General features: G+C 33.1%; 6 protein-coding genes and 1 pseudogene across 15 annotated transcripts; 2 read left to right on the top strand and 5 right to left on the bottom strand.

Moving 5' to 3' along the window:
* Window positions 1-1,240: 1,240 nt before the first annotated feature.
* Window positions 1,241-2,325, bottom strand: LOC108325225 (probable acetyltransferase NATA1-like). Its single transcript, XM_017558255.2, has one exon. It carries the CDS (start codon window positions 2,217-2,219, stop codon window positions 1,527-1,529), a length of 693 nt encoding a protein of 230 aa, XP_017413744.1. The 5' UTR covers window positions 2,220-2,325; the 3' UTR covers window positions 1,241-1,526.
* A 1,849-nt stretch (window positions 2,326-4,174) lies between these two features.
* On the bottom strand, window positions 4,175-4,585 carry LOC128195874 (secreted RxLR effector protein 161-like). Its single transcript, XM_052874575.1, has one exon. It carries the CDS (start codon window positions 4,583-4,585, stop codon window positions 4,175-4,177), a length of 411 nt encoding a protein of 136 aa, XP_052730535.1.
* Window positions 4,586-6,920: 2,335 nt separating this feature from the next.
* LOC108324464 (uncharacterized) lies at window positions 6,921-7,673 on the bottom strand. The gene has a single exon (XM_017557414.1). It carries the CDS (start codon window positions 7,671-7,673, stop codon window positions 6,921-6,923), a length of 753 nt encoding a protein of 250 aa, XP_017412903.1.
* A 5,690-nt stretch (window positions 7,674-13,363) lies between these two features.
* LOC108324349 (protein YELLOW LEAF 1, choloroplastic) lies at window positions 13,364-20,473 on the bottom strand. 4 transcript variants are annotated; one of them, XM_017557289.2, is made up of 7 exons: window positions 20,349-20,453; window positions 20,022-20,111; window positions 19,828-19,917; window positions 17,971-18,044; window positions 17,703-17,851; window positions 14,657-14,732; window positions 13,364-13,796 (listed from the first exon to the last, which is right to left on the bottom strand). In XM_017557289.2, the coding sequence occupies exons 4-7, from the start codon at window positions 18,008-18,010 to the stop codon at window positions 13,609-13,611; spliced, it is 453 nt and encodes a 150-aa protein (XP_017412778.1). In that variant the 5' UTR covers window positions 18,011-18,044; window positions 19,828-19,917; window positions 20,022-20,111; window positions 20,349-20,453; the 3' UTR covers window positions 13,364-13,608. The 4 variants fall into 4 exon arrangements, with proteins under 4 accessions (XP_017412778.1, XP_017412779.1, XP_052730605.1 ...); XM_017557290.2 differs by lacking the exon at window positions 20,022-20,111; XM_052874645.1 differs by lacking the exon at window positions 20,022-20,111 and having other exon boundaries at window positions 19,877-19,917.
* A 4,462-nt stretch (window positions 20,474-24,935) lies between these two features.
* Window positions 24,936-31,684, top strand: LOC108326561 (thioredoxin-like 3-2, chloroplastic). 7 transcript variants are annotated; one of them, XR_008247700.1, is made up of 6 exons: window positions 24,936-25,316; window positions 26,687-26,761; window positions 29,330-29,388; window positions 30,093-30,110; window positions 30,187-30,765; window positions 31,163-31,684. XR_008247700.1 is itself a non-coding variant. In XM_017560124.2 (5 exons), exons 1-5 carry the CDS (start codon window positions 25,027-25,029, stop codon window positions 30,280-30,282), a joined length of 546 nt encoding a protein of 181 aa, XP_017415613.1. In that variant the 5' UTR covers window positions 24,937-25,026; the 3' UTR covers window positions 30,283-31,684. The 7 variants fall into 7 exon arrangements, 1 of the variants encoding a protein (XP_017415613.1); XR_008247697.1 differs by having other exon boundaries at window positions 24,937-25,316; window positions 29,330-29,396; XR_008247698.1 differs by having other exon boundaries at window positions 24,937-25,316; window positions 29,330-29,396; window positions 31,151-31,684.
* A 7,968-nt stretch (window positions 31,685-39,652) lies between these two features.
* Window positions 39,653-41,913, bottom strand: LOC108325602 (uncharacterized; annotated as a pseudogene).
* A 7,751-nt stretch (window positions 41,914-49,664) lies between these two features.
* On the top strand, window positions 49,665-55,136 carry LOC108326679 (probable mediator of RNA polymerase II transcription subunit 26b). The gene is made up of 9 exons (XM_017560291.2): window positions 49,665-50,944; window positions 51,375-51,443; window positions 51,563-51,645; window positions 52,872-52,924; window positions 53,012-53,136; window positions 53,255-53,282; window positions 53,397-53,689; window positions 53,764-53,854; window positions 54,552-55,136. The coding sequence occupies exons 1-9, from the start codon at window positions 50,474-50,476 to the stop codon at window positions 54,674-54,676; spliced, it is 1,338 nt and encodes a 445-aa protein (XP_017415780.1). The 5' UTR covers window positions 49,665-50,473; the 3' UTR covers window positions 54,677-55,136.
* The last annotated feature ends 16,953 nt before the right edge of the window (window positions 55,137-72,089 follow it).

Genomic DNA, 72,089 nt, shown 5'->3' with positions numbered 1-72,089 from the left:
TGAAAAGACATATCTGCCCTCATCTTCTTTTTCACTCCTGATGAGGTTCATAAGCTTTTTAATAAATTTAAATATTTAATAAAAAAGTTTTTGATAAAATTTAATTAAAAAAATTAAATTTATAGAAAAATATAACAGTTTTATATCATTAAAATACTTAAATTTAATTAATCCAAATCAAGTTAATTTATTTATAATAACCTAGGTTCGTATAAACATTAGTTACCTTTTTACATTTCTAGGATTTGAATGTAATTTTGAATCTGAAATAGACAGTATAAAGAATTTTTGTTTTAATTATTATACTAATATATATATATATATATATATATATATATATATATATATATATATATATATATATATATATAAACCAACATTTTAGCCCAGAATTCTTTCTGTGAAACAATTGATTGGTATTACGTATAATTAATTGTCACAGTGTACCATTGGGTAATAAAAAAATGAAACAGGAAGAATTATACTAAATTATACGTAATATTCACTGACAGGAAGAATAAATTTAGTATATTTTTATCAAAAAGCTAAAATTTTTTCATGTTAAATAATTACTCATACACATCATTATAATATAATTTACATTATTTATAACTTAATTTGAATTACTTTATCATTATATACTCCCTAACTTCCATCATCCTTTTTTTTTATTTCTCTTCAGATCATACTCTCTGAAACCCATTCCTAAAAACAAATACACGTAAGAAATTGGTCTCTAAACTTTAGTATACAACTAAATGACAAATTAATCTTTTTAAAACGTTAATCCTTAAATAAACTATTACTAAATCACATTGAAGAGTGTAATGACAATTTATCTTAACTTTTCTTCTCTTGTCCAAAAGGTGCAATCTGGAGAAAAACTTGTTTTTTAACTGAACTTGAACCAAACTTAATATCCAAAAGATGAAATCTTGCTTCAGACAAACTCAAATTAATCACCACCAACAACTGCAATATCCTCAAATGTATAGAAAAGGCAAAACAACGTTAAAGATAAGCATCACTTCACATTCAATAGAAAACAACATGATTTTAACTTTGTCTAAGAAATGTCAAGACCCGTTTTTACCAAAGTCACTCTAAATCATCATTATACACTCATAATTTCTCAATTCCACTAAAACATTCTTTTGGTTTCTCATATGGTTAGAAGCCACTCTTACTCCACAAAAAACTTTCTTAAAAGGAAATTGGTGGGTATGACAGAGACATGAACTTCAAAACCAAACAATGCAGTGATTAATGTACAACATGTTATTAACATTGTCTGTTAGAAGAACAAAAGAGAAATTCAACAGTGGACAAACCCATAACTCTTTCCCTTCCAAGAACAAGATCACGAGCTTCTAAAACATGATCAAACACTTTCATCACAACATAACAACTCAAAGTAACACGATCACGATCTGAAAAAAGACAACAGTCGTTCCTAAGGCAGTAAAACCTTCCCTAAAACCCATATTGTGATTATTAAAGAAAAGAAAAGAAAGAAAGAAAGATTTCTAATGGGCACCTCCATAAGCCTGAAGAGCCTCCCCAGTTAACCTGCAAATCCTCCACTCGTTCAAGAGATCGGCACCCATCTCTTCATAAAACTTAATGGCATTCACATTCCAATCGAGCACCACCCACTCCACCCTCCCGTACCCCATCTTCACCGCCTGTGTCGCCACCGCCGACAGAAGCATTCTCCCAAACCCCTTTCTCCTGTAACACTCCCTCACGAACAAATCCTCCACGTAAAACCCTGGCTTCCCAAGAAAGGTTGAGTAGTTCGGGAAAAACAACACAAACCCCACAACCGTCACATCATCCGTCGTCTTGAACGTCTCTCGCTCGGGGTCCTCAATGGGGATACTCAGATTCACGAACTTCGTCAGGGGTTTGAAGAACGGGTTCGAGTCCACGTTTGAAACGGCGAAGGGTTTGGGAGAAGCTTCTAGAAGGAAGATGGTGAAGGAGTGGAAGGGCTGGGCGGTTGGGGAGAAAAGGGTAGCGGCGAGGGAGGACTCTGTGGCGGAGAAGAGGTGAGTCAGGCGTTCAAAGACGGCCATCTGGTGGATCAGTTTGTGGATGTGTGGAACGTCGGAGGGGGTGGCCAGGCGGATGCGCGTGAAGAGAGGGGTGGTTTCCGGTAACGATGTGACGGGCTCCGGAGCCGGAGTTGGGGCCGGAGGCGGCGCTGCGGCGGCCATGGGTTGCGGTTCGGTGGAAAAACTAAAGAAAGGGTTTATGGTTCTTTGTGCGAGAGAGTTCCAGATATGGTGTGTAATACCTTTGTTGGAAGTTGGATTGGTTAAATGGATGAAGAGTTTTTGTTTTTGTGTGATAAGATAACCTTTAAAAAAAAAGTAAAATATAATTTTCTAAAAATTAAACTTAAATATAAAATTATATGAAATAAATAATACTATAAAACTAGTTTATATACTAATAAAAAAGTTTTATTTCCTTATTATTTTTCTTAAAAATTCTTATGTAAAACTTTATGTCGGCATATTTAATATTTCGAAATCTCAATAATACACATTTTGTTCCAACATGATAAAAGTTTTATTGGACTGACTATGTATTTAAATTATAAAGTGATTTTGATTTTAGTTAGTATTTTAAAGTTTTATTGTATTAGGATTTTATATCTAATATATAATTATTTTCGCTCAACATTGTTAATTTTTTCCTTTGTTTGTGGACATGTATTTTTTTGTGGGTTTAAGTCTCAAGGGACAATCTACGACACAAAGAAGTATAATCATACAAATAGTCTAGTTCCCATGGTGATAGAGTTAGATCTTTGTAAACTTGGTAGAAAATTATTCTTTATTCCATATCCTACCATAAAAATCTTCTTCAATTTTCACCACTTATACTAAAACATTCTATAAGTTTATAATTTCATAGAATTTAAGATAATTTCACACTTATTTAATACATAACTCTAAATTAACAATTATCACACTTCTTATTAGAAGTACTAAAATCATAAAATTTCATCCATTGCATTCCATTCCACTATATTATCTCATATCATAGACGCGTTATTCATCACTTAATCCTCGTTCATTCCAAACATCCATCAAATCTTCATAATAATCCAAATCAATGTAATTTATTTATATTAACCTACGTTGGTATAAACAATGGTTATTTACCTACATTTCTAGGATTTGAATAAAAGAATCTGAAATAGACAGGATAATTATATATATATATATATATATATATATATATATATATATTAAAAATTGAAATTTCGAGATCTAACTAAATTTCTCTTTTGTTTAGATTTCTGCCTTTTGGTGTTTCAAAAGGTTTCTTGGTTACAAAGCAAGAATAATTGTTGTTTATAGAACCGCTTCCACGTGTCTCTTGCTTAACTTTTTCTTTTTCCTCTTGGCTTATTATATCATCATCATGACTATACCGTCACAAATTTCCGAATGTTTATAATTTATCTTCTTAGTTTCTTTTTCACATCCCTGTTATCACATTTTTATTTTAGTTTTATAATAAAATTTTAGGCGAAGTTATTTTTTCCCAATAAAATGTAAATAATTCTTTTCTAGCTTCCAAAACTGTTTTTTTAGACAAAAGTAATATATGTCAAATTTTATCTCAATTAATTATTGACTTCTTTTAAGTAATGGCTTCATGATAATTGATCTAATACATTTATTACATTTATCGTTTATTATCTTATATTATTTATTTTTTAGCAAAATGGATTCAGACTAGGAATGACAAAATAATGACGGCTTTCTTGTATCATTTATTTGTTATTGTTGAAGAACTGGAAGAGAGAAATTAAGAATACTGTATTATTTAAAACTGAATAGTGATGCAACATTATTTACAATGTATATGAGAGATGTATCAGTACAACAGAAAAGTAAAACTGATAACAATAACAACAAACTAACTAACTGGTTTGACTTGTTTTCGCTTAATACTCCCTTTCAAGTCAAACATTCACAAGATCTAACTCCAATCTCTTTCCTCAACCACTTAAATCTTTCAATTTTTACTGCTTTTATGAAGACATTCGACAGTTGTGCTTCAGTGTTGCAGTAGGTTAATGTTATTTTTCCTTTGTTCACCATATCTCTAAGGAAGTGGTATCTCACCTCTATGTGCTTGCTTCTACCATGGCTTACGGGTTTTTGGAGTGATTGGTTGCAAACGCATTATCTATCTTCAGCTGCAAAGGTGCTTTCATAAGAATCATCAACTCCCTCAATACTTCCTCCAGCCATACCCCCTGACATGCTACATAGCTACCCGCTATATACTCCGCTTCACAACTGGACAGAGCCACCATTGGCTGCTTCTTGGAGCACCACGAAATGGGAGATCCATTTAGCATAAACATATAATCTGATGTGCTCTTCCTCTCAACACAATCACCACCATGGTCTGAATCCGTGAACCCAACAAGTTCCAAGTTTCCTCCATCAGCATTGCGCCTTCCAATTGGAAATAATATGCCAAAGTTTGTAGTGCCTTTGACGTACCTCAACACCCTCTTAGTTGCAAGCATATGTGTTTTCTTTGGTTTCCCCATAAACCTGTTTATCAGTCCTAGACTGAATGATAGATCTGGTCTACTATTGCACAAGAATCATAGAGAGCCTACAATCTGTTTGAACATGGTTTCTTTAGCATCTTCTTCATTATCATTACTCACCAGCTTCAGATTCACCTCTATTGGACTCCTTGCTGAGTTTCACACGGACATGTTGAATCTTTCCAACAACTCCTTAACATACTTCCTCTGATGCAAGATCATACCCGCTGCAGTATAGGTGAATTCCATGCCCAAGAAGTAGCTCAACTTCCCCATATCGGTCATCTCAAATTCTGACTGCATAACCCTCTTCAACTCGTCTATGTGTTCTAGATTTGATCCAGTGATAAGCAAATCATCCACGTACAAACAGATGATCAGCAACTCCTCTTCTTCACCCTTTTTTACATACACGTCGTGTTCAACAACACGTCTAGTGAAGTTAAGTTTCAGCAAGAATGAATCTATGCGTTTGTTCCAAGCCCTAGGAGCTTGCCTCAATCCGTATAACGCCTTTCGCAACCTGTACACATGGTGTTCTCTACCTTTGCTAACAAATCCAAGTGGCTGCTGGATATACACTTCTTCCTCCAACGGACCATGCAGGAAGGTAGATTTCACGTCAAGTTGGAACATAGACCAACACCTTGCACACACTACTGCTATCACCAGTCGAATGGTCTCCATTCGTGCAACTGGTGCAAACACCTCGGTGAAGTCCAAGCCTTGCCTCTGGAGAAAACCTTTTTGTCACCAATCTGGCCTTGTACTTGGAGACCGATCCATCAGGCCTTAGCTTACGTTTGAACACCCACTTCATTCTAATACTCTTCTTCCCAGCAGGGAGATCGACAAGCTGTCAGGTTCCATTTTTCTCGATAGACACTATTTCTTCTCTTATTGCATTTCGCCACACAGGTTCTTTCAAAGCCTCAATTTCATCTATGGGCTCTACTCCAGCCAGCAGAGCCATATGAACCAAATCACCTTCATCGCCTATCTGTGCATCTGAATAAACCTCGCACTCACCGAATCTTTGTGGCTGCATTCGCTGCCTTTGTGATCTACCAGTTTCATCACTTTGTGCACGTCTTCTGTCCTCCGACATCGTCACTGACTCCATTGAGATGGAGTTATCAACATCCTCCGTTATCTTGGTCTTCATCATACTGGTACGCTTTTGGTTTCAATCTTAGTATTGGTCTTCCAGAATCACCACATCTCTGCTCAAAGTGACTTTCTCTTCAATTAGGTCGAAAAGTTTGTATGCACCAGTGGGATGATAACCAATTAACAACATCGCTCTACTTTTATCCTCCAATTTAGATCTCTTCTGATCTGGGACATGCATGTACGCGAGTGAGCCAAATACTCTCAAATGGCCAATTGTCAGCCTTTCACCAGTCCACGCCTCAAGTGGCACCTTTCCTTCTAACTTCTTCGTAGGACACATGTTAAGCAGGTGGACAGCTGTGGATACCGCCTCACCCCATAGCTTCCGTGGCAGCACTTTCTCCTTCAACATGCTTTTGGCCATGTTAAAGATCATTCGATTCCTCCTCTCTACAAGCCAGTTATGCTGAGGAGTGTATGGAGCGGTGATCTCATGTGCAATCCCATGCATCTGACAATGATTCTCGAAGTCAGAAGAGGTGTATTCTCCTCCCCCATTTGTTCTGAGTATCTTCAACTGTCTGCCACTCTCCCTTTCAACATGTGTCTTGAACCGTATGAAGGTCTCCAATGTGTCACTTTTCGCCTTAATCAAATACACCCAGATCATTCTGCTGAATTCGTCAATGAACGTGATGAAGTACCTATTTCCAGCAACTGTAGGCACCTTGATTGGACCACAAATGTCCGAATGTACCACTCCTAGACAGATGTTTGCTCTCATACTCAACTCAGTTTTGAAGGACTTCCTCGTCTGTTTCCCAGCCATACAGGTTTCACACACCTTCTCTGGCAAGACAATTTCGGGCAAGCCATGAACCATCCCTTTCATGCTGAGTTGCTGTAGACTCTTGAAGTTCAGGTGACCATATCTCAAGTGCCATAACCAGCTTTCTTCCCTAATCTTCACTAAAACCATGCACTTAGAGTTTTTGACCGCTTCCAAGCTAACCTGAAAGGTTCTGTTCCTGGAAATCTTTTTTCTTAAGATTAGATTCTTATCACCATCAAATAGCTCGACTTTGTTGTCTTCACTCACCACCTTAAACCCTCTTTGGATCAGCTGTCCAATGCTTAGTAGATTACACTTCATGTCTGGAACAAGAAGCACACCCATGATCATAGCATGCGAGTCATTCTTCCTCTGAATCACAACATCTCATATGCCCTCCACCTTCAGAATATTGTCATCCGCAAACTTTACTCTACTCTTCTTCATGACATCAAAGTTGATTAGCCAATCTTGATGGCACGTCACATGGTTCGAGCACCCAGAATCTAGGTACCACAGGTCGGCAAGAGAGATAGAGCTTTCACCTGAAGTGGTCACCATCAAGGTTAGAGGTTCCGAGTCTGAATCCTCCTGAGCGACATATGCTTCTTTGCCTTGATGCCTCTTCTGTTTCCTTTTCTTCGCATAACACTCAGATGCAAAGTGTCCATACTTGTGACAGTTGAAGCATTCGATGTTTCTTTTATCCTTCTTTGGATAATAACTATTCTCTGCTCTTCCATCTTTCTCCGCTGATACAAACTTATCATCGTGATCATCCTTACCTTTATCAGCCTTCCAATTCCCTTTTGATCGTTTCCCTTTCCACTTCTTTGATTTCTTCTTCTCATTTTTTGAATGGTGCACTTTCAAGGTCTGTTCATCGTTCTTGACTGAGTTTCTCTCCATCATCCTCATTTCATGGGCTTCCAGCGAATTCTGAAGCTCTTCAACCTTCATCTTCGAAAGATCTTTCAATTCTTCTATCGCAACCACTATATAGTCAAACTTCTGTGGTAGCGATCTCATGATTTTCTCCATGATCATAAGATCATTGATAGCTTCTCCACACCCTTTCATCTGATTCGTAATGGTGAGTATCTTATTGAAATATTCACCAACCCTGTCGTTGTCCTTCATTTGCAGTAACTCATACTTCCTTCTAAGGGTTTGAAGCTTCACCTTCTTGATCTTCTACCCCCCCCTGCGTGACAACGTACAAGTATGCCCCAGCCTTCTCTGGCAGTACTAGCATTCTGAATCTTCTAGAAACGAGCATCATCAACACATTGATGAGTTATGAAGAGTGTCTCGTTATCGTTCTTCTTGATCACGACTTTCTAATCTTCCGTAGCACCAAGACCAAGCTCTCGGTCATCACCTTCAATAACATCGCTCACATCTTGAAACTTGAACAACACCCTCATCTGTGTGCTCTATCTCGTCCAATTCTTCTCTGTGAGTATTGGAAGGTTTGCTGTGGAGATATCGCTCCCCACCATTCTTCAAACACATACTCTGCAAGAACTCAAGTCTTGACAGTCACCTTTCTTTCTCTTGCTTCAACCACCGACCAGCCGCACTATGTTTGTGATCTTTGAAGCACCACAGGTCTCTTCGCAACCTGAGCTTTGGATACCAATTCTGTTGGAGAATTGGAAGAGAGGAATTAAGAATGAAGTGTCTGTAAACAGAAAAGTGAAACTGATAACAATAACAGTAAACTAACTAACTGGTTTGACTTGTTTTCCCTCAATAGTTACCATATCGGTGGTGGTTAAATGTGGTGAGAGACGGTTTCCCTCGTGGGTTATTTTGTTTGTTCCAGAATGCTCATTCCGAAAGGTATATTTAGATTTAGGAAAGCATTTTAAAATGTTTATTTCCGAACAAATAAAATAGTATTTACCCAATCTAAAAACATATCTTGGAATAACTGTTCTATAATAAACAAAATAACATCTTTTTAAAAAGTGTTATTAGATATGAAAACACATTGTAGATTCTTTTTTCAAAATCCAACAATAAATAAGTTTCTAAAAAACATTCTAAAAGAAATATATGATAAAAATTAGAAGTGGAGCACATAAAATGAAGGTAGTAGAGGTGATGAAAGATAAAGACTCACAACATCCATTCTAAGGAGAAATTATGGTGAATCTTTCGATGTAGATCCTTAGATATAGTTGTAGTTGATCCTGTTGTTGCATATGCACTTTCAGAGATTGATGAGGGATAAAAAAACTAACACAAAAAGGGATTATTATGCCACACTATTTATGTTTGACTTATAAAAATCAAACGTGAAAAATGCACAGTGATATTATTTTAGTTAAGTTGTCAAAATTTGTTTAACATATAACCGTTAGACATAAATTTATGTCTGACCCATGGGTTAGACCTAAACACTTATAAGTTAGACGTAATCCTAGCATGATCTCCTTTTTTTCTTCACTTTTTTATTGTGCAAACAAAAACCCTTGACAGTTGGACAAAAACATGAAACATTGTGTGAGCTTTTTGCCATTATTGTATAAGGTTGTGTTTTGTGCCAATATTGCGTTTTCTATCATTGTTAAGTGCTTAAAGGTTTCATTTTTTTTATTGAGGTTAATTTTCTCATCTTCTCCCCTATGTGTGACTATTTTAGCTTAACTCATATGATCTTTGATTTTGTAAAATTTCCTAAAAATAGGTAGACAATGATTTTTTACTATTTTTTTTGTGTGACAACTTCTATTAGGTTGTATTCAAATGTTGAGTGTTCGCATATGATATATTAGTCACAAATTTGAAGTTGTCAAGATTTAACAATTAAAAACTTCAAATGGTCATAACTTTTGTTACGAACATCAGGTGAACACGCTCCAAAAATAAAAGTTGTTGGAAATGAAGTGACGAATGTACTAACTAGTACTCGGAGGGGATTAGGAGTTTGAAATTTCAAAAATTCCATAGTTTATATTTTTTTTTCTTAGTATTACCAATTTTTCTAATACCACATAGCTTAGAAAATTTTGCAAATTTGTATTATATATTTATTTTTCATGGTTTCAGTGGAGGTAAATTTTGCCAAAAAATATAATAAAAATAGACCACAAATTTATGTATAATATTTTACCATACATAAATTTACGTTTTCCACAATCATATTTAGGTCATATGTAAAAGGCCTAAAATATCATACTTGAAAAACAAACTTTTTTGTGAGTGAAAGACTCAATAAGGGTTTTCTCGAGGTCCATCGAATACATCTTTGCACATGGACTGCATTGATCATCTGCATTGAAGATATGGGATAGGGAAATTAGTAAATAAAATATTTTGATGATAATTTTGCATTTTATATAGTATAACACAAACATTTTGTCTAGGATCAAGAAAACTGAAATTAGTGTTTCATGGATGCAAGTTGAGTAAAGTTCTTAATGGCAATATTGAGAAATATATTCTGAATTCTTGATTATTTCCTTTATGCAACATTAGTTATGAAATGACCGATAAGGATTATTATCAGTCTTTGTTCAGAGGTGGTGAGCTAACAATGAATAATGTATTTGTGTCACTTCATCTCCCTAATATGGGAAAAAAATTTCCAATTATGACTTTGGAGTTTATTGTTGTTGTGCTAATATTGGTGGACTTGTTAGGAGAGAGCAATCAAATGTCAAGTCAGAAATGAGACATTATATTGGGTCACATGTTAGACTTGGTTGAATGAGATAGGTAAACCAGGACTTATACATTCAACAACACTAGGAGTTTGTAGTACAAACCTTCTTGTTTCATCTTCATACTCCATTTTCTTCCTTCACGGAAAAAATTCATCTCCACACATTCATCTTTTTTCAACACTGAACCACACATCATCAACACAACACACAAAACTTTCTCTATGTTATCTTCCTTTTCACAAAATCAACACATCCAACACTACTCTCAACCATAATCAACTTTATACTCTTCCTCACTTAAGAATCAACCTATGCATAACCATACACAATCAATTGAAGCTTCTTGAATTCGAAATGGAGACATGATTGAGATTTTATGAATTTGTAATAGAGGTATGAGATTAAAGTTTTTTGAATTTGAAATGAAAGTATGATATTGAGATTTCATGATTAGAGTTTCGTGAATTTGAAATAAAGCTATAGGATTGGAGTTTCTTGAATTTGAAAGGCTTAATACCTCTTTTGGTCCTTCGAAAAAGGGGTGTGTTCAAAATGGTCATACCTTTTTTAAAAGTAACAAATGATCCCAACTTTTGAAAAAACAGGTCAAGTTAATCCTTTTTGCTAATGGCGTCAACAATTAAACGGTGCAGTTGTTCCCCTAGATAAAACTTAATGACGTGTCTAGTTTATCTTATTGCGTGGCAGTGAGGTTAAAATTGTGACAAAAAATATATATTGGATATTGTTAAGGCTTCCATTCAGAGAAGTTTTGAGACTGTTCGGATTCAAGAGTAAACAACTCTATACTCAATCTGCTTCTTTGTCTTGCTGAAGTCAAATTCTTTGTTCTACATTCCAAATAAAAATCCCTCATGCCTTTCTGAGTTGTTCATTTCTGTAATATTAATTTCATTTCTTTAGAAGATTATTAATTTTTAATCTATGTATGAAGTTACTTTTCACAAGATCTTCAATCATTAAGATCCTCCAAATTTTGAAATACCACAAATCTAGCAAAAAATTTCATTTATTTAAGAAGTGGAGGAATTCAATTTTCGTGTCAGAAAAAGTGGTCAAGAAACAACCAGCCTCTGCGAATAAACAACCCGCCTATGTCGTGACCACTGCGCCACGAAGAGGTCGTGTCTGCGCTTCCTTACGAAACAACCCAAAACAGAGAAGAAGAAGAAGAGGGTTTTTCTTGCGTCGTGAAGAGCCTCGCTATTTTTCCACAGTACTCGCCAGATTGTGCCACCGCGAGCCACCACGACCTTCTTCAATATGATCTCCTCACGTTGTCCCTCACGAACACACCGTCAGCCACCACTGAAGAGGAAAACGCCGCCTGTGTTGCGCTCTCGCATCTCTGTCGTCTTTGCCGCCACAAGGCTTTTGCTCAAGACAAGGATAACTCTCAAGTAGAGTTGTCCGCGAGAAAGAAGAACTCAGGGTTGGGTTGTTAGTGTGAAAGAAAAAAGAAAATTGGGAAGAAGAAGACAAGTTCTTGATTAGGTTTCTGATAGTGAATCAGCTTTTAAAAATTTAATTAGATTTAAAGTAATTTTAATTAAATTACCTATTAAGATTAGAGGTAATTAGAAATTTTTACAGTGGTTAATGAAACCCTAACTCTTCATAAATTTTTTAATTATAAATTAAAAAAAATCTTCACACAATTAAACATTTTTAGTAATTATTTAATTTTTTAATAATTATTTATTTTCCTTTAAAGGATTATTTAATTTTTTTTATTTTACACTTCATTCACCCTAACAGTGTCACATAATCACTAAAACTGGATACCTCATCATGTTTTGTCCAAGAGACACCTGCATCGTTAAAATTTTGACACCGTAATAAAAAAGGATTAACTTGACCTGTTTTTTCATAAGTTGAGATCGTTTTTAACTTTTTAAAAAATGTAGAATCACTTTGAACAAACTTTTCTTTCGAATAATCAAAAGAGATATTAAGCCAATTTGAAATGAAGAGATATGTGATAGTTTTTTGTTTTTTTTGGATAAAGGTATATGGAGATAAATGAATAATGATAATTTTGTTTGGTGTGATTTGTGTTGATGATGGGTGGTTCGGTGTTGTAAGAAAATGAAGGTGGTGATGGAGTTATATAATGAGTCCCAAAGGTTAAGATGAATGAGACAAAGTCTGTTGGATTGATGGAGAGAAGGTCTTCAAAGAAGAAAATGGTAATGAGATTGTGTCATGTTGAAAAATGTATTGATGCTAAAGATAAATGATCATACCTAAAATAAAAATATAGGTTGACATTAAAAGGAGTTAAATAGAATGTGATACTCTTATGCTTAAGTCTTCTCAATTTTTTAAAATAATTTCACTAATGTAAATATAAATAAAAACATAAATTTTTTTTGGTTATCACTTCTCAGTCTGTCTCAAAAAAACAATTTATACTCAAACTTAAAAAAAATAAAATTTCTCATAATTAATGACATAAAAACAAACAATTTATACTGATATAATTTGGGGTTCTCTTAATACTAAGAACAGAAGGTTGTAAATATTATAATAAGAAAATAATGCAAGATAATCTTTGATAAAGTTTGTCAGCCATTCACTTCAAATCCATAGTTTTAAGCATAAATATTTAGACATTTCAATCGTTACCGTTACATTTCCTTATTTATAAAAAATCACTTTTAACATTGACCAAAACAAATACAAACTTACTCATTATATTTACTTTTATGTCAAAAACACTTTTACGAATACAACTTTAACGCGTGCAATTATTAGACCTCCTAATTAAGTATTAAGTATGACGAACGACCTTAAAAAGTGTAGTGGCATTTCAACTACATATAACATATTAAAATGTCCATTTACATAATAATATCATTATATTTAATAATTATTCTGTAACTTAATACGCAAGTTTGCAATATAATTTAATTATTCTGTAATTTAATACGCAAGTTTGCAATATAATTTAATTATTCTGTAATTTAATACGCAAGTTTGCAATATAATTTAATTATTCTGTAAAACATGCGTATAATAAAATCCATACTAAAGTTTAGTGGATCTAAATAATAGGTTCGGATACGGAAATATAAGCAGAGTTTGTGGAGACACATGTATTAAAATTATCCACAGATACAAATCTGAATACTGTTTCGAGGTAAAATCGTAATATTGAATCGAAATTCTACTCATAGTCATTCTATCTTTATAAACCTTCATAAAAAAATCATAAAGCCATTCCTCAGTAATTAATTTCTATAAGCATTTGAAGTATTCCAAGTTGCTTGTATACTTGAAGAAAATAAATCCCTACACTGTCTCTGTTGTAAAGTAGGAGTTTGCATCAGATTTGCAAAGTAATTTCAATCTTACCGTATGAATCCTGATTTTGAAGATCATCTCTTGTGTTTTCTTTGCCATTGTTTCTCAATGTCCTTTAGAATATCAAGCACACCAAGAATACCCAAAAGGTGGAGACCACCTGAAAACTTACCTCCGCCTCCTCCATTACCACCATTTCCATCATCGTCTCGAGGTGGCAAACCAGGTCCGTTGTTATCAAGTTTAGGGGACTTCACTTTGTCTGCCATTTCAGATAATGAATTAGCATTTTATACTTGTATAGAAACATATAACAAGTGTACTGGCATCTATATAACATTTTAGGATAGAGAAAAAAAAATACATACATACATACATACATATATATATATATATATATATATATATATATATATATATATATATATATATATATATATTGTTGTACAAGGGTAAAATACAATATAGATAATAAACTATAAGGTTTTACTTCAAAACAAACACATTAGAAGAAAAACAGAAAAGGATCAAGCACAACAGCCCAAAAAGTCTACTAGGAAACCCCTCTGCAACAGGAAATAGATAAATTAATAAGAACACCTAACAGTATCTTCCTTTACCTTTCAGCAAAGAAGACAGCGTTGAAGCTTCAAAAAAAGAACCTTTTTAAGCCCTCTAAATCCTTTAGACACTCCGTAATGTACTAGTTTGCTATAATAATCCAGTTTAGCCTTCTGCTCCTCGTACAATACATACTTGGAACAAAAGCTACCATTGCCTCTTGACCAAATAAATGGTTTAACCAATATATACACTCACGGATTCAAGACGATAAGTAGACTTTTTAAGCCCTCTAACTTTCAGTTTTATAATTATAATGAAAATAATTCAAGAAAATCATCAACTATGCACTTTATAGGACAGCTATCGGCACGAAACAAGAATTTGAAAATATATGCCGTAATTCTTAAATTATCTAACCTTCACTCCTAATATAACCTAACAGTTCCACGCTGTTTTAGTTATGTGGAAATTACACAGATGGATGTGACTGGGAAGAAAAATAAAAGGAAGATTACAAATATAATCAAATGGTAGGGGCTAACATTGAGAGGTTATTACCAGGTGTTATAGTCATTGTCCGAGCATTGCGTGTTAGGGTCTGGGATGCACTTGCAGCTGCAGCAGATTTAGTATTCTGTTCACAACAAACAATCATAGTCATTAAAGATTTAAGCCCAGCATCAAGACTTGAACTGAAACTAGCGACAAACATAACGACCCAAAAATCTTCTGTTATATAAATCTCAAATTAAGAGTTGTATTAGGATGACAAATTCAAGATTTCAAATGATTTGAAATCCATCAAATTTGGGTTGCTTTGACTTAAGTTTCCTTAATTTTCTAAAAACATTTTGTTTGGACAAATCAATTGAATGTTTTTTTTAAATTTCAAATTATTAATTTCTACTAGATTTACTTTCCACTTTATGTATTTCTTTAAAATACAAATTTAAAAATTAAAATTTCAACATTAAACCTTAATCGTAAGTAAAATTAGCTAATTTTTCAAATACTTGAAAATATTTAATGATTTCAAAATCAAATTAATTCCAATATTTAATACTTCGGGGAGAGGGAGAGGGAGAGGGAGAGAGAGAGAGAGAGAGAGAGAGAGAGAGAGGAGAAAGATGTGATAGAGAAGAAGGGAGAGGTGGTGAGCACCAAGAATTTCAAATTTTATAATTTTAAGTATTTGGAAATGCTTCCCCAAATTATTAGAATTTTAAATTCTTTTTAAAATCATTATTTCAGAGAAAAATATTTCCAGACCAAAAAAAATCAAATTCCCACATAAGTTAAATTGCAGACTTAGATTTCCTTCTCAAAGCATAACATAAAAGATAAATTATTAATGTGTATGAATAATAAATAAACGCCATTTTTTGAAAACCTTACCAGACTAGAAAGTTCTAAGTGGGAATCAATCTTATTACTGGTCCATTAACATAAAACTAAAACAGAGCATCTCAAAACAGGTAGATAACCCAAAACTGGTTTTGTATGCTGCAAACAGTCCGTAAGTTTTAGTTTCTCAATCTCTTAATTTAATTTAAGTTAAAATAGTTTTAAGATACATATAAAAAGCATAATTAAAAATTTCACATAAGTATAGATTATTTAGTGAATTATTACTAACTTTTATTTTATTAAACATATAATCTAGCCATTTTTATTAATTTAAAATATTTAAAATAACCATTTCTGATTATTTTATTTTATTACCACAATATTGTATAATATTAAAGATCTAACTATAATTACTACTAGTTATCTATTAACTATACTACCGGTTTTACCACAATTAAAGTAGTTCAATCACCAGAACATTGATCAACACAAAACACTAAGAATAACTGAACCTAATAAACAACTTAACCGACAACCAAGGGGAGAACTGAAATCACCTGCTACCCTATGCCTATCCATTACCTTATCCCTTCAGTAGAAAAAAAAAATCACAAAAAAAAATCTTTAAATTCTCTCTTAATATACAACTTTTGTTCTCTCTCTTAATTAACAAGTTTTTTTGTTTTCTCTGTTTTGATGTTACTTTTGAATTACAGGAAAGGAAACATAGATGAGGACACGTGAATTGATTCTAGAAGGGGATGTGATATAAGATATACACAATCAGAAAAAGGACTCAAAGGAAAATACAAGTGAGTCAAAAGTTTGGTCTGTATAAAAGGATAAGCAAGAAAGGAAAAAGAAAAATATCAGGGTGCTAAGCTGAGTATTGAGATAATTACGGAATGCGGGGAAATACATGTGGGATAAAGAGTATGAGAATGTGAATGGATGAGGAGAATCAGGTTTTGGGGAATTTTCTATTAGTGGGCACCAAAGAATTGTCTGTCTGAGGAGTTTGATTTTGAGATTATAGGGTTGTAACATTTCTTTTTTTTGTTTTTGATATTTTTTCATTTGGATTCGTAGCATTGGTCCAACCTGCCGGATTTGCTCATTGGAAGTTACATGGAAAGCAAAAGGAATCAGTTTTGTCATTCATGGTGCTCGAGTTTGGAAGCAGTTATGAAGTCTATTTCCAAAAATGCAAAAAAGGTGCAAGAGCAGATGTAGGAGGATGTCCCAAGTTGTTTTCAAGGATTGATGGAGGAGACGAAGATGGAGACTCATATATCATAAGGGACTGATTATCACATGTCAGTACTGCATCATCTAGCGAAGGAGGTAGAAAAGATAGACCAACACCTAATTGTGGTGGAATGAAGGGGATGCAGAGTGAATTTGTCGAGGATTTTTGTTTTTGCTGTGAAGTGGGTTGAACAATGTTGGATGTCCCAAGTTGTTTTCAAGGATTGATGGAGGAGACGAAGATGGAGACTCATATATCATAAGGGACTGATTATTCACATGTCAGTACTGCATTATCTAGCGAAGGAGGTAGCAAAGAAATCTTAAAAGCGGCTTTGTTGGTGCAGTTTGGTGGTTTGAAAACAGAAAACCAGTTCAAAAGTCTCTATGAATTGCAACAAGGAGGGTCTTTTAATGGCTCAAATACTTGTTCAGCAGCTCTCTCTCAATTGACATTTTTTTTTGTTTCTATGCTTCGGTGTTATATTTGAATGATAGTGAACTGAAGAGTAATAAGCCCAATGAGAGCTTACATGTGTATGTGAAAAGATAGAAAGACGGGAAAAACGTACTGAGGGAATTTCAACTAATGATAACAAGGAAGTAGGGGATTTAATTAGAGAATAGAACCATAAAAGATCAGAGACCTAGCTGCATTTGAATGGAAAGGATCCTGACAAGATAAGATAGAGAGCTCTCTATACAAATGGTTTTGTGGGTTGTGGGAAGGTACTAGTACAAGAGAATTCTGGGCAAGATTGGAGGTCTCCTGTATTTTCAAGAGGGTTTCCTCTCTTGTAAGGAGCCAGATTCCTATTGTTGGATAATATTCATAGATTACTAGTGTTCTACCTGAACCTCACAAACTTTTTGGTTCCAGCTAATTCTACATTGCAAACAATACAAAGCATTGCATCCTCTTTACAACTACATCAATATATAACATGGATAAAACAAACAAATAATAGGTAACAAGAACCAAAAAAGTAAAAGAATAATAATAACTTACCAAAGCAGCTGCACGTCTAGTATATGATGAACTCTGCAATGTAGCAGTCTTAAGTTCTCCTTTTCTGATGTTATATGGTAAGGGTTTCAGCCCAACAATGTTTGGTCCATTACGCTTAACATCAGCTTCAGGCTGACTTCTAATGCCAACTGCATATATAAAAATGAACAATAACTTATTCCATGATTTAAGCAACTTCTAAGACACTAAAGTCATGGCTTTATGTTGCTAGAAGTGAGCACTGTCAAGATGTATACAATCGTGGTACCTAGAAAAAGTAGAGGTGAAGTGCCAACACTACTTGCCATTGTGGTCCACTTCTTGATTATGACCAAATGTTATCTGTTTGCATGATGAGGCAGATAACAAATTATCAGTTTCAAAAAGAATATATAAGATGAGCTGAGGGGTAGATGACAAACAGGAGATGGAGAAATAAGTGCTCAGTGCTGTACTTTAATTCATTTTACATCAGTGTACGTATAGGCCATTTTTGAACTAATTCCTAGCAAGAATTCAGTTTAATTCATTCTTGAATTATAAACGAATTCTAGTGTTTTCCATCATTTGAGAAGGTACACATAACAAGCTTAAGAGAATATAATCCTAAATATAGTGATCAATTACAATGTAGTTTTCTAGATAGGGAAGGTCGATACTTCAAGTACAGTAAAAGCTACAAAATTTTCAGTTACAGAAAAACATTGCATTCTAAGAATTTAAATGCATCCCTTATGGTATGATGAAATAGCCCAAGAAACTCGGCAGCTAACTTTTGCTAGGAAATATTGAATGAAAAAAGCCTAGTCATAAAACAAAGACTGGTCCTCAATGATTTGGCATCCAGTTGAGCAAAAGACATCAACATTAACAAACAGGAATAGAGAACATTTGGACATTCATTACCAAGCTATTTTATGTTTGTAGGATGATACAACATTAAGCAGATAGAAGTTGAAAAACGATTACTCCATACCAAATTTTATCAAAATATTGACTTGTCAAATTTCAATATACAACACTAAACAAGGTAAATTTAACAAACAAAAGGGAAGTGGTGGCTATTGTAGTCTCCTGTCTACACTTTTTATATGACTTCAGTTTTGAATTTGACTTGACCTAATAGTTAACATAAAAAGGACCATAGAGCTCATAACCAGAAAGAGATAAAGTGGAAACAAAACTGAATCCCAAATTGAAACATAATCATAAAAAAGAAGAAGACAAACTGACATGCTTAAACAAACTGAAATTAGATCTCAAATATTTTGTTATCATAACTCTTAAAAAGTTGAATTTAAGCCTAACTTATCCTCACAAAAACCGATTTGTATAGTGAGATTTGAATTCACGTTGAGAATTGAATATCTCAAATGTGGGCCTAGGGGGAACTTGATAGCAAGTGACATATTAGGCCCAACAAACTTGACTAGGATATACTTTGAATGACTCTAATACCATCTTAGAAAATGGACTGAGTCTAACAAAACCACATCAGCTTATCAGGTCAAATTTATATCTACCTATATATTATAATTTGGTCTTATCTCTAACTAGTGTGGATATCCATTGTTACTTTTTACAGCTGTTAACTTTTATAACTGTCAGCTATTATTAACATTCTTCCTAAGATCCAATGAATTGTGAACTCTCAGATCTTACAACTTATGATGGGATTTGAAAATTTTGCAGAACTCATTCTAATTTTTCTGGCAATTTGACTTAAATATTAACCAAAAATAAACTACAATTGAGGATCAAATTCTAAAAATTTCAGGTTTAGGGTGTGTTCCGGAGACAAATTTATCTTTTCTACTAAATATTCTCTAATGTTGATAATTTAATGAAAGAAACAAGACGAAAGATTAGCCCAACCTTAATATCCAAATCTTTTGTTTATCTTTACAAACATCACACACCTCTAAATTGAAAATATAAAAACTGTCCTCCTGTCCCTCCCCCTCCAAAATCCAAAATCTCACCCCCAAACATTCCCCAAGGAAAGGGATACTACAAGAGCATTATTAAATCTTGATGATTTTTTCAATTATTGATGTAGCAGTAACCATGCGGCTTAATAAGTTACAACTAATTTTGGTTGTAAACATAGAAAAAAAACACTCACGCAAGCCACAAAAGAACCAAAATCGCAGTTCAAATCAGCAGTCACCAACCATTGTTGTGAGAAATTGGCACATAACAATTCCAAGCCCACCTTACACGAACAACAAATAGTAAGCAACAAGAAGCAAAGAATTTCACGAAAGTCAAACAGAATTGAACCACCAAAGATAAGGACATAAAAATGAAATTACCCACCTCATAAGAAATCACCAAAACACCAATAACACATAAGAAGGGCACAACACCAAACAGACAAAGGGAAACATGACTAATAATCAACCTTTTCTGGATAAGAATAAATCAAAGTGTAAATAGAGTGCATAAGATTATTGTTCTTCTACTGCCTTATTATCAAGATATTATATGTAGGAATTAAGTCAATTGATTCAAGATAAAACCCGATTTTTCAGGTGATTGAATAAAGTAATCCATAACAAAAAAGACAAAAACGCGCAATCAAAACCAACGTTTTGAAAACCTGTATAGCGTGATTGCAAGGGAGAGAAGAGAAGAGAAGATTACCTTGGTATGGATGGTGCTTTGGTGAAACTTCCGTATTCTTTCTGAATTTGGGGTTCTAAAATGGAGAATGCCGCCAACGGGAAAGAAACTGGGTTGGGTATGAGATGTTTCTAGAAAAAAAAAAGAAAAAAGAAAGCTCTATATAAATGATGTAATGATACTATTGTAATATTTTTAATTTTAATTTTAATATTCTTTTCACTATTGGTAAAAAATGCATCAAATTACAAACTATTAATCATAAATAAATATATATGCGTTTAAAAATATCTATTTGCTAATAAATTTCAACTATATGGAAACCACTTTATGTTTAAAAAATTTATATGAATTTAAATACTATGTTGTGACAATTCTTCAATAACTCAGTTAAAATATTACATTAACTGATTGAAGAAAATTTAAAATTTCAAAGAATATGTTATAAAAATGTAAGTTATAATAAATAAGTTAATTTATATTGAAATATGAATTTTAGAATTATTTTATGGAATTACATACTTAAATATATTAATTAATGATTGTGCAGTCTCAAAATTTTACATTATCAATAAAATAAATCATCATCACTATTATAAGATTGTTATTATAAAAGTTTAATAAATGATAATAATTATGTGTTATTAAATGGTTGAGAAAAATCTCATAGATATTTACTCATGCTTATACATTTTTATTTGGATAAGTGGCTAATTTAAAAGAGATTACCTTAGTCTTTTTTGTTCAAAGAGAAATTAGTATGTTAAAAAAATGAAAATTAATTTTTACTTTATGTAATTTTTTAATTTAAATTTAAATTTAATTAAGTTTTAAGTTTTTCACAGATTTAGATATTTTTAATTAAATATTTATTATTTTTTTCAATATATTGAATAAGTAAAATTTTATATTTTTAATTGAATTTTTATTAATTTATTTTCCATTAATTAAATGTGGTAATTGTATATTAATTTGTTACCTTACTTTTACCATTTTCAGTGTTATTTATAAAATAATATCACAATTAATATAAATGATTTTTATTGTTTTGTATGTGTTAGTTAAAGATATTATATATTTTAATGAATATAAACATTAATTAATATAATAAATAAAATAATATATGATTAACCTTGTGGTGGATCAAGTCACAATTTAATAGTGAAATTTTTAGTGATAATTATTGAGGAAGAAATTTTTAAACTTGTTCATTTGGTTTTTCTCACATTATTGTAATGTTTAAGATGTTGAAAATTTAAATATTTTTAGTTTGTTAAATAATTATATTACGAATATTTTAATCACACTAACAAATAGGTTGTAAAACGTTTTAATAAATTTGATTGTTTGGTTAATATTATACAATAATATAAAAAGTTGAAATCCTAAACATATTTTTTTTTTTCGTGACTAAACATATTTTAAAGTATATATAAGGTAGTTATTTAGTTTTGTTGTGTGAAACATCCGTACATATTTGAATACAAAATAAATAAAATATTTTAATTTTAAAATTTAAAATAAAGAAATTATGAATAATAATTTTTACTAGACTCTGCATTTCTTTTGTGGTCTTTGAAAATTTACCAAATTACATTGTTTTATTAAATGTTATAATTTTCTCTTTTAAGAAATTAATAAAATTAATAAATAGATTATAATTAATAATTATATTAAACTATATATTATATATATTTTATCTAATAACATAATATAAAAACATTAATTTAAATATAATAAAATTACAATATATTAAAACATCTAATAAAATATATAATTTTATATGTATATAAATGATAATTAATTCATTAATAATGTAAATATTTAATTAATATTTGTATTCAACTTATGATTTATATATATATATATATATATAGTAAGAACCAAATATAAAAAGTTTTAAATATAAAATCAATTTTAAAGTACTTTAATAATATATTTAAAATATATAATTGAGAATGTAAATTAAAATAAATATATTAGAAATATATATATATATATATATATATATATATATATATTAGAAATATATATATATATATGTATATATATATATATATACATATATGTATATATATATATATATGTATATAACGTTATATAATGATGTAATGATAAATTAACCAATATAATGAAAACATTACTTATTTCTTATATTAGTTAGATTATTTTTGTGTTTTTTTATGGATTGTTAATTTAAAATATCAATATTATGTTTTACATGTTATACTTATATATATATATATATATATATATATATATATATATATATATATAATTTTCAATTAAATAAATTAGTATTTTACTTAAAATAATTATGAAAGAAAGTGAAAATTTGAAGTAAATTAATATTAAGGGATTATTCCTACCAAAATCCCGTCTCAATCCCTTCAAATGGGATTTCTTGGGCCAAGGGTTTTGAAATAACCCTTAATTGAATGACAAAAAAAACAAGACATATTTTTAGAGGGGACAGAATCAATCTGTCTGTCATTGACCTAAATGACACCTTTAGTTATATATTGAAATTAACTGTTCCATCACCAAAGGAGGTCAAATAGATTAAGTCAGAATCAAATTGTGACGTTTGGGTTATAGCATTCTTAAATAAAAATTTTAATTGCTATGTTGGTTCATATTTTTAAAGTAGGTATCTATTTGGTTTTTGTTTTTAAAAAAATATCAACTTTATCCACATCACTTTAATGCTTGGTTTTTGTTTTTAAAAAAATATCAACTTCATCTAGATTCAGTTTAATGTACATTAATCAAGTTTATTCAACATAGTTAAACCTAACCAATTTCTTTTTCTTTCCAAACTCAAGAAAAAACATAACTTTTTTCCACTCATGCAACAACAAATAAAAAGATAAACTTTTTCGCTCACAATTCAAATTTGACCAAGATAGGTGCAGGACACTACTACAAGATCCTCAAGATATATGATTTTTATGATCACTTCGCTTTGTTGGATTTTACATTGGTACAGTAAGAAGTTTTGATTGTTTTCAATATAAATTTTCTACACTTGAACCAACAGATTCATTAATGTGATCTTGTTGAAATTTATGACTGGATGAAGTTGATACTTTTATATATTTAAATATATTTAATATACATACATGTGATGTGAGAGTATCCTTCAAAGTTTCATTAAGAACTAACTCCTAAACCAACATTTGTTTTTCGTGTTCAAAGCAGAATCCCAAAAGGCTAATCATATTTTTGTGGTGACCTGGGAAAGAAGTTTAATTTCACGTTTGAATCCTTCTGCTCCCAACTTTGACTCTTTTTTAGCTCGCTTTATGGCTACAACTTTCCTTGTAGGAAGAGTTGATTTTGCAGTTTCACTTCTTCGATCTTCGAAATCTCCAAATGCGATGCTTTTTTTTTTATCTGTTTGAAACCCCAAATGTGATTCTTTGTCATTGGCTCCTCAATTGAAATTCTCTTCTTCTTTATTCGTAACCTCGATCACAAATCATATTCTTCTCTGTTCCAAATCACAAACTTAATTTGTCTTCCTTTATTAGAAATCCCCAAATTTGTTTTCTTTGTTCGAAAAACCTAATTCTATAACATTTAATTTTTTCCCCAAACATAAACCCTGATTGTAAAATTTCTACGTCATCCTCTTATTGGCTTACACGTCACAATAAATATCACACAACAATGTCATTACAACAAAATATGCACAATACAGTTTCACAAATAAGTCAACCTTATTTATTTAAACACCATCAATACAATTGGATTTTATTGATTCACAAAGAAGTTGATGCTTTTTTAAAAATGAAAACCAAGTTGACACACAATAATAAAAATAAGGACAAACAAAACAATTAAACCTAAATAAAAAGAGTTGCATCCTAACTAATAACTTTTGGCCAAATGAAAAATGTTAATCCAAAAAATATTTAATAACAAATAATCATTCAAAAATATAAAAAAACTTAGTTATTTAATAAATAATTGTTTAAAACAATAATTTAATTAAAAACACTTAAATTTATAAGAAAACTTAAAATTTAATTAAATTTTTAATTTAAAATCAACATTATACATGTAAATATTTAACGAAGCTCATCTACAAAATGCTTGAAGAAAAGTTTATCCTAATAAGGCCTAAACCTCGTTATAATCGATCAACTAGAAATGATGAAATCTAGGACATGTAAGATCTTTCTAAAGTTTTATTTAACAATTAAAATTATAATTAATTTAGCTTTTAAAATAATTATGATTGTAAAAGGTAACATTATATAATAGTTATCTATACTATTATACTATATAAAAGAGATATTTTTTTAATATGTCCCTTTATATTATTTTTACATTAAATTATTTTTCTTTTATTTTTAAAAACATTTTCATTATTTAACATTAGTACAAAAAATATAATTAGACAATGTTCATGATTTAGAAGTGGATATGATTCTTGTACAATATTATTACATTTTTTTTATTAAAAAACACAATTATTTTTGAGTCATCATTAATATAAAATTATTGCTTTAAAAGTTTTTTCTTAAAACTATATTATCATGTTAGATATTTTGAAATAAACTGATTTTGAGAAAGTGAGAAAATGATGATATAAACTAAATTCTAACACCACCTTGTGCTGGCTGCACTATTTGTCGGGTTTGACCAAGCAATACTCTTTGTATCTTTCAGAGCTTTCCGTTCTCGTTCTGCAATGTCACACCATCTTCGCACTCTTCAACTTCCACCACTCTCCTCGAAAACCCCAACGATCAATACACATTCTTTCTCCCTCAATTGCTTCCGCTTCAGCTTCGGCTTCCATTGCTCCGTCTCCTGCGGATGCGCGCGCCAAATTTCTCCGGTTCGGTTCAGTCATCAAGCGTCTTTGCAAGAGGAAGGAAAACCTGTTTCCCTTTTCTTTCAACCTGTCTCAAGCGAAACCCACTTTGATCTTCTCCTCGACCAGGCTCAAAGGCTCCACCAAGCTGTCGTTGTGGTTTGGTAGGTTCCTTCTTCGTTAAGACTCCTTTTGCCTTTTCTTCAAATCTTTACTATGCTTTTGTTTAGATGAGTCTTTCCTTAGCAACTTGAGAAAAATATGAAAGAAAAAAAGAATTTGACTTCTCTTAACTTCTGGATAAATTAATTTGTAGACATTCTCTTGTGTAGTTTTTCTTAAATTTTTACATTTTAACTTAATTTTAGGTTTTGGTCAAGGGAATTTCGTTTTCTTGTTTATAAATTATGGTTTTCTGTTACTGAAAAAAAAAAGGAAAATGATGAAGTAATTTGTAGAAACTATTTCTTATTACTTTCCCCAAAATCTGATTTTTTTCCTACTTTCCATGACTGAGTCTGCTTCCAAATTGATAAAAAAGAGAGCAATTGTTACATGCTATATAATCTTAAATTGATGGAAATCGGTGCTTGTTCTTCTGCTTTGAGTTGGGAAATCAGTGTCATGGTTTGTAGCTATGAGGATACCTTTCTTCAAGGAAAATCTGGAAACTCGTGAATTGTCATTTTGTATTTTTTTATAATGAGTAAATAAAAATAAAAATAAGTTATAAGGTGATTTCTGTTGGTTCAGAGGAGTAAAAACCTTAAAATAACAGTATATCAAAATTAAACTATTGTTATTGTTATTCATGACTTTTTGGATTGTTGTTTCCTTTTTGAAACTTCTGATCTTTCAAGTTTCAGGCTAGGAGCTTTGTAGGGAAACAGAAGTATTTGCCAATCTTATTTAGGGAGAGAGATTTCATCCAAAGGGAAAATAACAAGATATATGAATGTGTATGGTGTAATGTGCTCCTTGAGCCTGGTCTATTGTAATTGTGGGCCTTACAGAAAGATTTTCTAGAAGTAATTGAGCATCACTCAATCTATTTTGTTTTTTCTTTTTGGTTTAAGTGAACATGTTAATCAAACTACATTTTGAGGTAGTGAAACCATGGTTTTTGCTTACAGGTTTGTGTAGTCCAAATTATCATTAATAATAGCAATTTTTTAATTTGTATTTTCTAAAATTAGTTTATGTGAACAAAAGCAATCTTAATAATTCAGAATTTAACTTGTAAAAATCAACTAGTGACGCACTTGGATAGAGGAGGCTATGTAATAATCGGGCACCGGCTTGTCTGTTTGACAAATGTTAGCTGTGCAATTTTTTAAGCACAAATTTTAGTCCTTTATTAGTAGGTGAAGGGCATCTTTGAATGGGTTTCTCCATAATCTGAGTTTTTGTTTTCTTGAATAGATGTATAGTATTGTGCATTACATAAAAGATAAACTTATTTGTTTCATTTTTCTGATTAGTGAATATTTATTTTACCATTATGGCCTTTGAGGTGAGATTATCTGGTTTGTAGGATGGCAAATTGGTGCAGAAAATGTATATATTTAAAACCAAAATTGGAAAAGTTGGCAGCAGATTATTATCCAAGGTGAGATTAGATTTGTTTTCCTCTATCTACATAACTAGAATAATTTCTGAGCTTATCGATCATTTATAGGTGTGCTTGACCTAATGGAATCCAGACTATACTACATTGACCAATGTGAGGGAGTTTTCTTTTATAATCCTTAACGTGGATTGAAAAGCACGTCTGGTGTTATTTAATGTAGTATAGTCTATAAAAGCACGTCTTGAAACATAAATCTCTTTTTTTGAGCAAGAGTCTTTGGAGAAATTGTGGCATGTTTGCATGCAATCCAGCTTATTTACCTATAAGTGCTTTAACTACAGGTTTTAGTCTAGGACTTGTGTATTTGATTGACATCACAGATGTGCTAAATATACTAATGAATCTAGATTAGTATTTTAAAGCTGAAGCTTATTAAACTTGCAATATATTAAAGTAAATATGAACACAACAGAATATTGGGTTTCACCCAAATTCCTGTTTTCACATTCATTCATACTTTACTGTTTTATTGGTAGATTCAAATTGACTATAATAATCTATTAATGCTGAGATATGTGGAATATTTGTTTTTTTTAAAATAGGAAACTAGGAAAGTTCTAAATTAATGAGTGTGTATGTTTGTTTTCTAAATTTTAAGCAATGAAGTAAGGGAGAGTTTACAACTTTGTCTGCAGAAGTTGTAATAGCAAAGGAAAAAGGTATGAAACTTCATGCTTTCAAAAGTTTGAGAAAGGGTTTGCAGTTTTTTTCTTTTAATAAATCGTGCTGTATATGTGTGACGTGTTTGTAATGCTTTACCCTATTGTACTAATTATCAAGCATAGAATGGGATGTGATATTCTCCGAAAACTAAAATCAAATAATGCCAAAATCTTAAAAGAGCCCCAGGCCTTCTCAACCAACGAGGTCATGCTAATTTCATACCCATGGAATAATAAGATTTTGTTGATGTCCTTGGCAGATAACTATTAGAGATCCTTGACCATTACTCTCCTCATTCCTCAACCTTGGTCTAGCTTTCTTCTTGGCATACTATCAGTCCTATCATGTACAGATCGACAATGACCCAGACTTTGTAGTTCTTAACCATTCTCTCCAGTTATCCCCTCAATCCCAACCTAGTCATTTTAGAACTGGATTTCATACAAGTAACTCACGGTGTACTAGTGCTTAAAGTGTTTCAATCCACACCTATTTGAGAGCAGAATAGAGATCAACCCAATAACTTCAACTGACACTTGAAATCATTAAAGAAGCACTGGTTTTTTCCTTAATTCTGTTTGAAACCATTTCAGAAAGCTAACTACAACTAAACTACAAAGTACAAATCCCCTGATAATTTTTTTAGAATCTCTGCAATGAAAAATGGCAAAGCTACATCTGAACCACTTTCATCAAAGACACACAACAACTATAGCTTCTCCCAAGTCATGGAACTACAATAACATAATTAGGCTTAATTATTTGTTTGGTCCCCACTTTGGTCGATTTCCGTGTTTGAAAAAGTTTCAAGTTGATTTCTGTGTTTGAAAAAGTTTCAATTGGGTCCTAACTCTTGAAAAAGTGTCTCAATTAGGTCCTTTTAAAACAAACTTACTAACGACTTTAACGACATGTCATGTGTCAATCTGTGGTTTTTTTAGTTTTTTCTAAACTTTTTTTGCAAAAACTTTTGTTGTCATGTGTCAGGTCCCTAATGTGACATGTGACACTATCAGTACCACGTGACAAGGCAATACCATATATCAGAGTGTCATTGTCTTGATTTCAATTTAGTTCTTATATATGTTTCTCAGATTGAATTTAGTCCTTAGTCCTATTTTTTTTTTCAAAATAGAGATATATTGTCTCTTTTCAAATTGAAACCAAATTTATTATTTATATAAATGTTCTACTGATATACCAAAATCTGAACCACCAATTGTCAGATTCAAACTGACTGATAAGTGTCACCAGCTACATTATTAGGCTGGGGCATCTAGCCCTCACTAGCAGCAAGCTCTATCATTTCCAAAGACCGGGTCATGACATACCTAAAATGTAACAGAAGGACTTAACCTGAAATGAACATGGGATTGGACAGAACTGGTTCTGACTTAGTAACAAAATGAAAACCTAATATACAATGGAATTCCATGTGAACTTAGTACGGACAATAGATACAGCTCATGGTGGATGGTAATGCTCAAATACTGCCTTCAAATAGAGTAATTGAGAAGCGATGCATATTGTGTATAAATGGTCCATTTTATTCTACATGTGCTTTAAGCTAAAAATCTAGAAATGTTAACTGTAGATCAAATTGACTGCAATAACTACAACATCAATGTAGCTGCTTGATATTTTGAGATGTGTTTAGTATGATAATGATTGTAAGCTACTCATAAGCTACTGAATCTAGGTTGATGCACAAGATGTTAACTAATATATTACTGAGGTATTTGTATTTTAGAACATAGAGATGATACCTCGCATGTGGAATTGTTTGGTTATGTTATGATATTTTAATTCATACTTTGTTTAATAATACGTGATAAGGCTTATCAACGCATTAATCTAGGATTTGTTAATGTGGATATCATGCAGGTTGCAGTTCTACAGTGTAGATGTTAATACAGTTTCACACAAACTTGTTGCTCGTGCAGGTGTGACTGTGAGTTTCTCGTAGCTTCCCCATTATGTTCTTTCTCCTTCAATTGTTATCTTAGGGTAATGTATTGAAAATTGTCTGATATTTTACATCATGAATTTATCAATGTCTTTCCATGAACAGATGTTGCCAAGTGGGTACATCATGTGTGCCTGTTAGGAAAACCTATATTCAAACTCGTTGGATGAATATTTTTAGTTTCCATTAAATTATGCAGTTACATCATATGCATTGTGCTTTGCGAAAATGTTCTGGTATCTTTAATTAATATATTGTTTGGAGAAGACCAATCAAAGTCCTAGAAAGAAGAGTTGATCATGAGGATCAAGGAAAATGCTATAGAATTTTTCTGTATAAGGCTTTTGTCTAAATGGACTTTCTGAAAACATGTCAGCACAATGATGTTATTTGAATTTTAATCCATATCCCACTTAATGGGAAAGGCTTTTGTTATGATTATTTTTGTTTGTTCTTTGAATGCTTTACTCAGGAGCAGCTGAGGAAAATTTGTGGTTTTTTTAACCTCTCACTAGCAATATATGATAATTACATTATACCTCTACCTGATTAGTCAAACAGTTGATATGCAACCATTTTTATATTCGTTTCAACTAAGTTTGCTATGTAGACATTTATCTTGATACTTATTAGATTCCATTTGTCATGTATTCATATGTTGTCGGCTCTCAATTACTGCAGAAAATGCCAACCATACAAGTAAGCACATTTTTGTTTGATTTGATAAATTTATTATATTCTTCTCTGTCAGTGATTTAAATGTTTGTTGTTGCAGCTGTGGAAAGACAGCAAGAAACAAGCTGAAGTTATTGGTGGCCATAAAGCACATATAGTAATAAGTGAGATTCAGGAGATGATTGAGAATGAGTGACAAGTTTTAGTGAAGTGGACTTATTTTCCGCTATTTTGATATATTTTATTAATTGGTTTTACATTACTGCATTATTTTTTTCCTTTTTATTTACCTAAAACAACTACTTTTAAAGTATCTTACTTACGTTAAAAGGTATTCAAATCCTTATAGTTGAGGTAATGTGAGATATCTCCTGATATTCGAATCTTTGTCTTAATGAATGAGACTTAAAAGTTTATAGTTTCTTCTTCTGAAGGTTTTTTCCTTACTTTCTTATGTTAAACATTTGAGGTGTATGAGATGAGGATAAGTGGCCTGTTGTCAAATATTTGATGTATACCCCAATACGAAAGATGAGAGTTAGAGCTGGTTAATTACACCACGAGCTCTAAAAACAATTGTCAAATTAGGACTGTTCATGTGAAGACCACCTTCAAATGTAACAAGATTGCATGGAGATGGATTTCTTGGTGACCTGTTATCACCTTCTAATGCACAAAGGTACCCTTTGCTATCTTTTTCTGTTTTGAATGTTAAGCTCACACGATTTCGAATGATCATAGTCATTGTGAATGTTATTTGCTCTCTTCGGTGCGTAAGTTATTATCATTCCACATGATGATAGGAGAAAATGAGTGAAGGTGGAAATAATATTGGTTGTATAGTTGAAGAGAAATAATTTCAAAAATGGTGGAGCTTATTGTACTTACTCATCAATTTATATTCATATATTTCTCTTCTGATCTCTCCTTCCTATTTTTGTCCCAACAAACAACTTTAATTTCTCATTTACTTCCACTCGACCATCTTATTTCCTTCTTACGTTTTTCTCCCTTGTATATCAAAAGATTAGTTTTCCATTCCATTAAGTGACATGGTTGTTAAGTCTACGTTGCAGGTTGCTAGTGGCGCATCTCGGGTTTAGGCCAAAGGACAACTTGGAATTTGACATGGGTACTTTATTAAAGTTGCATGGCATCCAAGAGAAAGCGGACACAGTTTGAAACCAGACTTAACATTCAAAGTCACAACCAAGTCAATGAATGGCACGAGCATTTGAGTCGTATGTGGAGTGGAGTTGCACCAAACTTTGAACCAAGCCACAATTTTCCTTCCACTCGGTCACAAATCTTATCACCAAACTTATCCTGCAAATCAACCTTATACCTTAGTGTCAACTTCAGCACTATTGATCTGAAGCACTCAAATCTCTCACCACTGGCCTGGAATAATGACCTTTCTTTGGGTTTCTCTCTCTGTATGACGTGGCCTGAAGAAAGTTAGTGCAATATGGCTACTTATTTCTTCAATTCATTGAAAGTCCAAGTTACAATTTTAATTAGGTTAATGCAACATTTGAGGCATAATTGCAAGTTAGAAATTCTAATCATCATTATTAGCCAATAAAGTTTTCCTTCGGAAGCCTAAGGTTCTTCTTCTAAGATTAACTTCATAAAAAAACTTCCCCATTTTAATAATAGCCTACTTTCATTATATGCTTACTATTCACTTAAGTAAGATAAACTATTGGAGTCATTCTTCTGTTAATAACATTTGAATCATATAGTAATCTCCATTGATCCTTATGGAAAGTGGGAAGGACTAATCCAAGAAGGGATATCTCACAAGACTAGACCATTGAAGAATTTGAAGATTAGGTCCTTTTCTTCACTTTGGAGCGGAAGTTAATTTTGACCTACTCTTTATGACGTAATCAAAAGGGTGGGTTAAAGCTCGTTGGGCAAATGAATGGGAATATATTAGTTGAATCTTATTCAAAATAAACCATATTAAATGGATGATAGGATATTAAGGTAAAATTTAGATAAGCTAGCATAAGATAAAAGTTCTAAATATTTTAAAGTCTTGTCATTTGCACATTAGTTTTAATAAACATAAATAAAATAGTCTTATGTCTAATGTAGTGATACTTATTTATGACTTGGACTAAGTCTTTATAAAAAAAAGACAAAAGTAGATGTGGTCTTTTTAGATAACCTTTAACCAGATAAACATTATTGTTAAATGTAGTCTTTCATATAAGCTATATGATTATATCTTTAACAAACAACTCCAATCTTTATAGAAAAAGATCAAGAGAAGAGAAGATGTTCAAGAAATTCTCTAATTTGGTGAAGAGTCAAAAGCTTGCATCATAGAAAAAGTAAGAAGACAACAAGTCATATGATGCTAGAAGAAAGTCATGACCCTTTAAGAAAGGTATTCATGTGAAACAAACTCCATAAGCACACATTTTCAATGATCTTTTAAATACTTATATAAGGAAAACACTACCTTGCAAGAACATTGATGAAACACACATTTTCAATGATCTTTTTAAATACTTATACAAGGAAAATGCAAGAACATTGGTGAATTTAGTAAGGCAAATTCATGAGAGACATCATCAATGTTACAAGTGCATGTAAAAAAATGTTAAAGTCATAAGTGCACAAATAATAGTTCGTTGTCAAATGATTAACTTAAAAGAGAAATTATAACCACGAATCCTTCACCTATGTACGAAGAAAATATTTAAGAGGAAGGAAGATTGTATATTTTTATCCACTTTAAAAAGTGTGAACCTTGCATCAAACAACTAGTATAGTCATCAATCAACTTTTAACTTAGCCTTGAGATTTTTTTTCTTTCCTAGAGAAGTCTTCTGTGCTTAAATAGCAACGGTAACCGGTGAGATAGAAAAGAAGTTAAACATAAAAAATTATAAACCATCTTAACAATTCAATATGAAAAATCTAAAATGTAACAATTACATGAACTTAAAAATTAAATCAAACTAATTAAATACTAATTTTCTAAAGAAAGATCTTAGCAAAAATAGTGGTACAAAATGATAGTAGAAGAAACAAGTTAAAAGTAAGAGAGAAAACAAAACAATGGTTAGAACAAAATGAGTAGCACAAATTTGTGAGAAATGATGACGTGATGTGGCCTGAGGCGTAGTAAGAGTGTGATATGGTGTGGGAGAGAATCTAGATGGGAAGCAATGGGAGAGAAAATTGCAAAAATAATAAGAAAGATGGAAAAACCCTAATTAAGAGAAGACAACCTAATAAAATTTCATGATAAAATTATAATTTTAGACGTGTAATATCTACTGTATGGATAGTATGATATTTGTTCTCAAAACATAACTCAACGGATACTAATATAATTGTTATCTGTGTTAGATCTACCAAGAGTAAATTTAGTCAGTGTATTAGTTAGATATTCAATTTTTTCAATATGAGCATGACAATCTTTACAATCCTTCTCAACAACTTTAATTTCAAATTTAACATTTATAGCAGATTGTAAAGTTTTGTCAAGTTCAATTTTTAGGTTATCATTTTCTTCAACAACGTTATTGATTCAGTATTCAAAATCTCTTCTTTTAGAGTTTAATCGATTAACCCTATATTGAAGTTTCATTGCTTCCTTATGGAGTTCCTGAAATGCATCCAATAGTTGATAGTATTTGTCCTTAATAGGCTCATCTTCGAAACTGCTGTTGCTTTCCGAGTTAACTGATCTAGCCACGAGACACAAATTCGTCTCCTGCTCTAGGCTTTGGTCATCTTCATCACTTGAAGATCCTCTTGAATCACAGTCTTCCCATGCTATGTAGTCCTTTCTTTGCTTATTCTTCCTTCTGTCTTGATTGTGCTTCTCATCAGCTTTATGCTTCATCTTCAAATCTAGATAGTCAGGTTTGATGTGTCCCTCCTTTCCACATTCATAACATGTAAAAGTTGTAGATTTTCCTTTCCTCTTGCCTACTCTAGAATTGCCTGCAAATTCAGATACAATATTTCTATTTTTCATGAACTTAGTAAATTTTTTTACCATCATGTTCATCACTTCTTTCTCTGGAATGTCTGTATCAGAATCATCATCAGATTCATTTCTCCTGGAGGCTTTCTTGTTGATCGCTTTGAGAGTTATAGAATGTTTTTGTTCAGATTCCTCTTCCTCTTTCAGTCTTTCCAACTCCAATTTATATTCTATGAGTTTCCAAAAAGAGTAGCCATATTCATATTAGTAAGATCTCTTGATTCAGATATGACTATTACCTTTGGTTGTCAGCTTCTGTTAAGACTTTTCAAGATCTTTATGTTGATCTCATATTTCTCAAATACTTTGCCAAGTGCAATCAGATGGTTTATTATGTGGGTGAACCTTTTCTACACATCATAGATATTCTCTCCAGCCTTCATCCTGAACATCTCGTATTCTTGGATTAGAGAATTCTTTCTAACTCTTTTTACCTCATCAGTCCCTTCATGAGTCACTTCTAGGACTTCCCACATTTCCTTTGCACTTTTGCACGTTGATACCCTGAAAAACTCATCAATGGTAAGTGTAGAAGAAATAACATTTCTAGCTTTTATATCATATTAACCCCTTCTATTTTCCTCTTGATTCCACTCAGAAAAGTTTTTCAAAATAGGTTTTCCATCAACTAATATTGTAGGCTCAAAAGGACCATTAATCAACATCTTATACGCCCTTATCTACAGATTCTCGAAAAATTCTGATTCTTATTTTCCAAAAAGGACAATTTTCTCCCGCAAACAGAGGATGTCTGTTTGTAGAAGCACCTTCACCAAAGGTCTGAGAAACAGAGGCCATCAAGATCAATTAATCGATTTCACAGAAAATGTAATCGATTATTTTTTGAGTAATTTTCGAAAACCAGCTCTGGTGTCAATTGTAAGAAAATAAATGGCTAGTTTCTCTTACTAGGAGGGGGGAGGGGGGAGGGGGGGGGTTTGAATTGGTGATCCATAAAACAATTACTTTTTCAATCTTTTCGCAAACTAAGAATGATCTTTAATCTATCTTGAAATCCAAGCAATAAAGTGCATGCAATGAAAATAAAAGAGATAAGTTATACTGGTTCGACCTTAATGCCTACATCCAGTGTCCTTTCAATCAACCTGAGATTGAAAGCCAATTGCACTATAAAGATATGAGTTTTTACAACAAGGCTTTACAGAGACCACCTCTCAAATGTAACCACCTCTCTAACTCACTAATCTAATATAGCCAACAACATAATCCTGTAGCAAGAACAATCTTCTTCTGTAGTCACCCTTTGAGACACCTCTCAAAGTTCAAAGAACTCCTCGCTCTTCTTCCTGGCCGAACGCACAGGGAACCACACAATCCAAGATTGCTAAAAACGAAATTTGATCAGTCAAGGCTACACCTCAGTAGTCAGTAGTTGATCAGTAGTGAAAACCCAAATATGCTCTTCAAGAAACCTTCGAGATAATCAACTCTTGTGTATCTTATTTCTTGGAGCGTCTCAGCACATCTGTATCTCTTTTCTAAATTCACAAAGTATCAGATATGAAAGTTTAGAATGATCAAAAGTCTATAGAGTAGTGTGCAATGCGTCAATTTATAGTTTTCTCATAACAGACACAATCTAATCGATTACTATAATAATGTAATCGGTTACATTAGTAATAGAGTTACACTTGAAAAACATTCAAATAGATTTAAAAGATTAGGCACATAATGTAATCGATTTACTATATCATGTAAGTCAAAACATATAAAAATATGACCATTGAGATAGTTAAGACTTGTCAACAAACATTTTTCAAAGTATAAAAAACTTAATTGATTACATAAAATGTGTAATTGGTTAAGTACAACAGTTAGGCATTTTGAAAACATTTTCAACACAAAACTCATCACAACACATTTCAAAAAGATATTTGTAAAAACACGAGTTTTAATCGATTTTACACTAATGTAATCGGTTAAAAAGTGTTGTTTTACCATAATTTAAAACATAAGCTATCTCATGAACTTAATTGATTACAACATCACTGTAATCGATTATTTCATATAGAGTTACTTTGTGCTTGTGGTTTTATCACACAAAACATTTAGTTTGCATACAATAGATATAAACCCAATTATGATCATAGAAGTATGCAGACCAGACAACATATCATCATATGTATCAATCATAAAGAAACATTTACATACCAACACATGTATTAATCACAAATGCACATTTCTGTTGTTATGAAAACATATATGTGTTGTTACAATCAATGTGTTGTCATCATAAAAAACCAAACACATCAGGGATTGAGTTTAACACTTATATTGCTCCCCTATCAACATGCACCCGTCAGAATGAAGCGGGTAAAATGGAAGTCTTAATAAAATGGCAACAACTTTCTAAGAGTGAAAATAACTAGGAATCTATAGACGTCATCACCAAAGAATTTCTAGAGTTTCACCTTGAGAACAAGGTAAAACTTCAAGGCCATGGTATTAATAGGTTCCATGGAACTTCAAGGGCGGGGTATTAATATTCTATCAGTTTTTTGTCGATCTTGTTCCCAAGCCGTGTTGCCAAGCTGGGATACAAAGCTGGGATGCTAAGCAAGGTTGCCGAGTTGGGATGCCAAGCAGATTACTGAGTTGGGATGTCAAGCTTATTAGAAGTAGAAAACATACCCTCTTACATTTGTAACCTTGTAAAACATACTAGTATAAGTAGTTTGTGTCTAGGTTATTGGTAGTGCCAATTTTCGAAGTTTAAGGGGAAAATGGGTGGGAGAGTTTAGGTCCTTTCGAAAGACTTGTTTGTTGAAAACATCTGGGCGTTCTATCACAATGGTTATAACCAAATGAGTAGCATCTATTTGTGAGAAACAATGATGCCACTATACCTTGCGGTGAACTATTTGCAATAAGAGTGTAATGTGGTGAGAGAAAATCTAGATAACGAGAGAAATTCAGAGGAGAAATCACCTAATAAATAGAAAGATGAAAAACCTAAATGAGAACAGAGGATAACTAATACAAATTTAGGATAAAATTATAATTTTAGATGGATAACGGATCACGATGCATACAGATAATATTATACTCGTCCCTGATTCGTAATTGAGCGAATATTAATGTATCTTTTACCCACTTATTCGTTTAATGTTATTAAATTTATAAAAAATATATTCCTAAAAAATTAATTATAAAATAATGGATACAAAATTGAAAAGATAAAATAATTATATTAATAAAGATAAAATCAACAATAAAATGTGTATAAAAAAACTATTGCAATTATCAAAAAGAATTCCTTTATATTAGTAGATAGAAAATTTAAATATAAAAAGTTATATTAATAAGGATAAAATCAAAATATATAGGTTTAATACATATTTTGATCCCTATTTTCATCAATTTCATTGAAAGTGGTCATCGAATTTTTCAGACTTTTAAGGTGGTCCCAATTTTTGTTCAATTTAGTCTTTTTTCCGTCTAAATTGTTAATGACACAATGTCCACGTGAGGTGAATGACGTGACTACCATTTTGTCTAACGTGGCTGCCCATGGCAGTGAAACAATTAGGGTTTTCTAGTTCATGATTTGGCTTTCCATGACGGTGTGAAGATGGATTTCTTGTTGCGAAGATTTAGTTTGAAATTCTCTGGTCTGGTTTTGGGATTATGTTTGCAGGTGCCTGATGTAAGGGTTTCGTGGTTCTTGATGCTTCCATGGTTGATCACGATAATGATTCACGAGTTGGGTTTCACGGCTATGCGAATCTGTGGTAGTTGAATAAAAATGGTGCCTTGTCGTGGTTGATTCAAGTTGCAATGATGGAGATGTTGGGTTTCATTTACAATTTGTGGTCTTTGACTTTTTGATTTGCAGGTTCAAACTCGTAATGAGGTTTTGTATAGAGGAGGCACAAAATATGTTGTTAGGGTTTCGTCGTGATTTTTGTTGGTGATGCGAGGAAGTGGTGGCTAATAAAGGTTTCTGCAGTGGTTCATGGTTGTGCTGTTGGTGACTTCATGTTTGGTTTGGGTGGCTAGGCGTAGAGGTTCTCGCATTCTGGTGCACGAGTTAGGGTTTTTTCCAAGTTGCTTTTGAGGTTGCAGATCTGTGATTTGCGGCTTGTTTGAAGAAGATGCTGACTGTCTCACGATAGTAGTACAAGGATGTAGTATGAGGAAGAAGATGACGGTGCGATGTAGCAACATAGTGTGGGAGGGGGGGGGGGGGGGGGGGGAGGGAGAATTTGGTGACCAATTATGCAGTGACGATGAAGTTAAGGATGTTGGGAAGAAGATAAGATGATGTGATAGCCACGTCATTCACTATGTGGATATTATGTCGTTAACGATTTATATTCTGCACGAAAAAAAGACTAAATTAAACAAAAATTAAAAAAATCAAAACCACTTTAAAATCCAAAAAACTAATAACCATTTTAAAATAATTAATAAAAATAGAAATCAATATATATATATATATATATATATATATATATATATATATATATATATATATATATATATATATAGAAACACTTGCGCTATATGATAAACAAAAATTAAATTTAAAAAATAGTTAGATTTAGAAAAAAAAAATCAAATTAAATAAACAAAGTTAAATTCAAAAGATCATTGAGTAAAATAGATAAAATAATTATTTAAATTTTAAAATAATACTTAATTGGAAACAAAATGTACACAAGAAGGAATCTCACTTATTTGTGATAAATAAATTTAATACAATTTTATTATGGGTAATTGTTTTTAAATAATTTTTAAATTATAAATAGTTATTTTGATTCAAAAAATAACCAAATTTTAAAAAAATGGTCAAATTAAAAAGAAATAGTTAAATTAAAAAAAAGCATAAAATTTGTAAAACAATCATTTTAATTAAAAAAAATACTTAAAGAGTAAAATTAGAAAGAGAATACGTAAACTAAAACTAAGAAGAGAAAAAACATGTGTACCAAAGGAAAACCTCTCTTATATGTAATATAATATAGGATGTGTGTTCACTTATGATTATAAAAATAAATATAGATATTTTTCACAGTTGTAAATAATTTTATTTATTTAGTAGATAATTTTTTATTATAAAACATTATTTTAATTTTAAAAAATAATTAAATTTAAAAAAAGGGTAAGAAAAATTAAAATTTTAAAAACAATTACTTGAAATGAAAACTTAGACGTAATATTGAAAAAAATATTGTGTACACCTAAACAGGGAAACTCTTACCAATGAAAGCACATATATCATATGAATGTGTGTTTATTTTTTAGGTTTAAACCCTCGCATGGTCCTCGTATGAGAATCTCAATTGAGTTCTCATATTTGAAACTCTCTCAATTGAGTCATAATATTTGTAAAATTGAGTCAATTTTATTCTATTCGTTAAGTTGTCCCAAACACCGGTTAACTTGAACTGAAGTGTATTTTTTTTATAGTGTGGCATTATACATTAAATTAAATGAGTGATGTATTTTAAAATCATCAGATCCACTTAGCGATAATGTTTCTTCTTCCCTATCACCTCTCACCTCTTTCGCTCTTCCGTCCAAGGTGCTTCCTTCTCACTCCCCAGACACACACCTACATACCTTTTTTTCCCTCTCAAACTAAAAAACGCCGCTGCGGCGTTTGTCGAACTCCTCTTCTCCTGCGTGAGAATGTTTGTCCAAAGACAGCATTGTAAAAGACTGAGAAGGCAACATAAAGAAAGAGAGTAGAGAAATGAAGGATTCTACGGAGTTTAGCTCCCTCCTTGTCCAATAACAATGCGAGCAAATTCTTAGAAAACCCACAGGGCAATGCCACTGCTTTCTGAGTTCCTGGCATTGGGGTGGCCTTAGAGTCTCTCAGATTCCAAAAAATCATCTGAGGCACCACATCGCCAAACCCTTTCTTCCAAACTTCCTAGTGATTGCTTGGTAATCAGTCTCCCAAGGGTTTGTTGAGGCTTGATCAAACTCCATGTCACTAAACACAAACAACTTATCATCTGATCCGGTTTCAGATTCCCGCTCACAGCCACCTCCAAGATCAGATCAAACACCTTCTGAAAATCAGTGTTCCAGCCCGCATCCATGTTCTTCACAAACTCCTTCTTGGACTTGAGATCATCCCCTTTAATCAAATGGAGTTTAAGGTCATTAGAAAAAAGTCACAACCTTCCCCTTCCAAGGCTCTTCACACAACTCAGACACCAACAACCCTAATGCCACACACACCTCCATGGGCAACCCGTCCATACTCCCAGACACATCACAAACAACCAAACAACTTTTCATCATCCCTTTCTTCTTCAAATCATCAACCACCCTCTTCCACTGCAACTCAGTCACATCCTCACAATCCCCATTATCCAATGACCTTATGATCCGATGGGGAAGCGAAGCACCGACAACAATAGTACTCTTCCCTGACTCCACATCCTTCAAGTAAGCCTTAAACCTCTCCTTGTCATGCTTCAAAAACTTATCTTTATAAAATTCCATAGCCACAGAAGCAACCCTATTGTAAGGAATCAAATCCCAACGATTGTCCCCTATGAACACCTCAGGCAACTCCAACACCTTCCTCAAAGGCACCAACACCTCCTTCCTCAACCGATCGCGAACTCTATAAGCATAATGCGCCTCCTCAACCCCCTCGTACTCATTATATTCCTCACGAGGAAAAACCCTTTTCGCAATTGTTTCACACAACAAAGCTTGTCGATCGAAAGATAGTCCACAGAGGGACACCATTTTGCGGCAAGACTGATTTTCGTCACCGACCCAGATTTCAAAAACTCGAGATCCTTCCTCAAACACTCGGCAAAATGATCAGAGACGCAATCATGAAGGAATCGAAAATCTGGGTCGCTTGTATAACGATAACCGAGCTTCTTCGCCAATGCCTTCCTTTTCTCTTCTCTGGCAACATGTGAAAGTTCTTTCTCGGAAGACTCAGTTTTGTCCTTCGCCGCGTCGACTGTTTCATTCAAAGCCTCCCTTTTCCCCTTTTGCGTCTTAGTAGTCCTACGCTTTTTTCTTCTGTTGATCATCCGCTGTTTTGCCTTGCACCGCAGTTTTTCCTTGCATCACTCTCGTTTTTGAATTTCGCGGGCATCGGAACCTTCTAGAAGGAGGTAAAGGATTTTTGGGAGGTCCTTGAAGTATCCAAAGTCAGTCAGGGAGGGAATGTTAGCAGCGAGGGTTTTGGGGTGGTGGCAATGAAGTGAGGGCTCACACAAGTTTGAGTCTTTGGAGGAAGGTCGCTGGTGGGGTGTCAGGAACCACGTGGAAGAAGAAGTCCAGACATGGGTTCCCCGTGGTAAGAAATGTTGGGGATAAATTTTCCATTAAGGTCATGTTTGGGGTTGATGTGGTGTTGAATGCGGACACCATTAGGTTCATGAAGGGGTCACTTGGAGTGGTGCATGTAACTGTTGGGATTGAAGCTGGGTCGGGGATTGTTTGGGCGAGGGTTGCGGTGGGTTCGGCGATGTAGAGTTCAGGTGGACCTATAAGGGTTGGGTTGCTCATTGTGTTGACTAAGATAATGGATTATGTTGTGTTAGAATTTAGAATTGAAAGAAAAAGTTGTAACTTGCAAACTTCGGTTGAATCGTTCGGTTCAATTGGGTGGAGGAGTGGAAGAGGTGAAAGGTGATTATTGGTTGGAGGGAAGAAGAAGCATAGCACAACACTCGTTCAATTTAATGCACAATACCACACCATAAAAGAAAATACAGTTCAGTTCAAGTTAACATCGTTTGGGACAACTTAACAGATAGGGTAAAATTGGCTCAATTTTACAAATATTATGATCTAATTGAGATAGTTTCAAATATGAGGACCCAACTGAGATTCCCATACAAATATGAGGATCATCCGAGGGTTTAAATCTATTTTTTAATAATAATAAAAAATAATAGGTTTAAACCCTCATTTGGTCCTCATATTTGTGTGTCAATCTCAAGTGGGTCATCGTGTTTTTTTCGGTCTCAATCGGGTTTGTTACATGTGTTTGTAATGTAATTGTGATATCAATGTTGATGAAACTAGGTTGATGAAAGTATGATGAAAGTAGATTTATATGAATGTAATTTGATCTTTGGAAGGATGTTTGGAATGTTGTTGTCTGTTTTAAATATAAAGTTGACTTGTAATGATGTTTAATATTGTCTTATTTGATTAATGAAATTTCATATGGATTGTAGTTGTTAAAGGAAATGCAAAGGTAACATTAGAAAGAAACTTTGTTAAACATCATAAACATATGATAACGACATGAATAAAAAGTGGACTTCATTATCATTTAAGAAAACAACCTGATAACAACTTTGTCTTACTCAGTGCCTAAGATAACAAAACAAATCTGATATTAAAATAAGAAAAGAAACCTGATATTAGGTTATCAATCTTACTCAGTCAATAACATAAGAAAAGAAACCTGATATTACTTCATCAATCTTACTCAGTCAACAACATAAGAAAATGAACCTGATATTACTTCATCAATCTTACTCAGTCAATAACATAAGAAAATAAACCTGATATTACTTCATCAATACAAATTACACCAAATATGTCTTCATGAAGTACACATACACCAAAACAAAAGTTATACTACATTGTCTTCATCACTAAATATGTCTTGAGCAATACACATTACACAAAAAAAAATGATAATACATTGGTCCTTCATCACAGTTAAGATTAAATATGACTTCATTCATCACAAGGACATTCAGCTGACTCTTGAGAAATAGGCACATCTCTTGGTGGAGGGATTATGAGTTGTGTTTGTTGAGTAGGTTGGTCAGCAGACACATCTGGTGGAGGCATATATTGTGTTGTAGGTCGTTGAGGACATGATTTTTTGTTGTGTCCAAGTTGTTTGCAAACAACACAAGTTTTTTTGTTGCCACCCTTTCTTAATTCAATGTCATTCTTCTTCAAGTCCCAAGGCTCTAGTCTTCGTTTCTTCTTGGGTCTTCCTCGCATTGTCCTCTTCTTTGGGGGTAATACATCTGGATATGAAGTTATGTCCCAGACAAGTTGACCATTAATAGGATAAATGATGGTGTTGTAAGTCTCTTCATAAGTTGACTTCATAAACCAATGGCCAATGTAGTCTTCTGCATTTAAATTCAAGAATTTCATTGCGGTTATTGCGTGAGTGCAAGGAATTCCAGTTATTAACCACTTTTTACAACTGCAGTCCTTGTTTTCAATATTGACAACAAATTGCTCCCCAAATTGTGAAATGTGTAAGACTTCAAATAATTGATGTGATGACCATCTGTCATGAGCACAAAAATGACAACACAGTTAGCAACATGCTCTTAATGATGAGCAGAAATTAAATGTGGGTATGAAGTTACCTTGGTAACCAATATCTGGTTAACCATGACTGCTTTTCAAATCTGTTGAGAACCTTAGAGCACACAGAACCTTGATACAAACCCATTTTTGTCCTGTTCGTAGCCCATCTCTTTATGATGTAAACCCTAATGTTTTCTAACATATTGATAAATGGCTTACACCTACTATTAACTAGCACACTGCTGAACCCCTCACACATGTTGTTCACAAGAGTGTCTGATTGTGATCTAGGACTGAATCTAGATCTTGACCAAAACCCGGAAGATTAAAATGTCAGTAAATAAAACTGTCAAAGCAAATATAACAGTTAAAGCACAATAAGGTTTGGAGAAAAGTGATTACATTCCTAGGTGGAATTACAATCAAGTATTTAAATGCGTCTACATTTATCCTGACCATCTTCTCTCACAGACTCATCCTCACCATCATCTCCAGCCTCTTCATGCTAACCATCATCTCCAGCGTCATCCTCACCCTCATCCTCAGCCACATGATCATCTTCAATCTCATCTTCTTCTACATCTTCCAGCTCAAAATCATTGACATCATGTACCTCAACCTCCTCTACATGATGTACTTCACCATCCTCCACATGCTCAATCTGTTTAGCAACTTCACCCTCATCCTCAACCTCATCCTCAGAGTGACCCTCCTCCATTTCTATTCCAACTTCAGGCTGAACCTTAGTTTCACCCTCAACCTCATCCTCACAGTGACCCTCCTCCATTTCTGTTCCAACTTCAGGCTAAACCTCAGCCTCACCCTCAACCTCACCCTCAACCTCACCCTCAGGCTCACCCTTCACTTCTCTTGCAACATCAACTTCATCATTAACATCACCATCAACCCCATCACCATCAACCCAATCAATCATTTATATTATCTATGGTTCCATGGTATTATGAACCACGTACAAATGAACTTCATCATTTAACCTTGCTATATTCAGCATATGCATAACACCCCTATCATCAGTCAATAATTCTAACCTATCTAGCACCACTGACTAACCTCCTAAACTGTACCAAAGTTCTTTTATGTCTATATAACCTAAGTCTTTCACTGAAGCTAATATTCCAAAATAGCACCACAGGTCTAGATCACAAGACTATTCTGCTATCTTGCCATCAAATTTTAAATGTCCATTCTCATCACTAACAAAATGCCCACAATGATGGACCACAACTTTAATATGTTCAGCCATGCAATATTATAATTCAACCACAAGCTTTTAACACCTGTACATTAGGGGGGGGGGGAACATTATTATTTCTCGCTTTTTACTAACTAAGCAAACAGTCAGACATCAACGAGACAGGGGAACAAACTAACATCCCCACTAAGAAAACACTCAGACAGAAAAGTTGAACACAACTTCTAAACAATTCATAAAGGCACTTTTGGGACCACAACACTCTACACCTTTCAACAAACAGTGACATACCAATCTTGGGATCCATAACCCATACCAATCTCGGGACACATTACAAAATAACAGTACCAAATCAACTATAACCTAAACGCAAAAACATAGCACTATCGGGACCACAGCGCAACAAATTTGGGACCACAACAAAGCATAAACAAAGCAAAATAACTACATATTCGTAAAGGCCAAAAGCGAAAAACATAGAATACTAACCTTAACTGGCCTCCACTTTCAATTCCGTTCCTCCACCACCACGTGATTGTCTTCGTCTTCGCAAAGTCGACCCAACCCTAATTCTCACACTCACTCACCACAGCAAAATCCCTAACTCATGAAATCCCTAATTCCCATTTCAGTTTTTCTGTTTAACTTAAAATAAAAAGCCACTCAAAATCACTACTTCCCTCATTTCCTGCCACGTATAAATTTTTTTCATAAAACTATTATCCATATATTTAAATATTTTAAACTAAGCTCATTATCTGTGCACCATGTAATCAAATGCAAACGACGTTACTGATAAATTAACGAAGAAGGCTTAATTGACTCATTTTAACAAGTATAAAGACCTGATTGAGACCGAAAAAAACACGATGACTCACTTGAGATTGACACACAAATATGAGGACCAAATTAGGGTTTAAACAAAAATAATAATAATAATTATAATTATAATTATAAAAGTTAATTTAAATAATTTTTAAAATTTTATTGTTGATAATTTTGTTATATATATATATATATATTCTAATTTTTAAATGATAATTATTTTCCCTCTCCATTTTAATTTTAACAAACGAGAATAATCTATTTTATGCTTTTAAAATGAATAAAGGAATGCTATAAAGACCCCTTGCAAGAAGTGACACATGTGATGGGGGACATATCATGAAAGTTACAACCTTTATTGTTAGCAAAATGATGAAGATGAAGTTTTGATGATGTCCAAATCAAGTCAAGACCAATCAAGAATCAAAATGATTTGAAGATTTGTATTGTGATGGAAAGCTTTTGTAATACTCTTAGAAATGTGTATAGGACTTAGATAAGGAAAAGAAAAGTGTTTTGTAAAATTACTATAGTAAATCATTGCAACAAAACACTATAGTATTATTCACATGAATAGTAACACTATTCACGTGAATAGTGACGGTTAACGGTAAGAGTATCGCACTTAACACGGACGTGGGAGAAACTAGTCGTTGAAGAAACTAGCCGTTTATGACTATTGAAGAAACTAGCCGTTTATGACCGTTGGACAAACTAGCCGTTTATGACCGTTGGACAAAGTAGCCGTTTATGGCCGTTGGACAAAGTAGCCGTTAAGTTTGTCTTTTAGTAAATGGAAGAGCCTTTGGATGAGTCTATAAATAGACTCTCATTTCCTCTCAAGAAACTAGAGACACAGAAACTCTTCCCTTGTGCTCAAAATACTCAGAAATTCTTGAGACTTGTGTGTTCTTGTTCGGCTTGTGAAACTCTTGTCTGTGGAGCTGGTGAAGTGCTGCTACGGTGACAGAGGAAATAGTCGGTTCATCCTTGGTGTGTCTAAGGAGGTGTTTGGAAGAGAATCATCCTTCGTGAAGTATTCGGAGGAGGTGTTCATCCTTCGTGAAGTATTCGGAGGAGGTGTTCATCCTTTGTGAAGACTCAAAGGAGGTGTAGTTTCATCTCTTGTGGTATCAAGAGAGGTGTTTTCTAAACTCTTACAAATTGTATCTTTGTGATTGTAGTTTGTAATTGTTTTGTGATTAGTGAATTGTTTATCTTGTTTTGAGATAAGCGACTGGACGTAGGATTGGTAAGATCCGAACCAGGATAAAATCATCTGTGCAATTTTCTCTCAACCTTACTCTTGCTTTATTTGTCTTTATTAATTGCTAAGTAAGTTTATTTGAGTAGAAATTAAAAGGCACACGTTTGTATTAAAAACCCTCTTGGTTTGTTATTCCACGCTAACCATTCCGCTGCAGCCGCTCCTGACATTTATAACATTAATTAGGTGCATAAACTTGTTTTTAAGTACCTAAATTCGTAGTTAATTAAATTTATGTATCTTCTATTTCTATTCATCTTTCTATTAGGTTCATGACAATTGTATACATTTCTACAAACTTCTAAAACATTCTAGAATCTTCTTAAAATTTTACAAATTATTTTGCTTTTTAATTTTTCAAATCTTTTAAGTTTTTTCTTTTGGGTTGTTGCTAACTCTTAATATTATTTTTTTTCAAATATTTTATTGTGTTTAATCTCCACCCAAAAATTACATGAATTAATAATCTATGTTTTAATAAGGATATCTCTAAACAAATCACCACAATTTTATACGAAATGCATACTCATGGGAGTGTAGTGTTTGGACCAAATAAAATTCGATCAATTGGATTGCATTTGATATATTATAGGATACTTAAGAATACATAACTCAAAAGATATTTCTAATATGGGTAAGTTTAATATTTTTGTTGCACAACATATGGAATGATTTTATTTCTGTTACAACATAGTAAATGTTGAAAATGAGGAAGCAACAAATGATTGAACACATTCCATGATCAAGTGGATACTTGTATAAGATAATAGACTACATTAAGGATAGTGACAGATCTTTAACAAATATTTTAGAAAAGTCAAATTTTTTATATAAATGTATACAAATTTTTAAGTCGTCAAATATATAAAATATATTAAAGTTTTTTAAAAAAATATTTTAAATTGTATATATATATATATATATATATATATATATATATATATATATATATATATATATATATATATATATATATATATATAATTGGAGAGTTCAAGATTCTCTCCACTCTCCACTAAACATTGCTAATAAGAGATACATGACAATCAATATGATTGAGTGAATATATATGGTGAAAAAGACTAGAAACCTTGCAATTTCTTTCTTGGTGAAGGCTGCATACATATAATATAATAAATTTTTCACCCAATTAAAGATGTATATTACAAAGTAGCTACCAAATCATTAGAGATATATAATGAAAGATAAACACTCATATAGAGCTTGAATTTGATATATCCAACACAATATTTAAATAGAGGAAATCATAAATTGATAGAGGTGTAGCAAGCTGAAAATTTTCATAATCAAAATAAATGAATCATGGTATGAGTGTGAGAAGTTTAGATAAACCTTGAATTCACTTTCATGTATACTTACTCCATACAGTACACATAATCCAATTCAAACATATACAATAATAATATCTAGAAACTCAAATAAGTATTCAAGCTTTATAACATATCACAAGAATAATTAAGGAACAAATACTATTAATCGCCATACACACAGCCCATTTTGTATCTAATTCCTAAAATATGGAGATCATAAAAATTTCGCCTAAAATCAAGTATAAAAAAAATAAAAATGTATATTTAGAAAAAAATCATAAAAAATATTAATGTCACTAAATACAAGCTTCTCAACAATTTTTTAACTTCAACTTTAAATCATTAAATAAATACTAAACTATATTACGTGTATCATGATTTTAATTATATCATCAATACATTTTTTTTCTTTTTACTAATTTCTACACAATATCTCTAACATTAATAATATCGAATATTTACCTTTAAATGAAACTATTAAAATAAATGACGCAAAAACTACACAAACCCATTAAAATTGAGAACATTTTAACTTAAAAACAACAACAACTTTTCTTCTTCACATATTTCGTTAAAACTTTAATTTATTAATATGAATGAATTATCAAATTTTTATATTAATAATTATAAATTTACTATTATGGTATTTTATATAAATTATTAAAAATATTATTAATTAATCTAATAATAAAATTAATAATTTAATTTAAATTCTTATCAGTATATACTTAAATCACTAATATCAATTAATAATATTCAACAAACATTTAAGTCAATAATTTCAACTTTATAATTTGCTTTATTATAATTTTAGCTAACATTTTAAATTTCATACTAAGACTGGCATAAAGTGTAATTTAAATTAGTCATTATTCTCAACTTTACAATTCACTACATAATAATTTAAATAATATTTTAAAAGTTAACCATATATATTTTTATTATTTCTATGTTGGCACAATTTTAAAATAATTATTAATTATTAATATTATTATTACTGATAGCTGTATTTTATAATATTTTAAATCGTATTCAAAATTTATAATTAAATATAATTAATCATTAATTATAAACTCTTAATTCTTATTAAACAAATATTTTTTTTACGTTAATTAATTACTTTTACACACCATTTTTTTAAAGTTACATTAAATATATTAATTATTAAATAAATTAACCAATAGCTTTTCTCAAATTAAACTTAAAACCAATAAACCTTAAATGAAAAAGTGAATAAAATAGAATTCAATTTTGAAATAGTAGAATTTCGATCAATTTTTCCAATATCAACAGTGAATTAGAAGGTAAGAAAGTATTCCTATAAGACCATTTCTCAACCCAAATTATAAAATGTTTATTCAAGAACAGAATTTTGACCCGTTTTCTAGTGCTGGATGGGGAAATTGAAGATAAGAAATCGAATTTAGAAGAAAAAAAAATGATCTCCCAGGTTTATTTGGAAAATCAATTTTTAGAAATATTTGTATAACTTTTTAAGAAAAAAATGTAGAGAGACAGTGAAACATTTCCTCTGAAATTCTCAATTTTTTTCCTCGTATTTTTGTAGCCACAATTTTTTTTTGTCAACTCAAAAAGGCTAATATCACCAAAATTCAGAACCCTCACAAAAAAACACCCACAACAAACCATCTTTTGTCTTTTCAATGGGACTGTTTGGGAGAACCCCATTTGCGTTTTTTCTGAACTATTTTTCCTCTACCATTCTTGCATCACTTAGTTGTTAGCTTGTCGAAACAGAAACAGAAGAACTCTACATTACATATGCACAGAAGTTTCATTAAGTAGACAGAGAATCTACTGAAACTTCTGTATTGTTTTTGTGCTCCAAATTTTTCGTCAGTGAATACCATCCATTTTTCGTAAGATTTTATAATTTTTTTTTCTGTTTTACCTTCGAGAAAAACCAGGCCAAGGTGGTGTTTCTCTCTTGGAGGAGGTTTTTACTTTAACGCCAGAATCTGAAACAACAACAACATGCGACGTTTGTTGATATAATATTAATAATAAAAGTTAGACTTGTGTGTCTGTTTCTGATTTTGTGGTGTTACCGTGAACCTCCATCCCCTCTTAATCCAACGTTTATCCATTGCCTAGACCCGAATCAAAACCCAACCTTTGCCTCAACGCAACACCAAAAATATTATTTTCTTAAACAAAAAAATAGAAAGAGAAAAAAAAACGTAGCTTTTAGCTTTGGGTATCGACTGTCGACCACCCAAATTGAACCCTTTTAATCCGTTTTCTGACAAGGGGAAGGACAACAATCTAGTGCTTTTCTAGGTTGCATCGAGGCCCTTGTTGTTTTTCATTGATCAGTGGCAATTGGCATTAAAAAAATTGGATTTTGATTTGTGGGTGGTTGGTGGATTTGGTTTTCCCTCGATCTATTGATCCGGGGTTGTGGCTTTTGGGTTTTTGATGTTGAGAATGAATAAAGAGTCACTTGATTACTGGAGGAATTACTTTGGAGCTGCGAACTCTGACATATTTGGCATCATTGACCATGCGATCATGGTGGCTGCTTCTGATTGCCCCGAGGAGTTCAGGATGAGGAGGGATGGGATTGCAGAGAGGTTGTTTTCTTGCAGACTGAGTCGATGTTTGGGGTGTGAGCGGGTGGAATTGTCTGTCCCAGTGGATGATGATGGTGGTGGTTGTAAGAATGGCTTTGAAAGGGCCGGTGCTGAGTTTGAGTCTGAAGCAGGCGCAAGTAAAGAGAGCAAGGTCAATAGCGCCAGCGTTGATGATCCTGGAGTGATGAACACGAACCGAGCTAGCAATTACAGCTATGGGGAAGCTGAGGCGTTGACTGATGAGATTGAAGAAGAGTCACAATATGTTGAAGAGGTATTCAGGATCAAGGATGTTTTGCTTAACTGTGAAGAAGAGGTACGGTATTTATTTTAGCGCAATGTTTGGTTTTTATGTGCCAGATTACCTCTCTACCAACTCCACCCCTACCTTTTTTGTTTACTTCTGCATCAATAGTTGCTTCTTTGTGTTGCAATTTGGTTTTTGTTTTTGAGTTTTAATGAAGAATAAGTTTCTCTTACTTCTGAGAAGGGTTGTGGTTAGTTATATTTATAGAATAAGGTTTTAAATTATGGTCATTGCAACTTTTGATGTTCGATAAGCCTTGCTAATGTGACTGCCATCATGTGAATGGTCTTGCTGCAACCACAGTGACCGTTTTCTAAAAGTCTAGTCTTAGAATGTAAAGGGTTTTATTGGATGGGAGTGGAGTTCTTACATGAAAGACTAAATTGTTTTGTGTCCTGCGGTCCCCTGATTCATGGTTTTATATTTCATGTTGTAACAGTCTGATTCAGTTTTGTTTGATTCATTGAGGAGGCTTCAGCTGATGGAACTCACAGTGGATCTTTTGAAGGTTTGATTTGAGTCATCACTTCACTTGCTCATTCATTAAGACTGCCATTTTTCTTTCCTGCTGTTTGGCTTGCAGATGTGTTTTTCTCCTCCCGTTGTCTGAAAAATTAATTTTGCCAGGCAACTGAGATTGGAAAGGCTGTCAATCCTCTTCGAAAGCATGGATCAAGTGACATTTGTCTACTAGCGCGGACTCTTATCGAGTATGAATTGGTTTTTCTTTGATAGTTGTGTTTCATGTGTATATCCTCAGGATCTATAAATGATAAATGGTTTTTTATCTTCTACATGGATTGATTGATGTTTGTAAATAGTTTCCTTCCTTGCCAATTAGTGGTTTGTTACTCTTTGTGATATTATTTGTGAACTTTAGTAAAGGTCAATGAGTTCATTCACTATTGTTTTTCTAATCCATTCATCTCACTGGCATGAATAGTAGTAAATGGCGCATTATTGTAGAGTGGCCTTTGGCCGCTAGGGGATTCAAATAGTGGAGGGATTTTCCATTATGGCCATTGTTACATCAATATAACAAAAATATCAGCTTCAATAAAACCCATTTTAACCCCCAAAACAATGTTATTAATTTTTTTATTTGGATAAAATTGCAATTTCTAAGCTTGCCTCTGTTTTTACTTTTGTTCCTTCACATTTTATAGGACCAATATTTTCTAGTGTTTCATTCTTTCTAGTTTCTCTAAGCTTCCTAATTAAATTGGTAATTTTATCTACTTTGTTATGTTCTCTTTCAATTAATTTCATCATCATCTTTCATTTTCTGAATTTATTACTATGTTCTTATGGCTCACAGATGAATTTTTTATTTATTTTTATTTCATTATCTTCTCATTGCTTGGTTAAATGGTGATCATGTGTATAAACAGTGAGTTTGTACTGTTTGTCATGACAATTTTTAATTTTGTTTTTTTGTTTCATGTCATCCTGATATAGGCTTTGTAGATTTTGTTTCTACGTGCCACTATTCCAGATTGACACCCATTTTATGGGTTCTGAAATTGCACTTTTACTGGTTGCTTGGTGAATCATGTCTCATTCGCTCAAATGTGATGCTTATCAAATATAAAAAGTGTCCAACCACCATGTTATTTCACATGTTAGCATTGTATGCAATTTAGGTGCACTTCTTTTTCTCTCTCTGCATTCTGTTTTTTAATGAAAAAATGAGTTGGTAAACGGAAACTATTGGGTTCTTTTCTGTGCTTAAGCATGGAGACTGTTCTAGTTATGTTTGATGCAGATCTGAATGTAGGTGCATGACTCATGACTGATTTCAGTTCAATTTATCAGTCTGTATGCTCAAACATCTCACGTTGTTAAAAGTCTTCTATTACATATTTTATTCATGTTAGTGTAGTAGTTTTGCATGAGATACAAGCTATACATTCTAAACATTGTTATTGAATTGTAGAGCCTGGAAGGAAATGGTGGATGATTGGGTCAAGGCTACCACAGCTATTGCAGGTATAAACATTTTATCTACCTTGTTGTTGAAGTGATCCATAAAAATCTTCTCTTCTTTCTAATTTTGAAATATATTCATACTTATAGGTTCAGAAGGTACTCCAGATTCAGTAAATCCATCTGTTATTGATGATGAAGAAGGTCTTCCATCACCTCCTATGGATGAAGGGGCTTTATTTGCCCCACCAACAGGTTCTATGGAACTCTCCCAGGTACTTACTTCAATGTCCTTCCTCTACCTTTATTGTATTAATGCCTTGCAATATTTGATAGTTAGAATCTAACTTCAACTTCACTTGGTTGGATGTCACATAATTTGATGATGCAAAGTTCTTTGATGGCATGGATGACGATGGAAGTGAGTTGACTTCACAATTTCTTAAGGCTAATCTAGCTAGCTTTTTCTCTACGGTTCTTTATTTGAATCCCCACTTCTTAGATTGATGATTATGCTTGTGGGTTGCTATTTCAGATCCTCGACATAGTGGGGAATTCATCAAAAACCGTGATCATGGAAGAAGTCCATCCCTGAGGAGGAAACCTCAAGCATCAAATGAGGCAAACATTATTGCCAAGGACGGTAAGGGTCAGCAAGCAAAGAAAAATGAGGTTGCTGTGAGGCCAAATAAACCAGTTATCAGTGATTCTGGTCCTGGCAGACCACCAAAATCAACCATGCAGAAGAAAGGCTCTATTGAGCCGAAGGTGCAACAGAATACAGTGAAGAATACTATCCCAAAAAATCCTCATGTTCGTCAGCTAGATGTAAGGAAAAGTTTTCTTGGGTCATCAAGTTTGTGGATTTGAATTTTGTTTGAATTTCATTTCTTGTCTATCAGAAACCCAGGTGTTCGGATGATGCTTCAGTCCAAGTGAAGTTAGAAGCCAGTAAGAGGAAACTTCAGGAGCGGTATCAACAAGTTGAAAATGGTTTGTCTTTTCTTTTCCAAACTCTATGTCTATTTTTCTTTCTAAGTATAATTTTTAGATTCTAGATCTCTTGAAGTTTACTCATAATAAAGTTAAATCAAGCAACCTAGTGAGCACTAGTGAAGGGAACATGGTAGAGTCCTAGTGAGACTGTTTAAAAGATTTAAACTTATAACCTCAAAGAGTGAAGGCAACAATTTTAGCTGTTAAGAGTGGTACATTGGTTGAGAAGAAAGTGTACAGACTTATATATAACCAGTGTCTTTTGGAAATTTCTAAACCCAAAAAGTGCTTCAAGGAGCCAAGAATTTTCAACTTGAATAGAGATTGAGGCAGATGGATTGTTGGTTTAGGTATGGTGTTAGGAGGATGACATGAAGGGAGGAGTAAGAGGGATTGGATTTGGAATCATCCATGTTAACCATGGAGAACGAAGACAGATATCTATAAAGAAGAAAAATATCTCAGAAAGCAGAAGAAAATCTATATTGTTACCATATTGATAATGTAGTAAGGTTTTCATTGATTGAAAAGAAAGAGTACAAACTTTCATAAACAGAATAGCAAACTTTCACTTAATATACTCGTGATAGTATAGCCTTAAATGTAGGATTTGGTAGATCAACCTTCCAAAATTTAGAGCTTGATTTCATTACTAAATATAGTGATGAAACTGCTTCTTGATTCTCATTTTCAGCTAAGAGGCAGAGGACAGTACAGGTTATGGAGTTGCATGACCTCCCAAAGCAAGGTATTGGCCACCGGAATCCGCATTTGAAACCCGGAAATCACAAGAGGCAATGGGGTAATGGACGAAGATAGAACAGTTAATTTCCAGAATCTGGACAAGAACTCCCTTTGCTATCCACTATTGAAGCTTCATAATCTCTTGACCATACAAAAACTATAATTGAGTTCACCATTCTTACCTGTATAGAGAGCTGTTCTGATGGGAAGGGAAGTAACCTCTGTGTCACTGTTTCATTTTTCAAGTTAAAAAAGGTTGAATTGAATATACATAGAATTTTGTTGATCCAAGATTGGATTTGGAAGAGGATTCTTGAGCACTTAATTGTTGATGTGGTTCTAAATTGGGTATCCATTGGTTCCATCTTCATCATCGGTCATTTAATTTTTGAACAATTTTCTTGTCACACAACATTCATCAGCTCTTGCCTTGGGGTCTCAACTTTTCAGCTCCATTGTCACAGATTCAAGAGCTCTTGAGAATAAACAATAGCATTTGAGTATCATCATTTTGTTATTAAAACCCTTTTCAATCTTTGTTGCATGCTGTGTGATGCAAGAAAATGCTGTGAGAGTGTGTGATGCAAGAAAATGCTGTGAGAGTGTGTGATGCCTCATGATATAGTGGACTGAATTACCAAGGAAAATGCTGCAACATAACTTTTCTATCTTTCTTTATCAATTGAACTCAATTATAGTTGAAATTTTACGCTTAAAATAAAAGCCTAAATGTATAATTCAACTTAAAAAACATCTCATGAAATTTATGCAACAAAAAAGAGAGTTAGATTATAAATTATGAAACGCAAAAAGAGTATGCATGCATTAGTTTCATAGTTTTATATTTTAGGCCCATAAAATTACAAAAATCATGCTTTGTGGAATAAAACTATGAGAGTTGTTCTCATAATTGAATATTTCACGATACCAAACATAAAAGGAGGAAAAAAAAAAGAAAAAGAAAAAATGAACTAAAAACTTGAAAATTACGTCGTATAATTTTGACTATCTTCAGCGATAGAGAAATTAAATTCAAGATCTTGGTACTAAAACCTATAAATTCAATCTCCCATCAATATTTATAATAGATACTAGTGAATAATATTTTTTTTGGATGTATCATTCACGTGGTGTCCTTTTCCTCCCTTCTCTTTTCCTGCAAACACTGTTTAGAAGCTTTTGACATGGGTCAAGATTCCTATTATTGCATTATGACGAGCCATAAACCATAATATGGTATGAGAGCGGGTCATTTCCGTTCTGCTGCACCTACTATGATTTTTCCCTTTCTTCCCACCTCTTTCTTGCTTCTTTCTTGGTTCTACCATGGCCATTGAAGCCAGCGATGCTACACAAAATCCGTCAAGCCCATATTACCTGCACCCTGGAGAGAACCCAGACATGATGCTTGTTACTTCTCCTCTTGATGGACGAAACTATCACTTTTGGTGCAAGGGATGAAGCGAACCCTTCTCTCCAAGAACAAACTAAAGTTTCTCCACGGTAGAATTGAAAGAACGCTTCTCGCAAGGAGATCAAGACACCTTAAAACAATGGTAGGAAGAATCAAGTTTCTAATTCCTGTGCCCCTCAACAGATCGATCAGTTAATGAAACTTTCACGAAGTGTTAACGCTCAAAGCAGAGTGAATTAAATGCAAACGGGTGAGTCTGCTAATTCACAAGCGTCGAAAGGAAACTGGATCTTGGACACCGGAGCCACAAAGCCACAGATCAGGTAACCTTTACAAACTCTTCTTATGTTAGTTTCTAACGAATTTACGTTTTTTTTTTCTTTTTTACGTAGGCAAAAACGATAACGAATTTACATAATTAGGCAAAATTTTGTAAGATTTGGGCAGTGGAGGGTCAGACGAGAAGTCGAGTCCCTGTACGACTTCAACTTAACACAGTGATCAAAGGTTAAGTCGTACACTCCAAAAGCGATTATAGGGACTGGTAATCGATTACTAAACCTTGTAATCAATTACAGCTTGGTGAAATTGTGCCTGTTGCTGAAGTCGTGATGAGGACACGACTCATCTTATATAGGCAAAAACTCTCTAGTAATCGATTACAACATGATTGCAATCGATTATTAGAAAGTTTTAGTGTTAAACAAAGAGATTTTTTGATTCTTTACGAACCTAAAATCATTCTCAGTCCTTTCTCTTTCCTTTATCTCTCATTTCTCTCTCACGAAAGAAAACCTGTTCTTTCTCCACACTCTCTGTGTTGGGATTCAAGCTCTGTCCTTTCTCTCGTTCAAGGTTGAAGGTCTCTCCTTTATCTCGTTGAAGTTGTCGTCTTTGTCTGTTCAATTTCATGTGGGAACACCATCAATTTTGAGTGCATGAACAACATCTTATTCCATTTCAATGTGGACAAAAAAGGCCATATGGGTAATAGGAGTAAGATAGGTGAAGTCCAAAAAATGGAAAAATGCAAAAATGGGTAATAGGACCATCATTGCACTTAAACACCACTCATTCACATTGAACTCACTCACCCATCTCAAAAAATGGAAAAATTGACCCAAAACAGATTAAAAACTATCATGGGGACTGTTGTTGTTTCAATTGGGGAGTGACATTGAACTTTATGTACAAATGATCCTTAGGCCCTTGGTAATCGATTACAGGGTTCATGTAATCAATTACCAGGGGCCTGAGGGTCATTTGTACAAAAAATTTAATGTAACTCCCCAACTCGAACAACAACACTCCCCATGATAGTTTTTGGTCTTTTTCGGGTCAATTTTTCCATTTTTTGAGCCAAGACACGATAATTAACTTTAAAAAAGGACGAAGTGATTAACACCAGTGAATGAAACATTTTCTTTAATTTTAATATAATTGTCTTGCATAACAAAGTCTGAAACATGATTGACATTATGACTACATCGAACATTAAAATTAGTAATTAACTAATCATTCCCCATAATGGTGTCCAATTCCACAATGTGGTCGCTGCCTATTCCTAGTTGGATTTCTCCTTTCCTGTGGATGTTAAGGTGGTTCTTCCTGTGAAGGTTGTGGTTGAATATGTTCCCACAACTGTATTCGATGCCTGAACCACATGTTGTAGTTACTCTTGTTTTAGAGGAAGGTCTTGTTATTTAAGCTGTATCATGAAGGAGGTGGTTGTTACGTACCTTTACTGCATGACAATAATCAATATGTGTGACAACTTTACGATCACCACACTAGACAATTTCACTGATTTGAGTTAGGAGTTCATTGAATGTAGAATTGTGATTGATTGAGGTGTTGACTGCACAATTTGATCAGAATTGTGATTCACTATCGTAGTTGTTCATGTTGTGTTCGGGATGACGTGTGGAATGACTTGAAAATGAATGAGAATGGGGAATTGAGTTTAGAGGAAATAACAAGAACGAAAAAGTGATGTTTTGAGCTTGTGAGGCTACATGACATGTTTGGTTCTATTTATAGTGGAAATGTGTGATGTGCATTCATTCAAAGCAACTTTAGTGACATGCCTGCCTTAATATTCATATAATTAGAATATTGATATATTTGATTGATTATAGAAAATAAATAATTAAATACAATTGATTAATATTTTCACTACCTATATATGTCCGCTAGTATCACAACTTGGCTGTCTTCTTTGTCGTTACCCTCGTCTTTGTTGTTGTGATGGGGGAGTCTGCGTGTCTTCATCACTGTGTTCAAATTCAATGGACTGTTGTTGCGGTTGAAAATCCATGGTCGGTCGATGGAAGTTTTAAAGAACGTCCTTGGTATGCAGATGGTGGAGTCATTGTGGACGTTCCAAATATATGCAAAGGACTCGCACCAAAAGTTGACGGACCCCCACTAACGAAGGTAGGACCTGCAATAAATGTTGAAGAACCTCCACTAAATGCTGAAGGAGCTCTAGTGAACGGTGTTGTTGGTGAAAAATAGCCGTAAAAGCTTCCAACTTGAGGATATGATGATGTATGTGAGATGTTTTGTTGGGAGTTTGGATATGGTGATGGATACTGCAGGTGATCATAAGATGACCTGTGCGGGTCATGGTATGCAGGTGGTGGTGGAAATTGTTGTTCATGATCCATGTCATACTGTTCAATAAATTGTTTAAGTTAGTTTGTGAGAAGAAAACATATATTATTAAATGGAAATTGAAAATATTCTAGTACATCTTCATCAGATGACTGTTCAATCAGGGCAACATAGCGGATGATATGACTTTTATACCATTGCATATACTCTGTATCATTGCACAAATGACCATTTTTGTTGAATGGAACCCCGTTAAATACACGGTAGTGCCGGTCATTCCTTAATGCAATCCATTGTTGATGGTGTTGTTGCTAATTCCAATCCGCTCGTTGTCTCATATCCTCTTTATGAACATCATCTAGATTCATTGGGGTTGACGGGATGGTATGTCGAAACCCAAACTGACGCATCACACGTTCTGATTATTGATATTCTACTATAGAAAAGCATATGAGAGGCACTACTATCCGACAAGTGAGGGGCAGTTCCACTTGAATCATCCGATGAATGTCATCACATTTATAGGGAGTCCAGATGATTTGGAATAATGGTATTATTGGTTAGAATAGTTATATTTTTATTACACTGCCTGACATATAAAAGATACTGTCAGAAAGGAAATTTTGATTACCTATCTCGGTTGAAGGTCGTTAAATTTTTGACGAAATTTTTGAACGGTAGTGGTGTCGTGGAATATTAACTGTGTGGTTTGACACCATCTTTTCGCTAAGGGAAAAATAGCACCGACAACAATATACTCATCCGTGACTTCATGTATTTATGGAGAAATACATGTAATTCGTTCCCATGCCTAACACTATAACAATATCATGCAGCCTCCGATATTGTCTTGATCAACCCTTGTATCATGATCAAGGGCACGATACAAGCAAGACAACACTGTAGATCCTCAATTGTAGTTCGACATATTGTGTAAGTTGGCTAAAAGTCGGAGATACATCAAATGTACCATACTTGTAGATGTATTCGACATTAATATGCTCCCAATTATCATCAAAATATACGCTCCAGCGTATTGTTGAATGTGATTATCATTGATATCATGAGGCAATTGTCAAAATCTGTTATTCAGCCATGACAATTTAATTTTGTTGCCTCTAACATATGTCTCTAAAGGAACATCCCCCAATAATATTTGACAGTAAAATATTAGTGGACCACTGATGCGAGTGATAGCCTCGCTTTCAATCGGAAGGCCGACTTGCAATGTAACGTCTTCCAGTGTTATAGTTGTTTTCTCAAGGGGCAAGTGGAAGGTATGTGTCTCCATTCTCCACCTTTCAACCAAAGCGGTCACTAGCAGGTGGTTTATTTCCATATTTGAAACATTTAAAATATGTCCGAACCTTGCTGCATCAAGTAAATTGATGACTATGCATCTAGTTCGTGCACATGTTTAACAATCCATATTGCATGTCTTCTAGGACGAAGAACTCTTTTAGTGCCCTCCTAAAATGACCTTCACAATGTGCTTCTCTTGAAGTAGTAGAAGTGACATATCTAATGGAAGATGACGTGTGTAAGTCATTACGCAATGTCATTGTCTTTGGACTTCGACGTAAAACAAATAAAAGAGACCAACCTTTGGACTACAACAAAGACAAGAGAAAGAACTTATTCTCCACAAACAATTGCTTTACAAACCGTATAATGTGATGGTATGGTGTACAAATGCTTCCAACCATTTATTGAAGGGGAGAATTGATTCCCCTGGCACATCTTGACGTGATGCAATTGATGTCATTGATGAGATGAATGGAAAGAATCAATAATGTTAGGTGCAATAGTCTTTGGTCAATGCATGATGTGGTTCAAAGGAAAAAAACAAAGGAAAAACAATGGTGCAAACGCATGCAAATGAGTAGCGAAGGCTATGGTGTAGGTAAGTACATATGAGGTTTTTTTCATAATTTTAAAATTTATTTTCATTAAATTATAAAATAAAATTATTTATTTATTTAATTTTACATACAACTAATTATGTTTAATTTTTAAATTATAGTATACTTTTATACTAATTATAACTAATTATTAACATTCTTTTTGATTTAAAATAATTTAAATTAATAAGAAAATAAAAAAGTAAAAATGTAGGGGATGATTTCTTCTGTTGAAGTCGTGCACCCTGTACATTTTCAATTTTTTTTATTAATTTAAATTATTTTTAATTATTAATTTATATTTTTAAATGTATTTAAAATAATATATATTATATATAATTAATAATTTCAATTTTTTAATATTATTAAAAATAAAAACTTTTAATTATTTTTATAAGTAAATTAATATAATTAAATAAATTCAAAAAATATTAATTAATTATGTTTTAAATATATTGTAATTAAACTAAAATATATATAACTAATAACAACGATTTATTTTTTTTACTTGTAATCTTTTTATTTCATTTCGTATATAAAATTTAATTTCAAAACAATAATAATTTAAATAATATAAAATAGTCTTTTCATTGCTGAGTGCATGAACACTATAGTTTGAATTACATGCTATACTAATGTGAATTAACTGCATCCTCCAAGACTATATGTTTAGCTAATTGCATGCTTTCAATCTTGACGTAAATCCATGATGTTGTTAGGCTATATGTTTAGCTATATGTTTTGGCAACATATATAATAAAGAATGACATGTGCACATTGAGAATCCTAACCAGAATGATATATATATATATATATATATATATATATATATATATATATATATATATATATATATATATATATATATATTTTGAAACATAAAAAATTCCATACTTCTTTACAACTTTTCTTTGCAATTGTTTTCTACATTCGCAAATTCTCGTCAACTTCCTTTCTCAAACCCATATTCCTAATGACATCCTAGAACTTCGGAGCATTAGCATCATCACAAATCATCAGCGATGAACCTTTGATATTAGATAATGTTGACAAAGTTAGCTCAGACAATGAGTTGGATAACTTAGTTCGCGATGAAAAGAATGATGACCAACAAATCACACAATCATCTCAACATGCCATTGCAAAACTGCACGAGCGTATGCAATTCCAATCGAAGGAAGAGATAGTTTTTGCAATCAAACAATATCACATCAACAACGGATATAAATTCAGCGTTGTTAAATCAAAGTCTAAAATATACGTTGTATGTTGTCTAGAATACCACAATGGTTGCTAATGGCGTTTGAGGGCGGGCTATAGTAAAGTTCGTCAACATTGGGAAATCAAAAACATCGACGACCCACATACATGTTTCTCAACCATACTATCTAAAGATGATACAAATCCTAATAATAATCACATTTTTGCCATCGTATCAAATTCTGAGGACAAACCTTTCCATTCCCATCAAGAGTTTGATTGTAGACATCAAACATCGATTTAGATATTTTGTGTGATATAGAAAAGCTTGGATGGCCAAACAAAAGGCTCTTGCTATGGAGTTTGGTGACTGAGAAGATTCTTATAACCATCTCCCTAGATGGTTACATGCGGTCAAAGATGCAAATCATGGTACAATTTTGCAATGCACTGGTTCTCCAGTGGAGATTGATGGAGAACTTGACGGTGATTGCTATGTTATAGAAAGAGTTTTTCGGTCTTTCGATCCTTTCATAAAAGGATTCAAATATTGTAAACCCATTCCCCAAGTAGATGAAATTTTTCTAACGGGAAAATATCATGGAACTTTGCTCACCGCAATCGCTCAAGATGGCAACAAAATTCTTTTTCCATTGGCATTTGCTATTGTAGAAGGTGAGACAAAGGAGGCATTGATATGGTTCTTTCAATTACTTCGACAACATGTTACCCCTCAACAAAATATTTACATCATCACTAAGAGAGGGAAAAGTATCCTATTAGCCTTAAGATCAAAAGAAGTTGGTTGAGAAAAAAGGATAGTTTGAACTCTGTTTATTGAATACATCATCTAGCCTCCAAAATCAACAACAAATTCAAGAATCATGAACTGAAATGACAATTCATCAATTTAGGTACCACTTAAATAAATTTTACTACCAATCTAAACTTTCAATTTTCTACACAAAAGTCTTCAAATTTTTATTTTATTACGTGCTTACATCTTACGAGGTGAAGCAACCCACTGTGACAACAAAACTTATTGTAATGAGAGACCAATTCCCCCAACATGTATCTTGGATAGATAAAATTCCATTGAAAAAATGGTCTCAGGCTTTTGATGGGGGCAGAAGATATGAGCATATGACTATTAATCTTGCTGAGTGCATGAACTCCATTCTAAAGGGAGTACATTCAGTATCAATTTGTGCTCTGATCAAAACAACATTTGAGAGGATACAATCATGGTTTCTTGAACGAGGCTTAAAAGCATAGTACATGCTACAAGCAGGCCACCAATATCCAGAAGAAATCACTGACATTATTCGCAAAAATCAACAACAATATGCATTTTGACATGTTTATCGGTACGATCGTGAAAATTCAGAATTTGATGTTCAGGAAATTTCAACACCTCACCAATATCGCCCAGATCCAATTTCGTTTAATGTCAGGCTAAATGAATGGTGGTGTGACTATGGTCACTTCCAAGCTACTCGCCTCCCATGTCATCATGTCATTGCGGTTTGTGTATGTTCCCATATACCACTAACCCAATATATTGATCTAATGTATAATCTTAACAACATTTACAAGGCATACAAAGTATGATTGCACCCCATCCAAAATGAAGATTATTGGTCTGCATATATCGGTCCAAACTTCATACTAGATCCTCAAATGCGATGCACGACATCTGGGAGACTAACTACCAATAGAATCCGTAACGAGATGGATCAACCCACATCCGATCAACCAAAAAAATGCTCTTATTGCTACAACAAAGGTCATCATAGGAGAACATGCCTATACCGTCAATAATTATTTTTTTCAATCTTACCTTTTTGTTTATAAAATTTATTTTAAGGCTTTAATTTATTTTTACACTAAATTAATGATCATTTAAATTTGTTTTCTCTTTAAAACCCTCTGGTAATCGATTACAACCCTGCTATAATCGATTACCGGAGAGTTTTTGCCCATTTACACTGTTGGTAATCGATTACAACCCTGCTGTAATCGATTTCCAGAGAGTTTTTGTCTATAGAAAGTGAAGTTGTGCCCCTTGCATGACTTCAACACGTTGTAATCAATTACAAGAGGCTTTTGGTGTTAAAACAAAGAGTTTTTTTGACATTGGCATACTTTTTGAACATATGTTTGACAATGTTGATTACATGATTATTTTAGAGAGAAAACAAATTTAAATGAACATTATTTAGTGTAAAAACAAATTAAAGCCTTAAAAGAAATTTTATAAACAATATACTATTTTATTAATTGATGAAAAGATTACAAAAAAATAAGATGGAGCAAAAAAATATTTGACGATATGGGCATGTTTCCCTATGATGACCTTCGTTGCGGTAGTAAGTGCATTTTTTTGGTTGATCAGAGGTGGATTGATCCATCTCGTTACAGATTATATTGGAAGTTGGTCTTTCGAATGCCTTACTTCACATTTGAGGATCTGGTATGAAGTTTATATCGGTATACCAAGACCAATAATCTTCATTTCAGATGGGGTGAAATTGTACTTCGTATGCCTTGTAAATGTTGTTAAGATTGTACACTAGATCAATATATTGGGTTAGTGGTATATGGGAATATGCACAAACCGCAATGACACGATGACATGGGAGGCGAGTAACTTGGAAGTGACCACAATCACGCCACCATTCATTTAGCCTAGCATTAAACGAACTTGAATGTGGGCGATATTGGTGGGGTGTTGAAATTTTCTGAACATCAAAATCTGAATTTTCACGATCGTTCCAATGAACATGACAAAATGTAGATTGTTGTTGATTTTTGCGAATAATGTCAGTGAATTCTTTTGGATATTGGTGGCCTGCTTGTAGCATGTACTGTGTTTGTAAGCCTCGTTCAAGAAACCATGATTGTTGCAATAAACAGAGTTCAAACATCCTATTCCCAACCAACTTCTTCTGATCTTAAGGCTGATAGGATACCCTCCCCTTTGTCAATGATGATGCAAATATGTTGTTGAGGGGTAACATGTTCTTGAAGTAATTGAAAGAACCATATCAATGCCTCCTTTGTCTCACCTTCCACAATGGCAAATGCTAATTTTAAAAGATTTTTGTTGTAATCCTATGTGATCGCGGTGAGGAAAGTTCCATGATATTTTCCCGTTAGAAAAGTTCCATCTACTTGGAGAATGAGTTTACAATATTTGAATCCTTCTATTCAAGGACTGAAAGACCAAAAAACTCTTTTTATAACATAACAATCACCGCCAGGTTCTCCATCAATCTCCACTAGAGAACCAGCGTCTCGTAGAATTGTATCAGGATTTGCATCTTTGACCGCATGTAACCATATGGGGAGATGGTGATAAAAATCTTCCCAGTCACCAAACTCCATAGAAAATCCAAACCGAATTTTGATGTCTGCAATCTTTGGCCATCCAAGCTTTTCTGTATGACAAAGAAAATCCAAACCGATTTTTGATGTCTGCAATCAAACTCTTGATGGGAATGGAAGGGTTTTTCATCACAGAATTTGATACGACGACGACAATATGATTACTATCAAGATTTGTATGATCATGAGATGGTATGATTGAGAAACACGTGTGGGTTGTCAATGTTTTTGATTTCCCAATGTTGACGAACTTTACTATAGCCCACCCTCAAATGCCATTAGCAACCATTGTGGTATTCTAGACAACGTACAACGTATATTTAGGCTTTGATTCAACAACATTGAATTTATATACGTTGTTGATGTGATATTGTTTGATTGCAGAAACTGTCTCCTCCTTCGATTGGAATTGCATATGCTGGTGCAGTTCTGCAATGGCATGTTGAGATGATTGTGTGATTTGTTGGTCATTATTTCTTCATCGCAAAATAAGTTATCTAACTCATCGTGTGAGCTAAATTCATCAACATTATCTAATATCAAAGATTCGTCGTTGATGATTTGCGATGATGATGATGCTCCGAAGTTGTAGGATGCCATTAGGAATATGGGTTTGAGAGAGGAAGTTGACGAGAATTTGTGGATATAGAAAACACTTGCAAAGAGAAGTTGTAAAGAAGTAAGAAATTTTGGGTGTTGCAATTTGAAGACAACACATAGACTTGGTCAATATATATATATATATATATATATATCATTCTGGATAGGATTTCTGATATTCACATGCCACTCTTTATTGTATATGCTATCAAAACATATAACTAAACATATAGCCTGACAGCACCATGCATTTACGTCAAGGGTGAAAGCTTGTAGTTAGCTAAACATATAGCCCTTGAGGATGCAGTTCATTCACAATAGCATAACATGCATTTAATTCATACTATAATGTTCATGTACTCAACAATGAAAATACTATTTCATATTATTTAAACTATTATTGTTTTGAAATTAAGTTTAATATATGAAATGAAATAAGAAAAAATTACAGTTCAACAAAATAAATCATTGTTATTAGTTATATATATTTTAGATTAATTACAATATATATAGAAACATAATTAATTAGTATTTTTTGAAATTATGTAAGTATATTAATCTACTTAAAAAAATAATTAAAAGTTTTTATTTTTAATAATATTAAAAAACTGAAATTATTAATTCTATATGATTTACATTATTTTAAATACATTTAAAAACATAAATTAGTAATTAAAAATGATTTAAATTAATAAAATAAATAAATAAATAAAAAATGTGTTATTCCACGATTTAATTAAAGACGTCGTCCCCTACATTTTTACTTTTTTTATTAATTTAAATAATTTTAAATAAAAAATGGTTAGTAATTAGTTATAATTCGTAAAAAAATATGGTATAATTTAAAAATTAAACATAATTAGTTGTATGTAAAATTAAATAAATAAATAATTTTATTTTATAATTTATTAAAAATAAATTTTAAAATTAATAAATTAATGTGTACTTACCTACACCATAGCCTCTGTTATTCATTTGCATGCGTACCATTGTTTTCCCTTTGTTTTTTTCCTTTGAACCACATCATGCACTAACCAAAGACTATCACGTGAAGATGTGCCAGGGGAATCAATTCTCCCTCTCAATAAATTGTTGAAAGCATTTGTCCACCATACCATCACATTATACATTGTGCAAAGCAATTGCTCGTGGAGCATAAGTTCTTTCTCTTGTCTTTGTTGTAGTCCAAAGGTTGGTCTCTTTTCTTTGGTATACGTCAAAGTCCAAAGACAACGACATTGCGTAATGACTTTCACACGTCATCTTTCAGTAGATATGTCACTTCTACGATTCAAGAGAACCACATTGTGAAGGCCATATGGGAGGACACTGGAATAGTTCTTCGTCCTAGAAGACATGTAATATGGATTGCTAAACATGTGCACGAACTAGATGACAGAGTCATCAATTTACTTGATGCAGTAGGTTCAAGCATATTTTAAAAGTTTCAAATATGGAAATAAACCACCTCCTAGTGACCGCTTTGGTTGAAAGGTAGAGAATGGAGACACATACCTTCCACTTTCCCCTTGGGGAAACAACTGTAACACTGGAAGACGTTTTATTGCGACTCGGCCTACCGATTGAAGGCGAGGTTGTCACTAGCATCAGTAGTGGTCCACTGATACTTTACTATCAACAACTATTGGGGGATGTTCCTCTAGAGACATTTATCAGAGGCAAAAAATATAAATTGTCATGGCTGAATAATAGATTTCGACAGTTGCCTCATTATGCCAGTGATGATCTCATTCAACAATACGCTAGAGCGTATATGTTGATGATAATTGGGAGCATATTAATGCCAGATACATCTGCAAGTATGAGACATTTCATGTATCTCCCACTTTTAGGCGACTTGCACAATGTGTCGAACTATAGTTGGGGATTTTCAGTGTTGTCCTGCTTGTACCGTGCCCTTGATCATAATACAAGGGTGGATCAAGACAATATCGGAGGTTGCATGATATTGTTACAGTGTTGGGCATGAGAACGAATTACATGTATTTCTCCATAAATACATGAAGATATAGATGAGGATATTACTGTCAGTGTTATTTTCCACCTAGTGAAAACATGGTGTCGAACCATACAGTCAATATTCCACGACACTACTACTATTCAACAATTTCGTCAAAAAATTGATGACCTTCAACCGAGACAGGTAATCAAAAATCTATTATGATAGTGTCTTTTACATGTCAGGCAGTGTAATATAAATATAACTATTCTAACCAATGATATCATTGTTTAAGTTCATATAGACTCTGTACGTGATGACATTCGCCGGAAGATTCAAGTGGAATTGCCCCTATTTGTCGGGGAGTAGTGCCTCTCATATGCTTTTATACAATAGAATATCAATAATCAGAATGTGTGATACGCCAGTTTGAGTTTCGACACACCATCCCGTCAACCCTAATAAATCTATATGGCTTTCATAAAGAGGATATGAGAGGACAAGCAGATTGGAATTGAAAAATAACAGCATCAGTAATGGATTGAATTATGGAATGACCGACATAACCATGTATTTAACGGGGTTCCTTTCAACAAAAATGGTCATATGCACGACGATACAGAAAATATGCAATGGTATATAAGTCATATCATCCACTATGTTTCCCCGATTGAATAGTCATCTGATGAAGATGTACCATAATATTTTCAATTTCCATTTAATAATATATGTTATCTTCTCATAAACTAACTTAAACAATTTATTGAACAATATGACATAGATCATGAACAACAATTTCCACTACCACTTGCGTACCATGAACCGCACAGGTCATCTTATGATCACCTGCAGTATCCATCATCATATCCAAGGTTCCAACAAAACATCCCACATACATCATCCTATTATCGAATTGGAAGCTCTTACGCCTATTTTCCTCCAACAACACCGTTCACTAGAGGTCCTTCAACATTTGATGGAGGCCCTTCAACATTTACTGCAGGTCCTTCCTTCGTCAGTGGGGGTCCGTCAACTTTTGGTGCGGGTCCTTCGCATATATTTGGGACGTCCCCGATGACTCCATCATATGCATACCAAGAACGTTCTTCATCACAAAACTTCTATTGACCGACAATGGATTTTCAACCGCAACAACAGTCCATTGAAAATGAACATAGTGATGAAGACACGCAAACTCCCTTACCACAACAACAAAGACGAGGGCAATGAAAAAGAATACAACCTTGTTTTGGTACTAGCGGACATATATAGGCAGTGAAAATATTAATCAATTGTATTTAACTATTTCTTTTCTATAATTAATTAAATATATCAATATTCTAATTATATGAATATTAAAGCAGACATGTATTAAAGTTGCTTTGAATGAATACACATCACACATTTCCACTATAAATAGAACCAAACATGTCATGTAGCCTCACAAGCTTAAAACACCACTTGTTCGTTCTTGTTTTTCCTTCGAACGCAATTCCCCATTCCCATTACTTTTGAAGTCATTCCACACGTCATCCCAAACACAACATGAACAACTATGTTAATGAATCACAATTATGATCAGATTGTGCAATCAACACCTCAATCAATCACAATTATACATTCAATGAACACATAATTCAAATAAGTGAAATTGTCTAGAGTGGTGATCGTAAAGTTGTCAAACATATTGATTATCATCGTGCAATAAAGGTACATAACAACCACCTCATTCACGATACAACTTAAATAACAGAACTTTCCTCTATAACAAGAGCAACTACAACATGTGGTTCAGGCATCAAATGACAGTTGAGGGAACATATTCAACCACAACCTTCATAGGAAGAACCACCTTGATGCCCACAGGGAAGGAGGAATCTAACTAGGAACAGGCGATGACCACGTTGTGGAACTGGACACCATTATGGAGAATGATTAGCTAATTACTAGTTTTAATGTTCGATGTAGCATAATGCCAAACGTGTTTCAGACTTTGTTATGTAAGACAATTATGTTAAAATTAAAGAAAATGTTTCATTCACTGATGTCAATCACGTCGTCTCTATTAAAGTTAATTATCATGTATTGGGTCAAAAAATGGAAAAATTGACATGAAAAAGCATAAAAACCATCATGAGGAGTTACGTTGGACCTTTTGTGCAAATGATCTTTAGGCCCCTAGTAATCGATTACATGAACCCTGTAATCGATTATTGAGGACCTGAGGGCCATTTGTATAGAAAGTTCAACTTCACTCACAGTTGGAACAACAAGACTCCCTATGATGGTTTTTGGTCTGTTTTGGGTCATTTTTTTTCTTTTTTTGAGATGAGCGAGTGAGTTCAATATGAATGTGTGGTGTTTAAGTGCAATGATGGTCCTATTACCCATTTTTCCATTTTTTGGACTTCATTTATCTTACTCCTATTATTCATATGGCCTTTTTCCTCCACATTGAAATGAAATAAGAGCTTGTTCATGCACTCAAAATTAATGTTTTTCCCTCACATGCACTCTGCCACAAAGAAAATACCTAACATCTTTATTGGGTAAGCGTGCCAAAACCCATCTTCAATGTCAATAGACTTTAATCTGACATGTACTACAAGCTAACATATTTAATGATCTCACATGCTTTGAACCGAAAAGTTGACACTGAACTTCCACTATAAGACCTTAATGGAAACCCATCACAATCTTTTATTCCATAATACACCTACCACTTGCAACCACTCTACACACATCAACACATACACTTCTTAGACATGGAACACATTGGCATGAATGAAGAACACAACCACTCAAATTCCTACCTTGCTGCCTTATTTTCAAATGGTTAAATGACTGAGTCTGAAGATGGTGTGCAGTTTCGTTATAATAAAATCCAAAATTATTTTGCATTCCATACAACTGCATATTAGACCTCCTAAAGCAAAAAATGTGCACAACTCTCGAATTAAAAAACATAAACTCTATCAACAGGGTCTACTTCAGAAGACACAAACTAAATGAAGAAGGGTCCATTGCCTATGATGCTCCTGAAATATCAACTGATGGTGACGTTGCACAAATGATTATTTGTAAGTCCAACTTTCCTATTAACACAAGGTCAACTAAAGAAATATTTTCTCTTATAAACCAAACTCCATCATCTTCTTCCACTACTCCAAACTGTATCTCGTATTCACCAACAATAGTTTATTATGGCAGATCTCTAAAAAGGGTAGACATCACAGATAGTCCATATGGTTACGATCAATACTTTAGATCAGACAACCCTTTGACCATGTCAATCCTGCACAATTACACCTTCAATGATTAGTTAATTACTATTTTTAATGTTCGATGTAGTCATAATGGCAACCGTGTTTTAGACTTTGTTAATTATGTTAAAATTAAAGAAAATGTTTCATTCATTGATGTCAATCACTTCATGCTCTATTAAAGTTAATTATCGTGTCTTGGGTCAAAAAATGATCCAATATAAAGCAAAAACCATCATGGGGAGTGTTGTTGTCCCAACTGGGAGTGACGTTGAATTTATTGTACAAATGGCCGTTAGGCCTCTGGTAATCGATTAAATGAACCATGTAGTCGATTACTAGGGGCTCGACGATCATTTGTACAGAAAGTTCAATGTCACTCCCCATGATGATTTTTAGTCTACTTTGGGTCAATTTTTCCATTTTTTGATATGGGTGAGTGGGTTCAATGTGAATGGGTTTTAAGTGCAATGATGGTCCTATTACCCATTTTCCATTTTTTTTCATATTTTGGACTTCTCCTATCTTATTCTTATTAACCATATGACCTTTTTCGTCCACATTGAAATGGAATAAGATGTTGTTCATGCACTCAAAATTGATGTTGTTCCCACATGAAATTGAACATACAAAAGACGACAAATTTAACGAGAGAAAGGAGAGATCTTCAACCTTGAACGAGAGAAACGACAGAGCTTGAACCCCAACATAGAGAGTGTGGAGAGAGAACGAGTTTTCGTTCGTGAGAAAGAAAGGAGAGATAAATGTTAGAAATAAAGTTCCTAGTTCTCAACACCAAGGGGGTGAATTGGTGAACAATAAAACTGTTAGAAATGATGAGCTTTGTTTCTCAACACCAAGAGGGGGGTGAATTGATGTTTTATAAAAATACTCGTTTTTCAAATCTTTTTCTCAAATAGGATGAATCTTTAAACCTTTCTTGAAATACAAGCAATGTGTATGCAACATACCAGTATGCGTATTCGAATGATGACAATATGTAATCGATTAATACAGAGAGATAGGGAGAAGAAAAATCAAACTCTGAGTTTTATACTGGTTCGGCCTCAATGCCTACATCCAATGTCCTTTGAATCAACCTGAGATTGAAAGCCAATTTGCACTATAGAGATATGAGTTTTTACAA

Source organism: Vigna angularis, chromosome 3 (genome assembly GCF_016808095.1).
Source record: "Vigna angularis cultivar LongXiaoDou No.4 chromosome 3, ASM1680809v1, whole genome shotgun sequence".
Taxonomy (NCBI): Eukaryota; Viridiplantae; Streptophyta; class Magnoliopsida; order Fabales; family Fabaceae; genus Vigna; species Vigna angularis.
This window is presented reverse-complemented; position numbering and strand designations above follow the sequence as displayed.

Coding starts and splice junctions, on each gene's coding strand:
- LOC108324349 (XM_017557288.2), bottom strand. CDS start 18,010: ATGGCAAGTAGTGTTGGCACTTCACCTCTACTTTTTCTAG. Junction 14,733..17,702: donor CTAGACGTGCAGCTGCTTTG/GTAAGTTATTAT, acceptor TGTTGTGAACAG/AATACTAAATCTGCTGCAGC. Junction 13,797..14,656: donor GACAATGACTATAACACCTG/GTAATAACCTCT, acceptor CTGAAATGGCAG/ACAAAGTGAAGTCCCCTAAA.
- LOC108326679 (XM_017560291.2), top strand. CDS start 50,474: ATGTTGAGAATGAATAAAGAGTCACTTGATTACTGGAGGAATTACTTT. Junction 51,444..51,562: donor TCACAGTGGATCTTTTGAAG/GTTTGATTTGAG, acceptor TAATTTTGCCAG/GCAACTGAGATTGGAAAGGC. Junction 52,925..53,011: donor GGCTACCACAGCTATTGCAG/GTATAAACATTT, acceptor TCATACTTATAG/GTTCAGAAGGTACTCCAGAT.
- LOC108324464 (XM_017557414.1), bottom strand. CDS start 7,673: ATGAAGGACAACGACAGGGTTGGTGAATATTTCAATAAGATACTCACC.
- LOC108325225 (XM_017558255.2), bottom strand. CDS start 2,219: ATGGCCGCCGCAGCGCCGCCTCCGGCCCCAACTCCGGCTCCGGAGCCC.
- LOC128195874 (XM_052874575.1), bottom strand. CDS start 4,585: ATGGGGAAACCAAAGAAAACACATATGCTTGCAACTAAGAGGGTGTTG.
- LOC108326561 (XM_017560124.2), top strand. CDS start 25,027: ATGTCACACCATCTTCGCACTCTTCAACTTCCACCACTCTCCTCGAAA. Junction 25,317..26,686: donor CAAGCTGTCGTTGTGGTTTG/GTAGGTTCCTTC, acceptor TCTGGTTTGTAG/GATGGCAAATTGGTGCAGAA. Junction 26,762..29,329: donor GCAGCAGATTATTATCCAAG/GTGAGATTAGAT, acceptor GATATCATGCAG/GTTGCAGTTCTACAGTGTAG.